At 35.7% G+C, this 72089-nt stretch overlaps 1 pseudogene; it reads left to right on the forward strand.

Moving 5' to 3' along the window:
• The first annotated feature begins 42528 nt into the window (after window positions 1-42528).
• Window positions 42529-43264, forward strand: LOC122738532 (annotated as a pseudogene).
• The last annotated feature ends 28825 nt before the right edge of the window (window positions 43265-72089 follow it).

A 72089-nucleotide genomic window follows, 5' to 3' on the forward strand; every position in this document is an offset into this window, starting at 1 on the left:
GCAGAAAAATCACCTTAGTAGCTAAGTGGGAGATTGATTGGAGTGGGGAAAGAATTGAGACAGGTATAATAGTTGGAAGGCTATTAGAATAATCCTGGTGAGAGGTAATGAGAACCTGGACTAGGGTTCTTGCCATAAGAGTGGAGAAAGTAGGACTTATATGAGAAATGTTTTGCAGGTAAAGAGCAAAAGATTTGGGAATGAATTGGATATGTTAAGATAAGGAATTAAGGATAAAAATGAAGTTGTGAGTATCTTAGGTAACTAGGAAGATGATGATATACTTGACAGTAATACAGAAGTTTGTAATGGGGAAAGATCTGAAGGGGAAAGCTAATGGATTCTGTTTTAGAAATGTTGAGTTTGAGATGCCTATGAGATATTGAATTTGACAGACTCAAGAAGCTATTAGAGATGCATGACTGTAGTTTTAGGAGAGAAACTAGGGCTAAATATATAGATTTGGAACTCATCACTTTGGAGACTATAATTAGGTTGATGGGAACTGATGAAATAAGTGAGATAGTATAGAGGGAAAAAAAAAGATTCTGAGAATAGAGCCCCCAGAGGTTGCTTATAATTAGAGGGTGTGGCAATGGATGAAGAACCAACAAAGGAGGCTGATAAAGAGTGGTTAGGCACATAAAGTAACCAGAAATGAGCAGTGTCATGATCAAACCCAGGGAGAGGAAGCTATGTAGAGCAATGTATCAAGGATTGTTCCTAGATTCAGGAAGACCTGAGTTTGAATCCTGCCTCACATAAGTATTAGCTATATGACCTTGGTCCAATTATTTTCTTGGCTCTATTTATATTTGAGAAAGATATGACTTTCTAGTTTCTGCTAATAATTTGGTGAATACAATTTAATTTTAGAGACAAGGTATTTTATTTCGGGAAAATCTAGAAAGATTATAAGATGTAAAGATGAAGAAGAACATTTCAGGGAAAATATAAATGATGACTTTGATTATAAAATTAAATTAAAAAAACACTGTACAAACAAAACAAATGCAGGTGTAGAAATAGAAGAAAATATATAAATGGGTAAATTGTTTACCTTAATCTCTCTGATAAAGTCTGGCAATAAAAATAATTATGATGATGATGATAGTTATTATGGTAATATATAGCATTTATGTAGCACTTAAATGTTTGCAATATATTTTACAAACATTATCACTCTAGCCCCTTACAGTAACCCACAGAGTTGGGTCTATTATTTCCCCCATTTTATAGATGAAGAAAGTGAAGCAGATGGAGGTTAAGTGGTCTGCACAAGCTTACATGGCTAGTAAGTGTCTGAGGCTGGATTTGGATTTACATCTTCTTGATGTCAGGTCCAATCCTGTATCTACTGTGCCACTTATCTGCATTCAAAATACATAGGAAGTCAAGATAATTTCACAAGATAAAAATTATTCTCCAGTAACTACATATTTAAAGAATAGGAAGATAAAAGTAACCAAACTATCCTTAATCATTTAAAAATTATTCAGAATCACTGATAGTAAAAGTACATGTACATTTTGATGCTTGATGATCAGTTGGATGATCGAAACCAAACATGTCAGGTATTACTTAACATACATAAAACCATAAAAGATAAAAACAATTAAATGTGGCTATCCATGGGTGGACATGTATTCATTGCTAATCAAACTGTGACATGCTTCACTCATTCTTGGGGGAAAACCCTTAATTGTTGATGCTCTTTGACCCAGGAAATGGCTTGATGGATTAAAACTATGATGAAATTATTTATGCATGAAGGAATAAATAAATAAATAAAACATTCATAAAGTGCTTAATATGTACAAAAGCTCTGAGGAAACAAATAGAGAACTCACATTCTAATGATGGAAACAACATGTAGAAGGTTTAAACTACATATTAGATGAAAGATTATTATAATTATTATATTTTTAATAATTAAAATATTAGATTATATAATCCCTTAGTCCTTATGGTACAGTTTGAAAGAATCTATTAAAGCCTCATCTTTAATGTAATTTCCACTGATAAAATCACTTCCATTTCTGAAACAGATCCATTTCTTAGTGCCAAGGACTTTTGTTGAAAAAAAGGCAAAAAAAACACCTATCTGTCAGGACATCATCAGTAGATATGGCTAGGAGCAGTTTTCAGGCTGTATCTCTATAGGGGCTACATTCTCATATGATATCTGAGAACTCTGGCCTATAAGCATTGTTATTGCCAAGATTTTGCCATTCAGGATCCAGGTAAGTCTCCATCAGTCTTTGTAGAAAATAGTCAAGGGAGGTGGTAGTTTGATTTGCATGGTACATATCACTACTTATCTTTCTTGTAGGGTGCTTTCTTGCTTCAGTTAGGTTCACTTGCCTGACCTATGTTTTGCAGTAAGTTGAAGGGGGTAAAAATATCCAAATGTACAAAATTATTGATGCTAACATTAATGGTAAAAGCAAAAATCAAGAAATCAAATATGTTTTTATGATAAATATTATAGCATAATGAATATAAATAAGAGAATCATGAGGAAAATTCTAAAACATCATCTAGTATGTAGGAAGCAAAGCAAAAAGAAGTATATATGCAATAACTACAACATTACAAAGGAGGAACCAGCAAAATGCAACAAAATACAAATTCAAGTTATTGTTGCTACTTATTGACCAATTATGCATCAAACATTTATTAAAAACCTATTTCTATTTGATAGGCACTTTGTTCTAGGCACAGATGATAAGAAGGTAAAAGTGGAATATCCTACAATGTCATAGCAGCTTTTAATGTAGCTTGGGGAAAACCAGTATTTGTACATAGAGGTGTGTACAAAACTTTGAGTATATGGCATTTTACTTGGAGGGAGCTGGGAAAGGCATCAGTGGAGAAGATGGTGCTTGAGTGGGATCTTGAACTTAAAGAGTTAAAAGTAAAGAAGGAATGCATTCCAGATAGAGCAGACACTTTGGTGGAAGATTCAGTGCTATATATGAGGAAAAGTAACAAAGCTAATTTTCCTGAATTACAGATTTTCTGCAGTGAACAAATTGATAATTCGTTCAGAAAGTTAGGTTGGATAAAGATTGTGAATGGCCTTAATTGCCAAATAAGGGGTTTAAATTTGCTTATAAAACTAATAGGAAATCACTAGAATTTATTGAGAAGGGATTTTAATAGTCTGATATTTACTTAGGAAAATCACTTTGACAACTCTGTGGAAAATGGATTAGAAGGGGGAAGAGTCCTGAGGCAAGGAGATCAATTACAAGACTATTGTAGGTATTCAGGGAAGAAATTATATAAGAACCTGAACTAGAGTAGTAGCTATGTGACTGGAGAGAAGAGGATAAATGTCAAAGACATTGTGGAAGTAGAAACAAGATTTGACAACTAGGTGAGTAACAGCAATGAGTCAAGAATGACACCATGGTTATAAACCTGGGTTACGAGAACCATGGCAATCCCCCTGACAATAATAGGGTTTAAATAATGTTTTTTGGAGGAAAGATAATGAGTTCTGTTTTGGACATATTGAAGTTGAAATGGCTAGATGAGGTGCAGTTTAAAACATATAAAACAGTTGATAAAATAGTACTAGAATTCAGAAGAGATTAAGGCTGTGTGGGTATCTGGGAGTTATTAGTATAAAATAATAATTACATTTATATCAGTTGAAGTTACTAACAGAGAATAGATAGAAGAGAAAAGTGACTAGGGCAAGACATTGGGACATATCTACATTTATTATGAATTCAAATAAAAGGTGATCATAATTGCTCTGAAATTTGTAATGTTGATTTATGTTTATTTTAATATAAATGATTGTATGCCAGCTAACAGGGAGTTTGAGGCTGATAGAATGCTTGAACTAAAAAAATTTGATCTACAGAAGGGCTAGTGAGCCTTTAGTTTGGGGAAGGTGGGGACATCAGGATATATAAGGAGGGGTTAACTGTTACTAGACTAGGTAGGAAATAGAGTAGGACAAAGCTTCCATGCTGATCAACAGTGGAGTAAATTTCATGAATGGCTGATGCATTTCTAGCCAGATCAAGATAGAGAGACCTAATCTCAAAACAGAAACAAAACAAAGAAAAAAAAAGTTGAATTTAACATTCTAAGGTAATTTATAAAGTAGCTGGTGTGTGTGTATACATATGTACACATAGGTATGTAAATATAGACATAAATATATATGTGTATATATATATATATATATATATATATATATATATATATATATATATATATATATATATATATATATATATATATATGTATGTGTGTGTGTGCATTCCTGGTAGGGATGTGGGGGGAGGGAGTGGCATGAGAAAAAAAATGTTTCATCCACTTAAGTGACAGTGGAAATTCAGGAGCAGTTGAAGGAAAAAAAGAATAAAGTTTATAGCTCTTTTGTTTTTGAAGATACCCTTCTCTCTGTAAATCAGTGCTCCATGTCTTGTTCACTCTGGAACTGTACAGATGGAAACAATATAACAGTGACAGAGAAGTGAACTTCTGACATTCACAGTAATAGAATACTAAACTTCAAAGGAACAAATTTTGTTGCTCTCTTTTGACATTTGAGAATAGATTTAGTGCTTAAGAAAGAATAAGACTAACAAGATTGCCTTAAACTAGGCATATTGCCAGCCAGCACTATACAGACAACTGCTTCCATGGTCATTTGCCCATCTTGACATCTCTGGCTATGGTAGCTATTGGTCCTGTTTTGACCAATAGCTACCATAGCCAGAGATGTCAAGATGTCAAATCTTCCAAAAAATAAATTAAAAAAAAGATTAGAATGAGGTATATGGGTAAATATACAGAGCTTTTGAAGACAGCATCCAATTCTGTAGTGTTAATTTGTTGGACACTAAGTATAAATGGACCTAAACTATACATCAATTAGCCTATTTAATTAGTTCCTCATTTCACAGCTTGGGGCTGAGCTCACACAAATTCTATTTGCTTGATCAGCAAAATTTTCCTGACTTTGCCTGTTAAGGTTCTGAGGGAGAGAAAAGCTCTAGGCTGGGAGCTCCCTGCAGGCCAAATGCTACTAGTTCTTAGCTCTAAAATCAGGAAAGTAACGAATCATGGTTAGTTTACCTAGAAAAAAAATTGAAGTTTTTGGAGGGAATTCATTACAAGTTACAGAGCCATCAAGAATGTTGTTGCTGTTGCTGATATTTATTTTTAATTTTTTTTACTCTATTATATTGTTTTGGTATAATCAGAGATAACACTTCTTCTCATTTGTCCATTTTCCATTTTTAAAACCTTGATAATTCTTAGCAAAATTCAAAGTTAGTTGGAATGTTGTCACAGTCAAAACCAGGAGGAGTTTTAGGTTTTAAAAACAGTGTGAAGCTTTGTGATTTGGGGAGATGAAGTAAGTTTGGAAGCCCTGGTTAAGTATAGGAGAGTGCAAGAGAGGGAACAACATGGTAGAATCAAAGGTCTGAAACCAAGTGAAGTACTCATTGGTTCTGAAAAATGAACACAGGAAATGAGTTAAAGTCAAATCCTCAGGCAAGACTTTCAGGATTAGACAGGTATGTGAGGTGGACAGAATGCACAACAATGAACAATGGAATGTACAGATAAAAAGAAGCATAGGCGTAATTAGCAAACTACATAACAAGAAAGTGACAAAGAACTAGATAGACAAATTAAAACTAGTAAAACACATCTTCAAAGGGTCAATTAAGTGAGTGGTTAGGAATTGCAGTAGAAAGCCAAAAAATAGGAAAATCTGCAGAAACTGAAAGTTTGGGAAACAAGAAGTGGGAGAGCAGTTGTATATCATGACTTTAAACACATCTTGATAACTTAGTGAGGAAAAAAAGAGGTTGAGACTAAAATGAGAGCAAAGAGTAAGAGAAATGGGGAAAAGTGAGGCATTTTTTTAATTGAATAACAATGGCCTAATTCAATAATAAAGCTTAGCATTATATATTATGTGTTAAATTTTGAGCCACACCTCACTCCCCGATGACTTAAAACTTATTCACAGATTTGTTTTATGTCTGGCTTCTCTTTATATTATAGTAAGTCTAACATCTATTTAATACTAGTGGACGGAACATAGGAGTTGAGAAGAAACCAGACTTAAATTTTGAGTTAAACTCAGAAGAATGAAAATGGGGAAGGAAAGTAAGAGTTCTTATTTAATACAAAGAGTATTACAGATGGATTGAGTCTATGCTGCTTGTCATAAATACTAGTCAGCTTAGGGCTCCTGGAGCATGCTTTTCATGGAGATTCTTGAGGTACCTATTTCTTTTCTCTTTCCTTCCAAAGCAGATTATCTGTCTTTCCAAATCTGGGCTGCAGAATATCTCAGAAACGTTCAGTCTGAAAGACAGTGTTGCAAGTTAGTGAATAGATAACATTTTTTGTTTCGGTAAAAGGGACTATTTTTCCAAATGAAACATAGCATCAGAATATATAAGATCGAGGAGACTTGAGCATTCACCTAGCCCAGTTCTCTCATTTTAGAGGTTTGGATACTAAGCCTGGAGAGATGATGTATGTTGTCTCATACCACACAGAAAAAGTAATAGAAGATCTGAAACTAGAATTCATGTTTCTTTACTCCTTGCTCTTCATACAAGATCAGACTTCTTTTCTCATGTAGTATGCCTGTTCCTCCCTGTCCACATGGGACAGCCTCCAGCAGAGAAGCAGAACTGGGCAGAATAACATTCCATGTTATCTATTGATTTGAGAGTGACTAAGGGGAGAGGCATATTTATATGAAAGTTACCCCAGATAAATAGGATAGCATATGTAGCATTTTCAGAGATAGAATTAGATATAGAGTCACTACAAATTAGAAGCTGTTTTTCACCCCTCTGTAAATATAGACTTCATTTGCATCATCATCTAGTGTGTTAAATGTCATTTTAAAAATATGAATTTGTTAAATGTCAACTCACATGGCAGTTTGAATACTTATTTTCTCCCATTATTTTGCATCTACCAATCTATTATTAAGGACATTTTTGTAGTAGATTGCTATATTCTTGATTCAAGTTTTGGTTTAGGTATATTGATTTAAGGTGATTCAATTACAAATATAAATGTTTATGTATATATGTGTATACATATATTAGAGTTAGAATCTATATACACATAGGCTATGTATATATAGATTCTAATAACTCTAACAGACTATGTGTATATATATACACTAACCCTAAACTATATATACTATATATATATATTTAAATTACATACATGTACACACACATATATGTGTGTGTATATATGGTTTAATATTCACCGAATGGTTCAAATGTTCACCAATTTGTTCTTTCCTTGTCTAAGATATACCAAGCAGATTCTGAAGATGAAATATAATTGCAATATCATGATAGAAACTCCCATTGAGCTGCATGTTACCTTCCCTCAAAGAATGTCTTTCAAAGGATGCCAAAGAAGAGATTCCTACACTGGGTGAGAGATTTGACCAGATAACCTATAAGGTCCTCTTCCCCTCTGAGAGTTTATAATTTTATATTTCTATTCATTTCTATCTGAAGCAAATAACAATGAGATTTACCCTTTAACACTTGTTCATCATATGCTTTCTTTAAGTGATCCAATTATTTGGAGTTGCCATTGTCACCATCAAATTATCTACACTGTGAAAAATCTGATTCTCTAATTAATGTTATAGCATATGTGCATTAGTCTGTCAGCTTCTTCACCTCTAATGAGACAGATACTGCAGAGCTTTCTTAAGATATAATAAACTGACTGGCTATGCATGGTACAGTCAGCTAATTAATAAAATGGTGACAATTTTGGAATCTCTCTTCCTTGTTTTTTTTTTCTTCTTTTTTTAAGGCTTACCATTTCTTTAAAAACATTTTTCAGATTTTAGAGGGATCACATAAAGAAGTATGAATCTAGCAATTAGTAACCTTTGACTAAATAGGCAGAGGATTAGATGCAATCAATACCGCAAAAATTAATTCCCCCAAAAGCCATTCAGGAAATCTGAAAATACAATAAAATTAATCTGTACCAGAGAAATGGTCTGTTTATAGTGACATCTAGTGGTATCTATTATCACACTGGCTGGTTCTAAAATGTATTCTCCCAATAAGATGTCAAACACAGACACATTTTATTATTCATGTGGGTACAAATACATGTTGCTAACTTTAGTTTTTTAGAATAAATTAGATGCCTAGTGCTAGTATTTGAATAACATTTGGTAGTTTGGAAATAGTCAATAAAAATAGCGACAAATGGACAGCATAGCTATTGGTTTATTCCTGGGTTGCAGATATGGTCTCTAGATTTAAAACAGACCTGGAAATGTAGATTTACATTTGATTTAGGATTTTTTTGTATCCTGATTTTGAGGAAGTGAAAAATGAAGCTGAAACAAATTTTACTACTGGAACATATTTTTTTTTCTCAACAAACATTTATTTTATTTTCCAGTTACACGTAAGGGTAGTTTTTAACATTCACTTTCATAAGATTTAGAGTTCCAAATTTTTCTCCCTCCCTCCCTCCCTTTCCTCCCCCCTCCACAAGGTCACAATCAGGTTATATATGTACAGTCCATAAGTGTTTTTATCAGTTCTTTCTATAGCAGTGCATAGTATGCTTCCTCATTAGTTCCTTGGGATTGTCCTGGATCATTGTACTTCTGAGAGTAGCTAAGTTATTCACAATTACTCATTGAACAATACTGCTGTCACTATGCACAATGTCCTCTCAGCTCTGCTCACTTCACCATACATCCATATTCATTAGTCTTTCAAGGTTTTTTGGGGGGATTATCCTGTTTGCCATTTCATGTAGCACAAGTCCATTCCACTACAATCATATAACACAGCTTTTTCCATCATTCCTCAATTGATGGACATTCCCTTGATTCTCAGTTCTTAGCCTCCACCAAGAGTTGCTATAAATATTTTTGTACAATTTTTCCTCCTTTTCTCTTTTTCATGATTACTATTGTTAACTGTTTCCCTTCCATCCTATTCACTTCCCCATGATATTTATTCTATTATCCATCTTCTTTCATCCTATCACTCTTCAAAAGGGATTTGCTTCTATCTGTCCCTTCCCCAAATCTGCCCTTCCTTCTTTTGCCCCTCTCTCTTTATCCCCTTCCCCTTCTCTTTTCCTGCAGGGTTAGAGAGATTACTCTACCCAATTGAGTGTGTACATTAGTCCATCCTTGAGCCAATTCTAATGAGATTGAGGTCTTTGAGCCAATTTTAATCAGTGTTAGGCTCATTTACTGCCCAGATTAAATAGATTACTCCACCCAGTTGGGTGCCTCCTTGAGGCAGCTCTGATGAATTTAAGGTCTTTGAGCCTTTTCTGATGAGTGTAAGATTATTTACTTCCCTGTTCCTCTCCCATCTCTTCCCCTACTCCATAAGCCTTTTCCTGTTACTTTCATGTAGGATTTCGCTTCTGCCCTTCCCCCTCCCCCAATGAATTCCCTTCACCTCTCAATTTAACTCTAAAGATGTTATCATCTAGCTAAGTGACACAGTGGACAAATCATCACCCCTGGACCCAGGGGGATCCCAGCCAAAACCTGGCCTCAGACACAAGACAGTTGCCCACTGTACAAACCCAGGTATGTCACCTACTCCAATTTTATTTTATGGTTCTTTAGGGTCTTGTATTTGAAAGTCAAATTTGCCATTCAGTTCAGGTCTTTTCATCACAAATATCTGAAAATCTTCTTTTTCATTAAAGTTCTATTTTTTCCACTGAAGGATAATGTTGAGTTTTGCTGGGTAGGTGATTCTTGGTTGTAATCCCATTTCCTTTGCCCTTTGGAATATCATAGTCCATGCCCTCCGGTCCTTTAATGTAGAAGCTGCTAGATCTTGTGCTATCCTGACTGGGGCTCCACAGTACTTGAATTCTTTCTTTTTGGCAGTTAGCAATATTTTCTCCTTGAACCGAGAGCTCTGGAATTTGGCTATAATATTCCTAGGAGTTTTCCTTTGGGGATCTCTTTCTGGAGGTGATTGGTGTATTCTTTCATTTTCTATTTTACCTTCTTCTTCTAGAATTTCAAGGCAATTTTCCCTGAGAATATCCTGGAAGATGGTGTCTAAGCTCTTTCCTTGATCATGGTTTTCAGGTAGACCAGTAATTTTCAAATTATCTCTCCTGGACCTATTTTCTAGGTCAGAAGTTTTTCCCAGAAGATATTTCACATTGCCCTCTATTTTTTCATTCATTTGGATTTGCTTTATTGTGTCTTGGTTTCTCATAAAGTCACTGGTTTCCATTTGTTCAATCCTAATTCTTAGGTAATTATTTTCATCAGAGAGCTTTTGTACCTCCTTTTCCATTTGACTTTTCAAGCTGTTGATTTTTTTCTCATGTCTTTCCTGCATCACCCTCATTTCTCTTTCCATTTTTTCCTCTACCTCTCTAATTTTATCTTCAAAGTCCTTTTTGAGCACCTCTATGGCCTGAGACCAATTCGTATTTTTCTTGGAAGCTTTAGATATAGGGACCCTGATGTTGACATCTTCTTCTGGGGGTGCCCCTTGGTCTTCCTTGTTATTGAAGAAACTTTCTATGGTCCTCACCTTTCTCTGTTGGCTCATCTTGCCTTTCTTTTACTAGACTTTTAGCTCCTTAAAGTGGGGCACTGTTTCTAGGCTGCAGTATCCCAAGCTTAAGAAATCCCAGGTGGTATGATTTAAGGAGAATCAGGTTCTTCCCTCACCTGGCCTGTTTCCTGGTCCTACATGACCGCAGACCAACTTGCCAATAAACCAGCTTTGTGTGTTGTGGTAGTTAGCTCTGACGAGCCTGTGCTCCTCCCCAACCTGGACTATTGCTACTCAACCCTACCTCCTGGTTCTCAGTAGGGGTGTAAAATCCAAGTTCTGACTTAGCACCAGCATAGGCCCCTGTAGTCTCTCCCCTGCCCATGGCTCAGCCCACTCACCAGACTGTGAGCTTAGTTCCAGATGACACTGGTGCTTCAGCTGATTCAGAGGTGTTAAGGGTTAAAATTCTAGCTAAACTGTCTAAAATATCTAATGAGTGGTCGCCAATCAATTACAAGCTTTAGCAAGAGTTAGAGTTTTAAGCATTTATTAAGGAGAATAAGAATTTGGTAAAGAGAGAGAGAAAGGCCTAGATTTCTATCTATTAAAGGGAGAGCACATTTTTAGCTCCCTTCTCCGCCAGCGTCCTCAGGAAAGAGCCCACCAGAGTCCAAAGGAAAGAGAGCGAGCCTGAGCGCCAGTCTCTTCCTTCCTCCTCCCACTAGCCCGCGTCACTCCCTGACTCCTGGTCTTGCCCTCAAAGACCTTCCCTTCATGGGCAGAACTCTTCTACAGTAAGTATCCAGCAGGTGGCGTTATTCCAATCGTTACAGTCCCCCCTGTTGTTCCTCAAGAAACAAAATGTTTCCTTGACGGAACAGTAAAAAGAATATAATAACTATTGCTAACTAATAATATGTGAACAACAATATAGAAAAGGAAGAGAGGAAAGTTTTGTCCAGAGGGGCGATTTTTTTTTGTCCTCATGAACCGACGCTTTGACATTAGTCTTGCAAAGGGAGGGCCTCTGTAGAGAATACATGTTACAGATGGTGTATATTATAACAGAAAGAGAAAAAAACAACAAAAACAACAAATCAAAACTGTTCATTTAAAGTCTCTGAAAGTCTTTTCTCAGATGTCCTCTAGGTGTAGTCGTAGAATGGAAGTCTTTTCAGGGGTTGATGTGTGGATGCTGGTAATCAGCCAGGAAAATTTCCTACAAAATTGAGTTTAACACAGCTTTAAAATAGCTTTGTCAATAATCAAATCAAACAATGAAAGTTCTCAAAAACATGTCTAAGGGAATACAGAATCTTAGTTGTTAACACGTGAAACATAATAAAACAAAAATTGAACCATTCTTTAAAATTATAATATTATTATAGCCCCCCCTTATGTAGGGTAATTGAGAAGACAATTGCTGCAATATTAATTAATAAAAATAATTTTTATCTTTGTTTTATCACTTTTTGCATCATCTGCCTAATTATCCTCCTGCCATTATGAGAAATTTAAAATCTAATATAATTAGTAACAGATGTCAAGGCCAAATTCAACACTGTTATTTATCATGACACCTGAGATAATTATGGGGGTTACCATAAAAGAACAGAGAAATGATGGGATATGAGCATTCCCACACTTGAGCAATATGTACTGCCCATACAGTATGCCAGACTTAAAATAGGTGGATGGAATATATGTCCATGCCACCGAACATATTGGAAGAAACTGAGTCAGACTTAATCAGATGCATGGGATTGAGATGTCCATGGCATCAGGCATATAGGAGGGAGCATAGAAGCCAGGTGTAGAAGTGAGATGGGTGGGATGAATACTTCCAGCCATCTGTACAATATTGTGGGGAAAAAGAGAATAAAATATTAAACCAAGAGAATCCAACCTCAACATTTGTCAAAAGCCGTTCCCTCGGCCATACCTTGACTTCATGCATGTCTCCCCTCATGTGACAGTTCAGTGTCTGCTCTTGCATGTATTCCTCTTGTGATTGGATGGCATCTTGGCCAACTGGCATCTGATAACTCAGAATAACGGCAATTAATGTCTTAAATGATAAATTCCCATAATTTAAAATCTCATATGGATTAAAAAATTGAGGATAATAAATGATTGCAAAAAATGTGAATACATCTTGACTCAGAACACAATATATAATTATGCAACAATTTCAAATAATACCCCTTTTTTTTACTTTGTATACAATTACTTTTGTGAAAAATCAGAACATATTTGAATACAAGTTAAAGCACAACACAATCTCAAAGACAACTTTTACAAATGTTCCTCTCTCTTTTTTTTTTTTTTTTTGGAATATGCTTATCAAAAATAATACTTCTAGAATCAATTTACACTTGCCATGGCAAACAATTTGCCAGGGAAATGCTTTAAAGAGTTTGATCAAATAATCAGTTGAGAAAAAATAGCAAAAACAAATAACTCAGAATATGGGAGCACAATACTCCTAGAATTAACATTGTATTATGAAATCAAAACCATGTTTCAAAATTAGATAGATGAATGAATAGAAGAAAATACACATGGAATAATAAAAGACAATGAAATTCAAACTAGGGAAATCTAAATGAATATGAACTTAATATTAATGAGTCTTATAAAATATAAACTTGATCACAACTATAAAAAGCTTTTACAAATATTCTCCTTGTTTTAAAAACTAAGTATAAGACACAATCTCAAAAGCCTGAAAATCTCTATGAAAATAAACCCATACCATTAATTTCAAAATGTATATATAATAGCATAGAAATCCTATGTAACCTCTGAACTGACATTAATACTCTGAGTGAATTCAGAACACTTTTGATTCCGATATCTAAAATCCCCAATACTCATATCAATACCTTGCTGCTTACTTCTACATTTCTGTAAAATATGTACCCTTCCATGGCAAAAGAAGCGGAGTCTTGAACTATGGTGATGATTGTCATTCTTATTCAGCTTAAGTTTTTCTTCTTTAACCCCTCTATATTGTCTGTCGGGCTTTTCACCATACAAACGCTTTATAAGATTACTAATTAAAGACAAAAGCAGGTTAGCAAAATTATGAACAAATCGAGCATATCTGGAATTTAAAGGGTTTTCTAAAGTTGTCTCAGAAGCACAGCCAGGCTGGGGAAGGGCTGAGCCTGAAGCTGCAAATGTAGTTAGAGAAAGTTGCGCATGAGCATTAGATCTCTGGACTTCCCAGGCCTGGGAAGCAATGGGCTTGGCCATGGGAGGAGTAGAGGGTGGAGTCTGGAGAGGGGGGGAGGGACCAGCGCAATTTGAATCAGACTTGATTTTGAACTCAGGCCTGGATTCCTCTTCCCCCACTTTGCCTCCAGGTGCTAGGGGATTAAAAGCTTCTAGAGGGTGGGTCTTTGCCTCCAGGCATGCAAAATTAGAGCAACAATTAGTGTTAAAACTGGGAAAAGCTGCAGGAATCTCTTCAGGTTTCTCTGAAAAAGCATGGTTGGGAGAGGGAGAGATATTTCCTTGTGCGAGTAAGTTGCTGGCTCTTTTAACAAAAATAAAAAGAAAAATAGAAAATCCACAAAAACAAAGCATTAACATGATCTTATCTCCCATTTGTCTGGTTAAACAGACTAAAATCAAAAATAGGGTAATTAGGGAGTTTAAAAGGTCCATTCGAAAAAATTTAAAGGAAAACACAGCCAGTACGCCAGTACTTAGCAGTTAAAGGGAGAGGGTAGAGAAAATGTCTTACCCAACCAGAAGATCAGAAGAAGACTGAGGTTTAGCTTTCCTCTTCGTGGTCAGCCATCTGTTAAGGGTTAAAATTCTAGCTAAACTGTCTAAAATATCTAATGAGTGGTTGCCAATCAATTACAAGCTTTAGCAAGAGTTAGAGTTTTAAGCATTTATTAAGGAGAATAAGAATTTGGTAAAGAGAGAGAGAAAGGCCTAGATTTCTATCTATTAAAGGGAGAGCACATTTTTAGCTCCCTTCTCCACCAGCGTCCTCAGGAAAGAGCCCACCAGAGTCCAAAGGAAAGAGAGCCAGCCTGAGCGCCAGTCTCTTCCTTCCTCCTCCCAATAGCCCGCGTCACTTCCTGACTCCTGGTCTTGCCCTCAAAGACCTTCCCTTCATGGGCAGAACTCTTCTACAGTAAGTATCCAGCAGGTGGCGTTATTCCAATCGTTACAGAGGCTTTGGGGGTCTCCTTCTCTGGTGAGGACTTCCTGAAACTGGATCTGTTTCAGGGTGACTGTGTCATTGGGCCCGATTCCTGTATCAGCACAGCAGCTCCCTCCTTCTGACCTTCCAAGCTGTTCTTAGTTAGAAGATGATTTCAGCACATTCTTTTGTGAGTTTTGCTGCTTCAGGCATTTTCCTATGACCTTATTTGGATGTTTTTTGGAGTAATCGTGTCATGAGTTCGGGAGCTCACTGCCTTTCCTCCACCATCTGGACCATATTTTTTTTTTAATGGGGCAATGGGGTTAAGTGACTTGCCCAGGGTCACACAGCTAGTAAGTGTTAAGTGTCTGAGGCCGGATTTGAACTCAGGAACTCCTGAATCCAGGGCCGGTGCTTTATCCACTGTGACACCTAGCCGCCCCTGGACCATATATTTTTAATTTTAAAGGCCTATGTGGGGGAAAAAGAAATCATCAATCAATAGAACTTCATAAAGCAAACATATATTACCTTAAACTCATTCTAATTACTAGCAAGTGGGCTATTCCTTAGATATGACCTTTTAATTTATAAGACTGTTGCATCAGTCCTCCCTTCCTCAGATTGCTTCCTATCTATTTATTATATAGCCTGTACCCCAAAATGAAGTGAGCTTCTTGAGGACAGGTGTTGATTTCAACTTCATTTACATCCCTAGCATTTAGTACATACCTGACACATAGAATTTAATAAATTTCTAAGATTCCTAAGATCCATAGTCTGATTACTTGTTCTACTTTTACCAGACTTAAACATTAGTTCTCACCATTACCCATGTTATACTTCCTTGTTTAGAAACTCTGAGATTCCTCTATTTGAACAAGCTTCCTATCATTCTACCTCTCTGTATTTATTCACCACCCCCACACTTTTTTCTTTATGTCAATTAATTTCTCTTCAAATTTCAGTAATTTTTTAGGCCATTACCCCTTCTGAATTTCCTTCCTCTCCATCCTCAACCCCATTTTTAGCATTTCAACTCTGCATTGTCTAATCCTTTTGAATCTCTTGCTCCATGGTTCTATCACCACTCACTCTTCTTTTCTTACCATAGATTATTCCCACTATCTGTCTTCTATTTTCCTTCTCACAAGAAATTAAAGGTAGGTACAAGGAATTGAACAACTGTACTGATAAAGTACATTTCAAAGTCATGTTATCAAACCTCAACTGAGCTCTCACTGAAGTAAGGTAATTCTTTTAGGCCTCTAGTATTGATTCTAGGTCTCATTCCCAACAGAATCTATTTCAAACATTTTCTTTTCTCCTCAATCTTCCAACACCTCCCCTTCTCACTCTACCTTTACTCCATCTCTCAAGTGAAGAACTTGCCTCTTACTTTACTGAGAAAATTGAAACCTTTAAATGAGAACTCCATCTTCACCCATTTTCCTAATCTCAAATTACTTGACATGATCACCTACACTTTTCTTTGTTTCCCCTAGTCTATGATAAAGAGGTAGCACTTCTCTTTGCTAAGGCCAATTCCTTTACTTATTCACTTCATCCCATTCCTTTCTTTGTTTTCCAACAGACTCCCCAGTCCTGAAACATTAACATTTCTCTATCAACTGTTTCTTTTCTTACTACCTTCAAATATACCTGTCATGTAAAATAAAACAAAACAAAACTTAAACTAGATTTTACCCCATTAGAAAATAAGTTCTTTGAGAGCATGGATTGTTTCATTGTTGGTACTTGTTTCCCCAGTGTCTGCTGCCTGGGAAATCATAGGTTCTTAATGTTTGATGATTAGTTGATTGTATGAATAAATGATTGGTATTGAGAAAATAAAGAACAGTAAGTAGAATTAAAAGGAAAACACATTAAAAAAAAACCAAAATGTAAATTTCTGGTCTTACTTAGAATGGATTAGTAGTATGATTTGTCTGGAATGGTGTGTCTATCTAGTTTAAAGTTTCCAAATAAAAGAAGCATGAAAAAAATCTTAAAAGCCCAAGAGAAGAATAAATGAGGGAAGCAGAATTTTAAAATAGGAGTGTCATTGATTTATTAAATAAATGCATTCCGTATACTTGCTTATAGATAGAAAGGTTTTAATATGCTATCTTTGGGTTGGTATTACATTATTCATTTATTAATTCATTTATTAAACAAATATTAATTGAGCACTTGTATGTCTGAGTTACTATGGGAGTTCTAAAGGAAAGTAAGACATGGTCTGTGCCCTCTCTCATAGAGTCTAGTAGGAAAGATCACACATACCAAGCAAAACTTATTATAAGATAATATATAAAGAGAATGGGTGCAGATTATGTAAGCAGCAACAATAACAACAACAAAATAGTAACCTAATTTTTCAAAGAATGTTGCCTCTGGAGGAAATGTTTTAAAATAGAAAGACTGGCGAGCATGAAGCCAGGAAGTGGTTGGGATCAAATCTCTTTTCCAACTCCTTTTCATCATCTTTTTCCAGTTTACCTTTTAATAACTATTCTGACATCCTGATGTCATCCCACCTTATTACAATAATCAGCCACATATAACTATATAAAGTAATGTCATGTTAAAATATTTATTCTACTGTGTGATGTGAAGTATATGCCTAGATAGAACAGATTTGTTTGGCTGTTTGGGTTTTTTTGGAAGGGCTGGATATGACACAAAGGTTCCATATCACAGATTCACATAATCTCTGAATTAGGAGGAAAACAAGGTCATTTATTTCAACTTGTACCAGAAAAGGAATTCCCAAAGCACTCTAGAGATCATTTTCTTTAGCAATTATATAAACCTTTGTGGTTTACAAAACACTTTACATATGTTGTCTCATTTGAGCCTCTCAACAATCCCATGGGTTAGATGCTTTTATGATACTACCTACTTGACAGATAAGGAAATCAAGGCTGTGAGGGGCTAAATGACTTTTTCAGAGTTGCACAGCTAGGAAGCATCTGTCAGGATTTGAACTAAAGTCTCTCTGATTCCAAGTCCAATGCTCAATCTACTGTACCACCTAGCTGTTGCACGTAAAAATGATTTTTTTCCCCAAATAATTGGCTATAACATTAAAAAAAAAAAGATTGGTGTGGGGGAAACTATGTTTTCTTTAGAAAGAGGGAATGTTAGTCTTAGACCTTGAAATTCCAGCAGTTGTTCTTGGTGTTGCAGTGTAATGGCCATTGGCAAATTTAGGAGCCTAATAATTACAGGGATTGAGAATGTTTTGGTCATGTACCTGCAGTTTGGGTGAGAATATTCAGTTTGAACATCAATCCAGAAACTGAGGTTTGGCTTACTTACAAAATCTTCCTGAAGGAACAGTATTAAAATTCAGCAAATGATTCAGTAATGCAAAATGTCAAACAATCTGTGTGTATGCAACCTTTAAAAAAATAGTGAAATCCCCTTCTATTGCTTTGTTGTTTTGTTTTGCTTTGTTGTGTTTGTGTTTTGTTTTTCTCTTTTTTTGCTGAAGAATGTAGACCACTGCCCAGGGCTATGTCACTTTCCAATTCAAAATAAGACCTGCTAGATTGTTAAATTCTGACAAAGGATAGGTGCTACCTTGTTTTTTGCAAAGAATTGTTTTTTGCTAGCATGTAGCCAACAGTATTTCAAAATTATATATCTTTAGTTAGGGAAATGACCAAGTGAAATTTAAGGCAAGTAATTTAACCACTGTTCTACATTTATTTTACATGCCTTATCTTATCTGATCCTCACAACAACCCTGGAAGGGGGCTCATGGGGGGTGGGGAGGTAGGTGCTATTATTGTCCCCATTTTACAGATGAAGAACCTTGATGGAGGAAGCAAAAAGATTACAATTAAATTGAGTCTGGAGTCCTTATCAATAGTACCTAAAAGGGTTAACAGAGAAACTAAACTTTGTATTTTTACTGTAACCAAGAGGGTTTGTCCCTATCAACCCTTACCATCAACAAAGAAAGCAACTAGAGACCATTAACCATTAGTAGCCATTAATATTCCTAGATGACAGGACACCTAGACATCAGATCTTAAGTAAAAAGATCATAAACACAGAGACCCTCTGGATCTGACAAGTTTAAGCATGTCTTTAGGAACATGTTTAGAGAAGGCCAAATGTGTCCTTAGGTTCCCCTTATGAAGTGTAAACTGCCAAAAACACACCTCCAAGGAAAAAGGTACCTACCTCAGTGGTTGTTTTAGGAACCCAGGAAGTCCAAATTAGAATAAGACTTCCCAGAAACCTCGCACAAGGAGGAAATTAAGATAATGAAGAGATAATTTACTTTTTCTCACTATAAATATAATTATTTTTCTTCCCCATATTCGAGACACCTCCATGGTGGTCTCCCTGTGGTCACTCACAGTATTGCAATAAAATTTGGGAAACTGAGTCTCTGAGTCTTGTAATCCTTTGGGATGCCTCATGATCAATCTGATTAATTAAATTTGATCAATTAAACCCACCCCTACATCAAACTGAGATTGTGAGATTAAGTGACTTCTTCAGTTAAGGAAGTGCTGCATTCAGATAGGAAGCATCTGTTAGGATTTGTACTACCTTTTAAAAATACCAAATATGTATCCATTAATAATTAGAACATACATTTAGGGCCAGTGAGGACCTCAGAGTCATCTAGTCTTAGTCCAAGGAAGTTAAGCAATACGTCCAATGTCACACAGGTATAAGTATAAAAGTTGAGATTTGAACCCAAGTCCTCTGACTCCAAAGCTGTGTTCTTTCCATCATTATTTTCTTCCATATTTTCCCACATTTCTCCATCATGTTTCTCTATATTACATAGAGAATAATCAACTATATGGAATTTTTCTCAATAATGATAGAATTTTCTAGACCCCCCATTCCCCAATAATATGATGCAGCACATGTTCTAGAAATGTGATAATCAATGCAGAAAATTGAGGATGAGGAAATGCCTATGAATTCAGATTGGCATATTTCTTGTAACTATTCATTAGAGAGTTTCCTTGGCCACTGGGATATTAAGTAACTTAAACAGCATTAATGTCAGGATTGTTCAGTGGTAGCACTTGAAACAAGGTGGTCATTGTTCTAAAACTAGCTTTTTAGTCACTATACCAAACTGACTAATATTGTATGTGTATGTGTCTGTATGTATAAAGTATGTATGCATATAATATCAAATCCCACAACTATATATGTTTCATATTATGTAACTATTCTATATTTACATATAGAATTATCACATATGTGTGTGTATGTGCACATATATGTGTGTATATATTATTCATATATTTAAAATAATCACTTATTAAATATCTACTATGTGCTAGGTACTGTACTGTTTTATAAACAATATCTCATTTAACCCTCATAACAGTTCTAGCAGGTAGATTCTATTATTATCCCCATTCTACAGTAAAGGAAGCTAAGCCACATGGAGGTTAAATAACTTGCCTAAGATCACACTAGTTTGTGTTAGAATCTGGACCAGGTCTTCCTCAGTCCACAGTTAGCACTCAATATGCATATTGAAACTTTTATTTCACCTCCCTCTTTTTTATAGTTGAGAAAACTGAGGCTTGCTCAAGTTGCCCACACAAGAAGTTGGTGGAAGAATAAAGATGGGAGCACAAAGTTATTTGGGATTTTCTTTTGTTCTGTTTTGACTCTCAGTTCCTTCAGCATCCTTCAGCTCTTACTTTCTCTTTTTCCTGAATTCCTGTGATGCTTTTGGCTAATTAGCAAACCTTAGAAATACTTATAGTAAACCTTGGTGCTCAATTGTTCTCTAGTTGTTCCAAGTCAGTCTCCCAAGTTAGACTGAAATCTACTCCAGTGTAGTATAAGACAAAGGATAGTGCTCCTGTTGTCAATTTTTTTAGATTAGTGTATCTCTAATGCAGTTCTTCTCAGGGGTGGGTGAGAGAAGCAGACAGAGAGAGAGACACACAGAGAGACGGAGACACAGAGACAGAGATACAGAGAGAGACAGAGACAGAGAGACAGGGAGAGAGAAAGAACAGAGAAAACAGAGGGCAATAGAAAGTGAAAGCGAGAGCGAGAACAAGAGAGAGAGAGAAAGATTGAACGAGAACGAGAGTGAGACTGAGAGCAAAAGAGAGAGAGAGAGAGAGAGAGAGAGAGAGAGCTGGAATCATGCTAAACTTTTAAATGACAAATAACAATACTGTAATTCTAATTCTCTGGAGAGAAACTGAAGACCATTTCAGCATTTCTTGCTAGCTTTGCTAACTTAGGAAATTCGTTTAAGATGAATAATTATGTTTGAAATGTCAGACAGTATACCTGGTTAGCTTAAAATTATAAGGTTATATGCAAGAGAGACTTACTACTTAAGAGTAAATTTCCCTGGCACCATATTCGTTGTTCTTTAGTTTGTTTTTCCCTCATACCTATCTCTGGCTGGATGAATAAAGGCAGGACAATAAGGTGGACAGAGAGCTGAAATAAGAGCCAGAAAGCATGTGCTCATTTTCTGTCTCTAAGGGTTACATAATTTTTAGGAAATCATTTAGCTTCTCAATACCCCCAGGAAATCCTCTAAAAACATGTTACAATGCAGTTCATAATCTGCATTGATAGAGGTAGTTTACTCACTGGAACTTCTCTTCAACAATGAAATCACAAGTCTGAATGAAATAGAAGCACACAAATAAATGAAACAAAAACAAACAAAAATAATGACTTTGTGACTTCCCCCTGAATATGTGTGATGTCATTTCCCACATGCTTGACATTTTAGTGTTTATAGCTTATATCATGTTCTTAACATTTTTTTTTGTATCATGAACTCATTTGGATGCCTGATGAAACATACTGACTCCTCAAAATAATATATTGAAGGTGGCAACTAGGTGGTGAAGTGGATATAACACTGGCCCTAGATTCAGGAGTACCCAGGTTCAAATTAGGCCTCAGATACTTGATACTAGCTGTGTGACCCTGGGCAAGTCACTTAACCCTCATTGCCCACAAAAAAAATAAAAAAATAAAGTAACAAAAAAAAAAGAATAATATATTTAAATACATAAAACAAAATACATAGGAACTGTCAAGGAAACAAAATAATATACTTAAATATATAATATACATAAAATACATAGGAATTGCCAAGGAAATCAATTATATTCAAAATACTAAAATTTTTAAAGTTCATGGGCAGCTAGGTGGTGCAGTGGATAGAGTACTGGCCCTGGAGTCAGGAGGACCTGAGTTCAAATCTTGCCTCAGACACTTGACACTTACTAGCTGTGTGAGCCTGGGCAAGTCACTTAACCCCAATTACCTCACCAAAAAAAAAAAAAAAAGTTCATGGAACTCATTTATTCATGAACTACTTGTACCTATTTTAGGAATTTGAATATTAGGCATAATATACATATGTTAGCTAAACATTTCAGAGAACTTAAGTTTAGGGTTCAGGAAATCAAAGGATTATTAAAAATCTGACACCATAATTCCAAAATAAATTGCTTTTCTTTCTTATTTATGATGAATATCATGACATCTCCCCAGATTTAATATTTATTTACCAAAACTCCTAGAAAACTGTGAGGTGGTAAAAAGAGCTTTAAACTTTAGAAGTCCATAGACCAAGCTTCTAATCTTAGGCTATTGTAAATTCAGATTATCCTGACTAAGACACATTGGAATTCTGAATCTCAGTTTCTTCATCCATAAAATGAGTGACTTCTCAGTTATATTATAGTTATGACAGTCTCAGACTTTCACTAATGAGAATATTGCTTGTTGACTGACTGACCTAATTTTTATATAAAATAGCAAATTCCTTATAATATTCCATGTTTATTTGTTTAATGAGTGTTTATTGATTGATCTGTTGATTTGTGCTATAAACTAATGATTCAATAACACCGTCATTCTAATTAGTATCCCTAGGGAAAGATGTTGCTAATAGGCCACCACTGAAAGTAGTAAAACTATTCTAGAAAGACATCATTGCATATTTGAAAGAATATTAACCTTTGAGTTGGAAAACTGGATTCTAGTGCCATCTCTGTCACCAATTTAGCTATATGATGATGTTGGCAAGTCACTTAACCTCTCCCTGTCTCTTTCATCATCTATAAAACCAGGAGGTTGCACTCAGTGATGACTGAGGTTCCTACCAGGTCTAAAATTCTATTCTAGTTGTACCCTTGCAATATTTCATTTCAATGTTTTTCACCCCTCAAAGCAATCAGCAGCATTTATGTCTGTTGTTTGTTGTTATTTTTAGTCATGAGCAGCAGCAACATTCAAATTCAACTTCATTATATTTCTGGGAGTCTTACAATTAGTTTTTTTAGGATCATAGCCACTGTTCTTTTTTTCTTGCCATAGAATAACAGATACAGGCCTAGGATCACAGCGGAACTTGGCCAGGCTGAACAATCATGCCAAATGAATGGCTATTCATCAGAACATTAAGAGATTTTTTGAAAGGGACCTTTATGATACTGACAGTTTGAAGTAGTCACTGATGTGATAGATGTACAGGAAGGTATGACTCCTATTTAATTATAAGTTCAACTATTATTTTTCCCTATTCTAGTCTGTTCCAGGTCCCATTAGCAAGGATGATCAGGTTGTTAGGCTAATGAAACTAGAGTCAAACTCATGATCCTAGAGTTCTGTGCCATTTAGTTTCTCTCAGTTTCTTTGCCACTGAGACTTTCTTTGCTATTAGAGATTGTATCTCCAATGCTGGATAGTCAAGAGTATCAAAAAAACTCTCAATTAAGAAACTGTGGATAAAATAGGCAAAAACATACACATGACTATCAAAACAGATAAGAGGGGCAGCTAGGTGGTACAGTGGTTAGAACACTGGTCCTGGATTCAGGAGGACCTGAGTTCAAATCCGGCCTCAGACACTTTACACACTTACTAGCTGTGTGACCCTGGGCAAGTCACTTAACCCCAATTGCCTCACCAAAAAACACAAAAAAAACAAAAACAAACTAACAACAACAACAACAATAACAACAACAACAACAACAAAAAGATAGGAACATGAACTCTTTATTTGATACTTCAAGGGCAAGTAATTTAATCAGCATTGTTCCCTTTCCACCAAACAAAATCTTTTATAATTTACTGAGCAATCTTTAAGAAGCATTGTGGTAGACAAATTGTATCAATAAGGCCAATTTTATTAAAACTCTCCCTTGTCAGTCAGTCAGTAAACATTTATTAATTGCCTGATGTATGCCAAGCACTGTACTAAGCTCTAGGAAATCAAATAAAGACAAAAGGAGCTAACAGATTAATGGGGAGAGAATATGTAAACAATTATGTACCAACAAGCTATGTATAGGGTAACCAGGGAAAAATTAAAAGAAGGAAGACTCCAGAATTAAAGGGGTTCAGGAAAACCTTCCTATAGAAGGAAGAGTATTAGCTGAGACAGGAAGGAAGCCAGGGAAATCAGAAGGTGGAAATGAGAAGGGACAGAATTCCAGACATAACGGCCAGAGGTAGGAGCTGGAGTGTCTTGTTTGAGGAACAGAAGGGAGGGAAAATTCAGTAGATCATAGATTTCATGAATGGATATAAGAAGTAGGAAGCCTCAAAAGGTGACAGCCAGGGTGGAAAGGGGAGGGGAAATTGTGAAGGTCTTTGAACACCAAATAGAGAATTGTATATTTGGTTCTGAAGGTGATGGATATCCACTGGAGTTTATTCAATTGTGGGGGGCTGTGGAGGTGACATGGTCAAATCTTTAGGAAAACCACTTTTAACATGGAGAAAAGATTTATGGCATGGAAAAGAACCAGAGATGATGAGCCACTACAGAGTAGTGGCAGTGTCACAAAGGAGAAGTCAGCATATTCAAGAGATATTTCAAAGGTAAATCAGCAAGCTTTAGCAATAGATTAGATACAGGAAGTTAGGGAGTGAGGAGTCAAGGATAACACATAGATTGTGATGGATGAGTGAGGATGGTAGTACTCTCAACAGAGCTAGGTGGCTATCTATTATGCCTAGAATGTCCCCTTCCCTAACCTCTCCTTTTTGGAATCCCTACTTCAAGATTCAGCTAAAATACTACCCTCTACAAGAATCCTTTTCAGATTCTCCAAATTGCTAGTGATTTTTTATTACCAGAGATTACTTTTTATTATTCTGTAAATACTTTGTATTCAGTTATCTATGTAAATCCCTCTCCCACCTCATAGACCATAAGCTCCTGGAGGGGAGAGAATGTCTTACTTGTGTGTTTCTATCTTAAGGGAGTAATATCTGGCATACCAGAAGTGATTAATACATTCTTATTTAATTAAGCTGAAATGAATGAGTATGGAGTTCTTTATCCATAATTATGAAGCCTTTATAGTTTGATTAAAACCTACCAGAGCTTCCTAAACTTCATTGACATAGCATTTTAGAATCCAGGGTCACTTTCATGAGGTGCTGTAATAGGATTTTAAGGGAGGTTCTAATGATATTTGCTCCTTTCTATCTTTGTATCATGCCTTTGTACATGGCAGGTAGTGCCTATCAAAGTTTCATAAATACTTTTTTTGAGCAAGAGGTAAAGATCATTTCTCAAAATAAACTCAGAGGGGGCAGCTAGGTGGCACAGTGGATAGAGCACTGGCCTTGGAGTCAAAAGGACCTGAGTTCAAATCTGGCCTCAGACACTTAACACTTACTAGCTGTGTGACCCTAGTCAAGTCACTTAACCCCAATTGCCTCACCAAAAAAACCAAACAAACTCAGAGTAAGAAAAACTCAATGGATAGATTTTCATCACAGTTGGTAAGTAAATAACCTTATTTTAGAATCTCTTCTCTAATGACATAAGAGAAAATTCTTGATACCTTCACAATATTTTAATTTAGCATTTGATATTCAGATCCTGCTTACCAAAATGAGTTCCTGTTTATTGGCAAAGTAAAAGTACCTTACAATCAGTATAATCTAGCCAAATTATTCACCAAAGCCTCAAATTAGATGCATTTGGCTGTTTAAAATTGGATTTATTTACATTTTAGCACTCTATCTATTTCTCAGGAGGTAAGAAGTAATGGGGATATGTTTGAGCAGGAAATAAGAGAGAGAGGCAGAATGGCATCAAATTTTTAAAAATTAAACATTTACCTCATGAGATATGAGCTACTGACATTTTCTGGGTTGCAAACCAAGGAAATGCTTAGGATTATACAGATGCATGTTGCAGGCTAGGATTGTTACATAATGAAAGCATGATTTAAACATACTATATGAAATATGAATGAGCATTCTTTAAGAGTCACCATCCATACAATGCACCTTCACCTGGTTAGGACAAATGAAAACATAAGACTAGTCATGATGCCTCAGTTTTATTAAAAGTTTAAAAAAAGACTTGAACTGAGAAACTCTAAGTCAGGTGTTTAGTTTTGTTCTGAGTTTAGGGAAGAAAAAAAGAAAAATCTCTTTTACCAACCTGTTAGTACTATTAATATAAATATTCATAAAAGTGAAGCCTCAAAAGGTATCCTTAATGAAAACAGATATCATTATTATCATCATATCACTTACTCTCCATTCAGATATCCTTGTTTCAAATTCTGTCATTGACTCTTTTTTTTTTTTTCGGTGAGGCAATTGGGGTTAAGTGACTTGCCCAGGGTCACACAGCTAGTAAGTGTGTAAAGTGTCTGAGGCCAGATTTGAACTCAGGTCCTCCTGAATCCAGGACCAGTGCTCTATCCACTGCACCACCTAGCTGCCCCTGCCATTGACTCTTATTTCTTTGTCCTACAACCTTAGCTTCATCTCTAAAATGCAGATATATGGAGGCAGAGCCAAGATGGCAGAGAGAAGCCAGGAAGTTGCCTGAGTTCTCCTGAGTTTCCCTCAGAAACAACATTAAATTAAGCCCCTAAACAGATTCTGTAGCTACCAAAAAGACAGAGAGAAATAATCTTCTATCTTGAGATAATTTATAAGATTTCAGGATAGGTCTGTCTCACTTAGGCAAAAGGGGATCACAGTATAGTGATTAGGGTGCCTGGGCAAGTCAGCAAGAAGCACTTGGGCATAACACAGATCAGCAGCTGAAGCCCCTCAGTCCTGGCTCAGTAGGCTGGTGGCATAGCAGGCCAGTTGTGAGACACCGCCCCCCCTCCCCCAGTCCCCCTCCAGCCCTGGTTGAGAGGGAAAGCTTCCGGCTAGAGAACCACCCACAGGACAGATGCAACTAGAACAAGCCATCCCAGGGCATAGAGCAAGCTCAGAGCTGTGAGGAATGAATTATTGTAGTAGATCACTGGAATAGGTTACACACAGGAGACACAGTAGTAAATGACTATAGTAGTCTACTGTTTGATAAATCCAAAGACTCCAGCTTCTGGGATAATAACTCACTATTTGACAAGAACTGATGGGGAAACTGAAAGATAGTAGGGTAGAAACTAGGCATAGACCAACATCTTACACTGTATACCAAAATAAGGACAAAATGAATACATGATTTAGACATGAAGGGTGATACTATATGTAAATCAGGAGAGGAAGGAATATTTACTTCTCAGTTCTATGGAGAAGAGAAAATTTTATGACCAAACAGGACATAGAGAATATTATGAAATGCAAAATGGATCATTTTTATTAAATTAAATTAAAAAGGTTTTGTACAAATAGAAGCAATGCATTCAAAATTAGAAGGGAGACAAAAAGCTGGGAAACAATTTTTATAGCCAGTACTTCTGATAAAGGCCTCATTTCTAAAACATATAGAGAACTGAATCACATGTAGAAGAATACAAATCATTCCCAAATTAAGAAATGGTCAAAGGATATGAACAAGCAGTTTTCAGATGAAGAAACCCAAGCTATCTATCGCATATGAAAAAATGTTTTAAATCACTATTGATTAGAGAAATGCAAATTAAAAGAACTCTGAGGTACCACCTTGCACCTATCAGTTTGTCTAATATCACAAAAATGGAAAATAATAAATGTTGGAGATGCTGTAAAAAAAAAAATTGGAACACCAATGCATTGTTGGTGGAGTTGTGAACTGATACAAACATTCTGTTTGTTTGTTTTAATTTTTGTGGGATAATGAAGGTTAAGTGCCTTGCCCAGGGTCACACAGCTAATAAGTGAGATCCAAGCATTCTGGAGAAAAATTTGGAACTATGCCAAAAGTGCAATGAGGCTGTGCATACCCTTTGACCCAGAAATATCACTACTAGGTCTGTATCCCACAGAGATCATAAAAAAGGGAAAAGGACACATATGTTCAAAAATATATCTCGAACTCTTTTTGTGGTAGCAAAGAATTGGAAAGTAAGGGGATGCCCATCAATTGGGGAATGGCTGAACAAGTTGTGGTATATTAAAGTAATGGAATACTATTGTGCTTTAACAAATAATGAGCAGGAAGATTTCATAAAAATCTGGAAAGACTTAAGTGGAGTGACTTAAGTGGAGAACACGGTCTATAGTAACAGCAACACTGTGTGATGATCAGTTGTAATAGACTTTGCTCTTCTCAGCAGTACAATGATCCAAAGGACTCATGATGGAAAATGCTCTCCATTTCCAAAAGAACTGTGGTAGCTGAATACAGATTGAACCATACTATTTTTAGTTTTTCTGTTTTTTTTTTCTTTTTTGATGTTTTCCCCTTTTGTTCTAATTCTTCTTTCACAGAATGACTAGGCTGGAAATATTTTTCATGTGATTATACGTTTATAATCTATATCAGATCACTTTCCATCATGGGGAGGGAGAAAAATTTGGAATTCAAAATCTTATAAAAATGAATATTGGGCCAGCTAGGTGGTGTAGTGGATAGAGCACCGGCCCTGGATTCAGGAGGACCTGAGTACAAATTCGGCCTCAGACACTTTACACTTACTAGTTGTGCGACCCTAGGCAAGTCACTTAACTCCAATTGCCTCACCAAAAAAATTAATTAATTAATTAATTAATTAATTAAAAAAAAAAGAATGTTGAAAACTGTCTTTACATGTAAATAGGAAAAATAAAATACTATTAAGATTAAAATTAAATAAAATGAGGACATATGACCAGATGGCTCTCTAAGGTCCCCCGTAATTCTTCATAGATATGACAACAATAATAACAAAAATATAACAATAGATATACACTACTTTAAAATTTGAAAAAAATGTTTAATATGCATGATTTCCTTTGATAAGGCATTATTATATCCATTTCTAAGATGAGGGAAATGTGGTCAGAGCAGTTAAATAATTTGTGAATGGTCATACAAGTGGTAATTATGAATTCAGATCCCTTGAGGTTTCATGTTAGAAATACAGAAAAAAGACAATTCTTTTCTCTTAATAAACTCCAGATTAAATTCTGGAGGATGAGTATGACTCATTTTCCCCCCAGTAGACCTTTGCTATATAGTTTAAATTATATTTTAGTTTAAATTAATTATTAAAGGAATGTTGATTTAGATAATATCATATTATAGGAGCTAATGATAGGGAGAACCTCAGAAATCATCTAGTATAACTTCCCAATTTTATAAGTGAGTAAATAAATGCTCAGAGACAAATAAGTGACTTGCCCCTAGTCATACAGGCAGCCAATACAAAATGTTGGATTTAATGACCCATTTTCCTAGTCTAAATCTAGTGTTTATTTCATTATTCTATACAGTTCTACTTCAAATTAAATAACCTTATATTTATAGTTTTTAAAATATTTCAATTGGATAAATAAGTTGCTTTATTCTAAATTTATTTTAAATATTCTCATATTTAGTTAAATCTTTATTCATTAAAAAGATATGCATCAGTGTGCCCTTAGGTTATTTTTTTCTCCTTCTTGCAGTCAGGGTTAAGTGACTTGCCCAGGGTCACATAGCTAGTAAGTGTCAACTGTATGAGATCAAATTTGAACTCAGGTCCTCCTGAATCCAGGGCTGATGCTTTATCCACTGAGACACCTAGCTGCCCCCTTGTGGTTACTATTCTTTTAGCTTATTACTACGATGACTTATCTGGCATCCTTCAAAGAGAGGATTTATAGACCAAAAATATTTTAGTAATGTTGCAAAATACTCGGCAAGGGCAAATTAGTTTTCCTTCAGCTAGAGAGGAATCACTGTACATGTATATTTGTATCTATACACACATAGATACACAGATACATATACACACAGATATATACATATATATATATATATGTATACACACACACACATATATATATTTACATATTGCTTTCTAGACCATAATGAACTGGGTACACAGTTGCTGTCTTATAAATGTCATGTTAATAGTACTTAGCATTTATATAGAACTTTAAGGTTTTCAAAATAACTTTAAATGTGTTAATTCATTTAAATCTCACAACAACCTTATGAGGTAGGTGCTAATATATGCCCATTTTACAGATGAGGGAAACTGATGTTGAGTTTAAGTATTTTGTCCAGGGTCATATAACTAATAAGGAACTGGAGAAATGAGATGCTAAGAGAATGATAGAAAGTGATACCACATGATTAGAGTCTTTGACATACATGGTAATAAAGAACAACATAAGCTAACCTTGGAGGGGTTTTCCTTCTCACAAGTTAGCTAGCTAGCTAGCTAGATGTAGATATAGATAAAACCAGAGAACAAAGCTGACTCTTCCCCTGGCAGCTCTTCAACAGTAGGGAAATATTATTTTCCTCCAATAAGCTTTTTCAAATCTTACAAGTTTCTTATATCAATAGGGATTTTTCTGGCTATCCAAAATTACCCATCCTACTCAGGCCTATTCAACCAATTGTTTTTCCCCCTTCTTTTTCCCAAACCTCATCATAAACTCCTATTTCCTAAGTGTTATGAGGTATTACTTCATTACCTGGTAAAAGAAATTCCTATTAACATAAGAATAAGGCTTACCTTTCACAAGCCCTAAAGTAAGTATTTCTTCCCCACCCCTCACCTTCCATAGGGCACATTTATAAATTAAAAGAGGAAGGCTTAAATCTACATATCCCTCAAATTGGCAAGATAAAGAAGGAGATTTATTTAATACATATGTTCATCTGGATCTCCTTGACTATTCTGAGTTATAGCACCATCACCACCACCCCTAACCTAAATTGTAGTAAAATACACATAGCATCAGCAAAATCTCAAGGTTGGAAGGTGGGGGAGAGAATGGGTTTGATTCAACCCTTATCTGACCACCTAAAGAAGGATTTATTCATCTCCATCTGCTTGAAAACTTCTAGTCATAGGAAATCCTCTAAGACTTGAGGCTATCCACTTTTGAAAAGCTCCTATTATTAGGAGGTTTTTCCTTACTTGATGCCACAATCTATCTCTCTGCAATTCATTTCTTCTCTTGATGACCTTGCAGAACTAGTTTAGTCCTTAAAAAACAAAAAACAAAAAAACCCAACCAAACAGCTCTTCAAATGTTTGAAGAAGAGTATGGGGTCCTATCAAATCTTCTTCTCCAAAATAGACCAGTTCCTTACGACATACAGCACCTTTACATGCAAAGATCCTGGATTGCCAAAATGAAACCTAAATATTAACAATAGTAAATCATGAACCCACAAATGTGGTGGATCTTCTTGACTGGATTTATCTGTGCTGTTGAAAGATCCTTGCCAATACTACCTTGCATCCATATAATGTGTTTTGTTTTCAAAGACATTTATTTTTGCCTACATAATGCTGCTATAACAAACTGAGTAATCATCTCTAACTTTTCAAAATAGCCTCACAGGCTGAAAAATCACACAAATCCTAGAAGTGGCAGCCTATTAGTTTCCCCATATCTTTACAGAAGTATTCCTGAAATACTTGTCAATCCACATTCCCAGCTGGACTCCAGAAGGTTTCAAAGCAGCACAGCTGTTTGAGAGGCCCCAAGACACTGCCTTGATAAACATGACTTCTTTGAGAGTATGAAAAGCCAGAAATGCAATACTAATTTCATATAATAGAAATATAAATCTGAGTGCTGGCTACACAGTGCATTTGCATCATGACTGGGGGTTAACTATCTGTTTGTTCTAAGACCACTTTTAGTATCCACTCAATGGCAAACTAAAAAAACCAAAAATGTTCTATGCCAGTGCAAGGTTTTCAAGACATTCAGGTTTTTTTTTAAAAGCACATTTGAAGATGAGAAGTAAAACACACTCCGACAAGGTTAATAGAGGGCAAAATTGAACTATATTCTATTTAGGCTAAAGGGGGAATAGAGGCTGAGCACAAATATTTCAAGCTTTCCAGTGGTTTTGGGGTGGTATAATTATATACACACATGTATGTATGTGTGTATTTATGTACATATGTGTGTATACATGTTTACATTTATGTGTGTATGTGTGTGTGTGCTTTCATAATTTACAGCTCTTGGGTCACAAATAATCTCTATGTCTAGTTATCCCAAGGTAAATGAACAGATAAGTCCCTCTAACTGTCCATATGTTTACCTTGGTGAAACATTATTGAAGGTGTGAATGACAGTGGTAGCTATGTCAAGGATTACATGGTTGTGGGCATATACCTGTATGGGTATAATGGAATTAAAGTGGAACTAGGGACGTGAAAATGTGTATAATATCTTATAGCCAGGAGTGTGTTGCACATTCCAAAATAAGATGGTTTTATTTTCAGTGTAAGCATTTATACATTTGAAATCAGCAAATGTTACAAATTAGGGCTTTAACCTAGGCCTTCCTAACTCTAAAATAGGCTCTTTAGCCATTTTACTATTTTTCTTCTTTTTAAGGATATATTATCCATTTAACAGGGCAATATGATTGACTTTCTGTAGTAAGAATAAAATATGAATATAAATCATTACTCTCAAAATTGATGTGTGTATATATGTGTATTCTGTAAGCACAAGGTTTTAAAAAAGATCAAAATAAAGCTAATGAGAATTTAGTTCTTAGATCTTCTCAAGACTTCTGGTCTTGCATCTTCTCTTGCATCTCTCATTACTTTTTTGCTCTTTGACTCCAGACCATTCCCCAACCAACCAGCAATAGAAAATAATGCAGAGAAAAAAAATGCTGGCCTAGAATAAAATCTTATATTTATTTACTGTTTCAGCATTTGCTACTTTTACCTTTACTAACTCTGATTCCTTGGAATCTACATCATAGTCATTCAGAACTATGGGACCTTTTCATTTTACCTTAAGCTAACTTTTTTGAAGTCAACTATTTAGCATTTCTGCTTGTCTGACTTAGAGCATCTTTCTATAATTTTCTTTCTTTTTTTAACCCCCTTGTTGGTATTGTCCAAGGTATCTGCTAGTTTCATCCTTGCTTGGCAGACTTCTTATCCTCTGCCCTACTTGGAAAGCCAATCTCTACTGTGTGACAAGTAATATTTCTTTTACTTTTTAAAATAATAAACATTTTTATTTATACTTTTGAGTTCCAATTTTTACCGTTTTCTCCTTGCCTCCTTCCCTTCAACCCTCACTGAGGCTGTAATCAATCAAATATGGGTTATACATGTGTATTATGTAAAACATAACCATATTAGTCCTTTTGTACAAGAAAACTTGAGTAAAAGAAAAAAAGAAAGAAAATTTTAAAATATCATGCTTCAGTCTGTGTTAAATCAATACCAGTTCTTTTTTTGGAGGTGTTTAGTATGCTACATAATTAATCCTTTGGGATTTTCTGGGATTATTGTATTGTTGAGAATAGTTGAGTCATTCACAGTTCTTCATCAAACAATATTGCTGTCTCTGTGCACAATGATCTCTTGGTTCTGTTCACTTCACTATATGTCAGTTCATACAAGTCTTTCTAGGCCTTTCTGAAATCATCCTGGTTGTCATTTCTTATAGCACAATAATATCCCATCACCATCATATACTACAGAGTGTTTAGCCCTTCCCCAATTGATGGGTATTCCTTTGATTTCCAATTTTTAGCTACCACAAAAAGTGCTGCTCTAAATATTTTTGTAAAAATAGATCTTTTTTTTTAAATTTTGGGGGATATCTTTGAGATTTAAACCTAGCAGTATTATTCCTGGATGAAAGGGTATGCACAGTTTTATAGTCCTTTGGGCATAGTTCCAAATTGCTCTCCAAAATGGTTAGATCTTTTCACAATGCTAACAAGAGTGGTTGAGAATCCCAGCTCTCCCACATCCTCTCAAGCATTCAATATTTTCTAGATAGGTAACATTAACAATGAAAAAAGAAAGCTATTCTGCTTTTATTTGTTGAATACTAGTCGGTAAGCTCATTGAGGGTAGAGATGGGTTCTTGTCTTTTTTACTCTCCCTCAGTTGCTATTAGTATTTATCTATGGCAATTGCTTAATGAAAGTTTAAATTAATTAATGTGTATTGTATATACAGATAGTGTGCATGTTCTGTGTAAAGTATAGTAGATTGATGGATACTTCCTTGTCATGGTGGAGAAAGCACTGAACTATAAAGTAGGACATCTTGTTTCTAGTTCTCAATTTTTTACTAATAATATGATTTATCTGCATCTAATTTTTCTCCTCAATAAATAAGGGAGTAAATCTAAGTTCCATTCCAGCTTTTTATTTGGAAAATTGGGATAATAAATACCCTCTCTCTACCTCACATAGTTGTTAACAATGAAATAAAAACAACTGTTTATGAGAATTTGATGAAGAATGATGTTAATTCCAATTGCCACTGAAAATTCATTACTATTTCAACCTAATATATTTCCCTGTTACCCATGAATTTCGTTTTAAGTTAGTGGCATTAAAATGACATCTCCCAGTAGCAATGTATTTCTTCATAGGGAAATGTATAGGCTAAAATTCTAGCTAGTGTGTCTAAAATATCTAATGAGTGGTCATCAATGAATTATAAGCTTTAGCAAGAGTTGGGCTTTTAAGAATTTATTAAGGAAAATAAGAATTTGGTAAAGAGTGAAGAAAAGGCCTAGATTCCTATCTATTAAAGGGAGAGAGCATTCCTAGCTCCGCTTTCCATCAGAGTCCCCAGGAAAGAGCCACAATCAGAGCACCAGGCTCCCTCTTCTTCCTCCCATAAGCAAACGTCACTTCCTGACGCCAAAGAAAAGACTCATGGTCTTGCCCTCAGAGACCTTCACCTTATGGCAGAGCTTTTCTACAGTAAGTCTCCAATAGGTGGCATCATTCCAATTGTTACAGAAAAGAATCACTTTCAAAACAAAAACAAATAGAATCTCAGAGTTGGGAAAAGCCTGACACCATCATACCCTACTGACAGTGAAAAAAATTCTCCCCTACAACATGTTCAACAAGTAAGTTTGATTGAAGAAAGATTCCCAGTAATAGGGAACCTACTGCCTTCTAAAGTAGCAATGTTAAAGAGTATTTTTTGGTAATAATTCTAAATGTGTCTCTTTGCAACCTCTACCCATTCATTTTTCCTACTCTTGTCCACTGAGGTCAATTATAGTGTATAACTCTATTTGAGATAACATCCCTTAACTACCTTTAAGCTTCTTTGTAATATTCTTAATTTGTTTTTTTCTCTTTTAAATTTAATTTTTTAAATTAAAAAAATCTATTTTCTCCCTTCTCCCCTACCATATTGAGAGGAGAAAGAAAAAGGGGAAAATTTCTGGTAACAATTAAACTACCTTGTAAATAATATCTCATTCAATTCTCACAATAACCCTACAAGGTGTTATTATTATCCCCATTTCATCACTGAGGAAACTAAAAAAGGGGGACTAAAGGTTACTTGACTATGTTCACCCAGCTAGTAAGTATCTGAATCTGGATTCAAAGTAAGTTCTTCCTGACTCCACGCTGAGTGGGCAATCAATCCACCATGCCACCTATGTGCCTCCATTGGCTCTGTAAATAAAATATATTTGTATGATGAAAAATATAGAGCCAATTTTGTTCACCGTATCTTTTGTTCCAATTAGAATAGGGTTTTCCAAACAGCTGAAAGGAGATGATGAGTGAATCTTAGTTTTAGATAAAGGCAGATTTCATTAGTAAGCATTAAAGAAAAAAGAATCTTGATTTTTGCCTAAGTGGTCTATCTATGAACTTGTGTTTGTAACACTGTTGACTTATTTCCTCTTCACATCCCCCAGAGCAGAGTTTATGATGGTTCTTTAACTTCTCTAAAATTGACTACTTAATGGCCCACAAAAATGCTTTAGAGGAATTAAAAAAACACACAACAAAACAGGTCAAAGATGATATGAAAATGTGTGTAAATAATAGAAGCTTCTCAAAAGGTCTGAGAAATGGAAACAAATGTTACTTAGAGTGATTCCTACAATACTTTTTTATATAAAAGGACAAGAAGACAGCTCCAAGCCACAGCTAGCCATTCAATCTGGTTACACATTTCACTATTGCATTTCTAGGCACTGATTCTCTGCTTCCTTAGGTAGACAAAGATGATCAAACTGTTTAAAAAAAAAAGATGCAGTATAGCTGAGCTTTCTTAAATATGTATTTTCCTGGACTATTTGTCAATATATATTCAAAGTAAAATTTGAAGGGTGGGAAGTAAGTGTCATTCTCTAAGTAGCTTCTTAAAAAGCAGTTTATGATCAGGGGTTACCTAGGACAGAACAGTGAAGCTTTAAAAACAAACAAACAAACAACTAACTAAATAAATACATTCCTGAAGTACAAAAAAAAAAAAAGCCCTTTTACTTGCCAAATCCCCTGTGTTTAGTTAGGAGTTCAAATATTTTTGAAGGCACTTCAGTATAAATTAGACCAGTCTCCAGATGTTTTGGCACTGTGAATGGCCAGGCTCAAATTCACTTTTAATGAACCATATTTTAATGTCAGTCTTTCCTGTCTACTTAAATGACAGAGAGCTCATCTGACTTTGTAATGAATCCTACAACTGTTTCATTTTCAACTCCATCATTTACTGTGTCTCCTCTTCTGTACTGTACTCATCCATAGCAGCTGCAGATTGAGAGGAGAAGTAAATGCCACTAAGGGCACTTTAAAGCAACTGATTTGGAGCGAAAGGAACTGGTTTAGGGAACGAGCAATGAAAGAACTCAGTGGAGCCTAGAATGTGTGGGTAGAGGGCATCAACCCAGTCATAATACTCTTCCTTTTACAAACTAAAAGATACTACACAAGAACATTATTTACATATTATGTACATATTATTTTAGTTGAGTTTTGTGATTGTCTTTGCCTGCATAGCTGCCTCCAAAAGAAGAAATAGCAACATCTAAAGACTGAAAAAGGTCAGTTGAATGGATTGAAAATTCACATATCAGGAGCTGGGAGCTGGAAGGTATATTAGAGGCCATTAATCTCACATCTCATTTTATGGTTGAAGAGACTGAGGGCCAGGGAGGTTAGATAATGTGCCCAAGTCCTCATAGATAGTAAGAATCAAAGGTAGGATTTGAATCAAAGTCTTTTTACCTTAGAGCCAGTGATTTTTCCTCTGCTGGAAAGGTTGTAAATGTCTTAGATATTTTATTTATTCAATAAATAAGTAAAACTAATACAGACATATAAAGGGGGGAAAAGGACAACCAAAGAGAGAGGATGCAGTCTAGGATAGAATTCATTAGACAAACTTATAGAATCATAAGATCAGTCAGTAAGTTACAATTTATCGAACATTTAATGTATGCCAAGGCTCCTGTCCCCTTTTTACCTTTCCAGTGATCTCATAACTCACCTGCTCTGTGTTATGTCTTGAGTTCCTCTGACAAGATTCTATCTCCTGATCATGCATTTTCCCTGCCTCTACACTTATTCCTAGAATCCTATCCCTTCTTATTTTACCTCTGGCTTCCTTACAGTATCAACTAAAGTCTCTCATTCTGGAAGAAGCATTTTTGTTCCCCTTAATGATATCTTTTTTCTGTTACAATCACGAAATGATCCAAATATATATCTTATTTGTAGATAGTCGTTTACATGTTACCTCTTCCATTAGGTTAAGAGATAAATTGTAAAAAAAAATAAACATAAGGGAATTTTATATTTGATCTTTGTAATGATAGATTTTATTGAATGGAAGGTGAAGTGACATTGTTAGACTTACATTTTGGAAAAATTACTTTGGGGACTGAATTGAGGGTGAATTAGAATGGGGAGAGGACAGGGAGACCAATCAGAGACTATGGATGATGAGGGACATGCATCAGAGTGGCTGCTATGTGAGTTGAGAGAATACGAAATATGCATGAGATGCTGTTAAGTTAGAAATGGCAAGACTTGGCAACAAATTCTATATAGGTTGATTGTGATATAGGAATAGAGGATGACATCTAGGTTTCATGCTTGAGTGACTGGGGAGATGGTTGTTATTCTTGATGGTAATAGGAAAGTAAGGAAGAGGGAATGTTAATGAGGGGAAAGGTACCATAAGATATCTAGTTCAAGATGTTCCATAGGCAGCTGGTAGAGCAAGATTGGAGCTCAGAAAATAGATTATGAGTAGATACACAAATATGCAAGTCATCTGTATAAAGATGATTATAAAACCATTGGAAGCTGATGAGAATATCAAATGAGTAGTATAGGAGGAGAAACGAAGAATGGCCAAGACAGAACCTTGGGTGATACACATGGTTAGGAGTGGAACTTTTGAAAATCTAGCAAAGAAGACTGAAAAGAAATGATCAGAACTCATAGATTTAGAGCTGGAAGGTGCTTCAGAGTTCACTGAGCCCAACCTCCACATTTTACAGATGTGGAAGCTGAGACCTTGAGGGATTTGTCCAGAGTTATACAGTTAGTGTCTGAGACTAGATTGGAACTCCACCCTTCCTGACTTGAGGTCTGGAACTCTATCCACTGTGCCACTGGACTGCCCCAAGTTCACACAAGAAGTAAATAGCACAGTTCAAAATCGACATGAAGTCCTTGGATTCTAAGTCTGGTGCTCTTTCCACTGTACCTGCTCTAAAATTATTTTTCACCTTATTCTTCACCTGATTCTTATCTGTTAATTAGACTGAACTGGGAATGACTTGTGAAGTAAAAACGACCATTGAAATTACACTAGTGAGTGATAGTAGCTTTCATTACCTTTCTATTACTTTCACTAATTCTATTATTTAGTTTTCATCTAAGAGCATCAAAAAGGTCATGAAAACTTTTTTTTAAATGAATTAAATAGCAAACTTTTGAGATCCTCTCTGATTTCCTGCACTGCCTGCTAACACTGTCATACCACAATTATTTTTAAAATTAAAGCTCTAAAATATGATTGCCATTCAATAATTCCTAGCATTAGTCAGATTTCTTGGCTGGCATAAATATTGATTTACTTTATTTGAGACTGATAATAGACTCACTATCACTGATGCATGTGTGGTTGAGAGGAGGAGAATACCCTTCATTGAGGAGTCTCTTCAAATTGTTCAAATTTCATTTGAGCACTTTGGGCTTATGATGTTTTAATAATGCAATCTTGTTGTTTTTGTTACCCAAAATGGTTAAACCTGAATTGTTCAATTTAAGTGTCAAGTAATTATTTTGGCAATATGCTCTTTTTTGCCAGTTCTCCCAAAAGCTTCTCACCATTCACAACACCCAAATCAAAACACCGATATATTTTATTGCTGATAAAAATATATCCTGGACAAAAACAATAGCAATAACTACAATAAAACATAAATAAATTTAAAAAATCCTCAACAATATGTACTTAAGATAGAAGAGTAGAAAAACAAATGATCTTCCTTTCATTAAAGAGGCAACATCTATGGGTTATGGACTATTGAATATACCATCAGACATGGCTGATGGGTTGGTTCATTTTGCTGAAATGCCTTTTTTCTCCTTTAATTTTTTTTTACAGGGATTACTTCAGTAGATAAGGAAATGGGGAAAATATATTCATAAACTCTGCAAAGTAGAAATAAAGGGCTATTATATATGTGTATATATATAATAGATATGTGTATATGAAAATAAATACATATACATATATACATATACATATATATTTATGTATATATATACATACATATATATATATATATATATGCTTTAAATATATCCTGAATGAACAACTGATTAAAATAAAATAACAGATTCCATTCCGTTTATGAGGGATCTGATTTAATATTCTGTTGTATTCATTTTGTGAATAAGGGCAAAAAATTCCATAGGGAAAATGCACTTTCAGGACACTGGTTTGGTATCCTATTCTAGTCACAATTCCTTTGACCTTGAGGCTAGCGGTATAAAGTTTACACATTGAGTGCATTTTCACTTAATTTGACGGATGGAATATGTACTCTGTTGTTCTCCTTCCAACTCTATAAAATATTATGGCTCTTAATAAATGAATAGCCCAGTAGATAATAAGCTGGAGTAACTATTTTAAAGTGAGTGGTCAAACAAAAGAAAAATAATCAAAAGTAAATTATTTAACATGAGGAGAAGAACCATGCCAAGGGGGCGGGGCGGGGAAGGTAAAGAGGGTCATCATTTTACATTAAATTTGTTTCTGTTATAAACTATTTTATTTTATTTGCATGTATTCAACCACCATTTGAAGGACTCTATTACCTTGACCCACCAGAGGGTCAGATTGCCATACCCCTGAATTCTTAATGAACAAATTCTCCTTTGCATTAGGCATGGCTGAAATTTTCTTTAATGTCAGGCATGCCTATTATTTCCTTTCACCTGATTTTCCCCAAGAATACATGTGGCCATTGAAAAAACAAGGCTATTCTCCAATCTGAGTTCAGTTTCCTGACTTCACTGAGAGTGCTAGCTAGATAAATAGAGCTACTGATTCAGTACCATTCTCACGTATCTTTTTTGAAAAGGTTAAGGTGAGTGAGACAGTGCTAAATATCAATTGATGAACAAGGTAGTTTAAAAATTTATTTCATAGCAATGTTTGTAGCATTTCTTTAGGGGAAAGTTGTGATTTTTCATCAACCTGTTATGGTGAATACCAAACACCCTTTGCATTATATTTTCTTTCAGCAGCCTGTGTGGTAGTAGATTTTCCTAAGTCAAAGTGTTATAAAATTAACCTCCCAAATGCCTAATGCTGAAAGCAAAGGAAAACATGTTTCTTTTTTGTTATGGGAACTCCTAATTTCACATATTCCCAACTTTTTTTTCCTTCTCTGTTTCCAAAAGGTCATAAAGTCTTTTCCCATAGCCCCCTAAACCGGCAGTAATTGACAGCCTGACTGGAAGTTTCGATATACTCACTGTTTGAAGAAGCCAGGACATGAACTTTTGCTTCACCTCTAGAGAGGGATGGTAGGTCAGGGGTAAGGAACATTGGATAGGCAGTGTGCTGAAAATTTGAGTAGGCACAAAGACATCTGCTCTCATCATGTAAAGTTCAGTGTGAATATGGGCAAATGAATTCCTCCCACCAGCTTTGCATTCACTTTCCCTTTAACCCACATCTAAATGAGCCCTTAACAATATAATCATTGTCAAACTGGTCTAGGCTTGGGGGCATACTTGGAGTGTACTATGACCCTTGAGCAACTAGTGCTATTTAACTCTAAGAGAAATAGGCTCTTCTATGTTAATATGCTGGCAAATGGCAAATAAAACTTACTGCTGACAAATATAAACTTCTACATACTAAAGAGAGGAGTTTTAATTGAAGTCTATAAAACCCCAAATAGCTTTCATGGTGTCAACCTGTGCCTCTGCTGTTAGTACCAAACAAATAATTGGGTGTGGGCATGAGTGGAAAATAAAAGGGAAAGAAATTACAAACAGAAGATAGGAAGCATCTTTTTATTTTTTCATGTGAGGACTCAACAATGTTGAGAATGGCCTTTTTAGAGTGATGTTTAAGGTAAGAGAGTTGATTTGTAAAAAAAAAAAACTTGCATTAGCATAATAAGAAAATTAACTTTTTTAATAATAAACATTTTTATTTAAAATTTTGACTTCCAAATTCTATCCTTCCTTCCTTCCTTTCCTTCCCTCCCCTCCCTGAAACAGTAAGTAGATATGTTATCCCTGTGCAACTATGAAAAACATTACCATATTATTCATTTTGTTTAAGAAAACTTGAATAAAAAAAATGAAAAAAGTGAAAAATAGCATGCTTCAGTCTATGTTCAATCAATATTAGTTCCTTTATTTGGAGGTAGATAATATACTTCATCAATAGTCCTTTGGAATTGTCTTGGCTCATCCTATTGTTGAGAATACTTAAGTTGATCACAGTTCTTCATTAAACAGTATGGCTGTCTCTCTGTACAATGTTCTCTTGATTCTGCTCAATTCACTATAGTCAGTTCTTACAAGTCTTTCTAGGCCTTTCCGAAATCATCCTGTTTGTCATTTCTTATAGCACAATAACATTCCATCACCATCATATACTACAGTTTGTTTAGGCATTCCCAAATTGATGGGCAGTCCTTTGATTTCCAAATCTTAGCCACCACAAAAAGAGCTGCTACAAATATTTTTACACAAATAGGTCTTTTTCCAGTAGTGGCAGGGAGGAGGAGGAGGAAGAGGAGGAAGGAAGCAAGGAAGGAAAGAAGGAAAGAAAGAAAGAAAGAAAGAAAGAAAGAAAGAAAGAAAGAAAGAAAGAAAGAAAGAAAGAAAGAAAGAAAGAAAGAAAGAAAGAAAGAAAGAAAGAAAGATGGAAGGAAGGAAGGAAGGAAGGATGGAAAGAAGGAAGGAAAGAAGGAAGGAAGCAAGGAATGAGGAAGGAGCATTGGCCTTGCCACCTGCCTCAGTGCCCCGGGCCCAGCCGAGCACCCAGCCAGGGCCTCAACTCCACAGGCCTGTGCCATGCACTGGATCGGGCCAGCTGTCTGTGCGCCTGAGCTTTAGGCCCCTCGGCACCTGTGCCCTAGTTTCAGGCCTGTTCAGAGCTCCCAGAAGCTGAGAACAGGATGTTCCAGTTCATGAGGGACTGAGAGCCTGAGGATCCCATCATCCTCATTGATCCTTTTGCTATTAATCGACAACATATGAGCAGGATGCTGTTAGGGGGCTTTGGCTACAGCCCTTTCCTTAGCATCACAGATGGGAGCATACCAGGGGCTTGACCTGCTAGTCGAAGGATGTAGGCTGGGACTGTCTCACTTTTGGGATGCTGGGAATGGCAGGTGGTTTCATGGACATGTTTGGGATGATGAATGATATGATTGGGAATGTGGAGCACATGACAACTGGAGCCAACTGTCACACCTTTTCATCCTCCACTTTCATCTCTTACTCCAAACTGGGTGGTGGCCCTCCCAAAGTCTACCAAGAAACATCTGAGATGCGCCCAGCACCAGGTGGGATCCAATCTGGGAGACAAGAAGAACAGTGAGGAACTCTGACAGCGGGTTAGAGCAGATGTCCATTGGGCATCATACTCAAGACAGGGCACACATCCTCCAGTGTTCCTGAAATCACCGAACTGGGGTCCAGGGAGAATGTCAAAACTACTTAGTTTGGATGAGAGTGATGCCGCAGCGTTTGCCGATGACTGAAGGAGAAAGACAGCCAGATACCAGCCACAGGGACCCCTGGAATTTCATCAGCATGAGGCTGCTGGGGCAGGTGGGGGTAGAAGGACAGAGGTACACCCCACGGTTGGTGATACAGAGCCCTGAGGATTCCCCCTCGCGACAGTCATGACACTGTGACTGGTGAGGACCCCACCCACCTACGCAGATCTTCTCATAAGTGTGTTGGTGGGAAAGGGATCACATTTAAGGGATGAAGCCCCTCAGTCATTCCTCTGGCGTTTGGAGGAAACCCACTTGTTCCTAATATTTTAGAGTGTGAGAGTGGAATAAAGATCCTCTTAGAGCCTATTTTGGTGATACAGGTCTCAGCTGGTCTAGGAAAGAAAAGCAATTCTCCTCAACTGGAGAATTGACGACAACCACCAAGATCCTCATCATCCCAGCTTGTTTTTCCCCTTTCTATATGACAAGCTTTCACTCCGTCTACCCTCTAGGTACAGACTGTAAGGGGCAGAGGAATCACCCCTTGAAATAATTCCCTTTTCCCCAGTTTAATATTAAATAGAGGTGAGCTTTCCCCTTCAAGCTTAGGAAACCTTAGGGGAAGCCGCCTTTACTGCTTTTACTATTCTCCTGCCACCTTTCTCAATATTGCCTTCCCATAGTGAATTTACTGACTTTTTTCTTTCTGTTGTTCCCTGGTTTTAGATTTTTTTTTCTCCCCTCTAATCCCCAATAAGCACAAGGTCCCTTAGGATAAGTCCCAGGGGTAAAATCCCCCCTTTCCCCCCAAAGGTCTGTCAGTGGCCATTGGACCCTTTCTCACCTCCACCTAGAAGTTTCATGTTTGGCACTGTGCCCCCTCCCTCCTCTCTGGGTAAGGGGTGGGTATTGGGTCCTCTTTGTGCTTGTCCTCTAATCCTATGCCCCCTAGTGCTCATGCACATATGTGTATACACACACACACACACACACACACCCTCTGTCTCTGCATCCTTCTGCCCTTTGTGTGTGTGTATGTGTGTGTGTGTGTGTGTGTGTGTGTGTGTGTGTGTGTTTGTAATTTGTAACTTTATGAAATAAAGGGGAATGGAAAAGAGGAAAAAAAAAAAGGTCTTTTTCTCTTTTCGGGGATGTATTTGAGTATAAACCTAGCAGTGGTATTTCTGAATCAAAGGATATGGACAGTTTTATAGCCCTTTGGGCATAGTTCCAAATAGCTCTCCAGAAAGGTTGGATCCATTCCATTCACAATTCCACCAACAGTGGATTAGCATCCCAGTTTTCCCACATCAAAATATTTTCCTTTTTTGTTATAATCGCCACTCTGATAGGTGTAAGGTGATACCTCAGTGTTGTTTTAATTTGTATTTCTCTGATCATTAATGATCTAGAACATTATTCCTATCTTTTGATGTCTTTGTCTGAAAACTGCCTGTTTATATCCTTTGACCATTTATCAGTTGGGGAATGACTTGTATTTTTATAAATTTGAATAAGTTATTTATATATTTGAAAAATGAGGCCTTTATCAGAGATAATTGTTTCAAAAATCCTTTCTCAGTTTTCTGCTTCCCTTATAATCTTGGTTACATTAGTTTTATTTGTGCAAAAACTTCTTAATTTTCTATAATCAATATTACCTATTTTATATTTTGTATTGATCTCTTTATCTTCTTTGGTCCTAAATACTTCCTCTGCCTACAAATCTGACAGGTAAACTATTATATGTTTTCTTAATTTGCTTATGGCATTATCCTTTATGTGTAAATCATGTACCCATTTTTACCTTATGTTAGTATATGGTGTGAGATGTTGGTCTATACCTAGTTTCTTCCATACTTTTATCCAGTTTTACCAGCAGTTTGTCAAATAATGAGTTCTTGTTCCAAAACCTTGGATCTTTGGGTTTGTCATATACTATATTACTATGGTCATTTACCTATTCTATTCCACTGATCCACCTTTCTATTTCTTAACCATTATGAGATTGTTTTGATAATTACTGTTTTATAAAACAGTTTAAGATCTAATACTGCTAGATCACCTTTCATTTTTTTCATTGATTCCCTTGATATCTTTGACATTTGTTCTTCACATGAATTTCATTATTGTTTTTTCTAGATCTATAAATTTTTAATAGTTTGATTGGTATAGCACTAAATATGTAAATTAACTTAGGATTGTCATTGTTATTGTGTTGGCTCGGTATAGGGACCAATTTTTAATTGGGGAGTGTTATTTATGAGGCTTGCCGCAATATTGGGGCAAGGAAGGAGACTGACAGCCTCCCTCAAAAACAGAACAGGATTTATTAACAAGAACAAACTTAAAAACACAAGCAAGATCAGTAGAATTAATGGAAAGGAAATAAAATGGGAGAAGGGAAAATAATACAACCTGAATAACACCACCGCTCAGGAATCAGCTGAGAACACACTCGGCTGCATCCTGTCGCCTTCCAGTTTCAAGCTAGAATGTCAAATCTCCTCCCTTCTTCTTTCCAGCAGACCCCAAGCTGACCACATACAGCCCCAAGCCAATTGGCTGGCAGCCCTGACAGTCATATGACTGCCCTCACTGGGCTTCCAGTCATTATAATTTTGCTAGGCTCATGTAGGTGTCTGTGAGTGGTGATGATGTGAGGTGCCAGCACCATGACAATGGCTACAACCAGGGGGTGGAGCACTGTGCTGTTTGCAGAGGCGCTGTGCCTGAGCCCCAGGCCAGTGTGGGAGCCAGGTTTTTTTTAATTCTAGCTAAAAGATGGGGTCATAAAAACCTCAAATAACAGTTAATTCTTTACATTGACCTACCCATGAGCAATTGATATTTTTCCAATTGTTTATATCTGACTTTATTTGTGTAAAAAGCGTTTTATAGTACTGTTGATATATTTCCTGGGTTTGTCTTGGCAGGTAGGCTCCCATGTATTATATATTGTCCAAAGTTATTTTAAATGAAATTTCTCTAAGAAAATTAATTTTAAAAGTAACTCTCAGAAGAGTTAACTAGCTTTTTACTTTTTTAACCTAAGTATTCATAAAATATACCTTATACTCTGTGCTTATGCAAAATGTTTAAATAACTATTATCATTAGGATGATATATACATGCTGATTATATGATCTTTCATGGGGGCTCTCTGCACCAGTACAATGCGATCTTTTTTCCCCCATTAAATACCATAGGACAAGAATTGTAACTAGGAAAGACATTTAGCTGATAAAACAAACCCGAAAATATTTTCTGAGCACCTATGAGGTGTTCAATGGTAAGACATGATTCCTATTATCTTGAAGCCAGCAGGTAGTGCAGCAGATAGAACACTAGACCTAATCAGGAAGACCAGAGTTCTAATCCTGTCTCAGTATAGTGATGTGATTCTACAAAAAAAAAACAAACAAAAAAAAAACACTTAACCTCTGCCTGCCTCAGCTAATTCATCTATAAAATGGGGATGATAAAAATAGCATCTGACTTGCAAGGTTGTTCTGAGCATAAAATCATATAATATTTGTAAAGCACTTTGCAAACCCCATAGTGAGCTGAAAATCAGGGCTTCAGACCTTGCCCTTGTCCTTGCATTTTAAATTTATATATTTACAGGCAAATCTTTCAGAGCAAGAAGGGATATTATAAATAACCTAGTACAAATTTCTCACTTTAAAAAGGAGGAGACTAGTTCAGAGACAAGAAGTGATCTGCCCAAGGTCACCCTGAAAAGTAATGGCAGAGCATGGACTATAATGCAGAAATCTCTTTTGTCAGTTCAAAACTTGAAATGATCCTAAATGTAGGTCAGGCATTAGTGCCCTCAACTTGAGGATTACAAAGCAGGCTTAGAGAAGCTAAACAGTTTGCCCAAAGTTACCCAACTAATAAATCATCTTCTGACTCCAAGTCCAATACTCTTTTGATTACTATGTGCATTCATAAATAGGTATCCAAGGCTTTATTATTGGTTCATTTAGGATTCTGGGAACTTCTGGCTGTCTCAATTATTCTTCTTCTTCCTGCACTGGAGCTTCTATGGCAGTTTGTTTGAAGGATATATAAATATAAATAAACACATATAAACACACATATACATATATACTTTGATCTATCTAGTTTGAGGGATGTATATGTGTATACACATATACATAGATATACATGCAGATATGTATATGAACACATACATGTGCATGTATAAGCATATAGCTTTCTATATCCTCTATCTATATGTATGTATGCATATATTTTCCTCCCTGTCCCTTACTTTTCATGACAAAGACAGTTTAATTAGATCTGCAATACTCTATCCAGGCCAATATATTCTTATTAGCCCTTATTTGGTTCTTTTCATCCCTGTTGGGATCCATTGGTTGTACAGTGAATAGAACCCTTGATTTCAGGAAGATCTGCCTCAGATAGTAGTTGTAAGAACCTAAGCAAGTCATTTAACTTCAATTTCTCTCAGTTTCCACAACTGTAAATGGGGTTATTAATGGAACCTACCTTCAAGGATGTTGTGATGATCAAATGAGATAATATATTTTTTAAAAATACTTAGCATAGTGTCTGGAACATAGTAGACACTCTAAAATGTTTATTCCCTTCCCCTCACCTCCCAGTCAGGAGTCAGGTATGTCTACATTGTGAGCTATGGTGCAGACAGCTAAATTCCATTTTCAGATACTACCTTTCCAATCATCTACTGACTTATCAGATCTACCTTATTCTTTCTGAATACTTTGTGTTGAATTGTCATTAGTAATGAAAACACAATATCATTTTGTCAATGCTTTCTGAGTGCCTTTTGATGGTACCATTTATTCCTGTTTGCATCACCAGAAGTGGACAATTTTCAGACATCTTAAAAAGTCCTTGGAAGATTTTGTAATATCTTAGATATACAGGCTGGTAAAATATCCAAACTCTCTAGTGTTATCATGTCAACAACTAACTATCTCAAATTTCCCTCGATTGAGTAGTCATTAACCACTTCTCTTCATATCACATCTTTAGTACTCCATTACATGTTGACAGATTCTTTAGCATCACCAAACACCTTGAAATTCACATTGAACTTCCTTTCCTTTCTCTCTGATAAGGTCTTAATTTGTATTAACCATTTGTTTTACTTATATTGCCCCACCAACTTTCCTTTCTTTTTGTGTCCTCCTTCAACTTCCGCTCCAATCTTTCTCTTGGTCTATTTCACCTTCTTTTACTCTTCTCTTACTCAGGTTGTTGCCTTCACAATGAGCCCTATTATGTTTTTCTTTCATTCTTTGTTTCCTTTCTTTCTTTCTCAGCATTACATTTATATTTTTATTTTTTTCTTTTTACCTCACCTTCCTTTTCTCTATTATACTTCCATTGAAACAAAAAAAAATTAATTAAACAAAACGTAACATCAAAGGGCAGAGTATGCAACATTCCATATTGTGGGTCCCATCTCAACAGTAAAAAAGGAAAGAAGCAATGTGTATTTCTTCAACTTCAACTCCTCAGATACTATTTTTGGTCATCGATATAAAATTTTCAATTATGTTTTATTGTTATTTTAATTTCTGTTATAATTATATATTATTTTCTCTGGTTCTACTTACTTCATTCTCCATTATATATTATTGCTGATATACCGATCCTCATTTTTTGCCTGAAATCTAATGAGGCAATGTTATATTCATATATCATAATTTCTTTAGTTATTTCCCAATCAATGAACATCTACCTTGCTTCTACTTCTTGGCATACATTGTACCATTCTGTCTCTGACCTACTTGGAGGTATGTACCTCATTGTGGGACTTCTGGGACAAAGGATGTGGGCATTTTGTTCATTTTTCACCTAATTGCAAATTGTTATCATGATTATCTGAACTGATTTATAATTCTACCAATGGCCTGATTTTCAACAGTCCCTCTATTATTGATTTTTTTCTATCTTGTCATTTTTATCAATTTATCAATTTTTTGGATCATTGAATCCTAGATTTATAGGCTGAAGAAACTTGATAGATTGACTCCCTCATTTTGTAGATCAGAAGTTAAATGATTTTCCCATACTTTCACAGGTAATAAATGACAGACAGTGTTTGAATCTCTCTCTCTCACATACACACACACACACACACACACACACAAAACCACACAAACATACACACTACTCAGAGTTACCTTTACATCTCTCTTTAGCATCCTTGTTCTGAGAACATGACTTATCAATATGAGTAGGGGATGGAAGAATAAGCCCAGCACATCTGCTATGCTATCACAATGTTGTTTTTAATTCATTCTGCTATTTAATTTTATTGGATTACTTTAATACATGCACATTTGATGTTTGTCAGGCTTGTGTTTTCATCCACTTATTTATTTTGCATTAATTTTTAGCTTTTTTCACTTTAAAACCATCAGTTTCCTTCTTCTTTCTCTGTTCTACTAATATCTGCTAACCACCAGTCTATTGCTTTCCTCAGGCTTCCTCCCACTTCACCCAGTTTATCTACCTTAACCTAGTCCTTATAGATAGTACCCCGAATAAATTTCAAAATTTCTTTTCTTTAAAATCCAACTCAAAACCACATTTTCAATACATTTTCTTTCAGAAGCCAAAGAACAATAAGTTCCATCCCTATGCTCTTATAGCATGTTGCTATAACTTCAGTTCCCCAACTTCGATGCTAACTCTTTGTACAGCAGTGATGATCTACTTCCACTTACCACTCTCATGTTGGTTATTTAACAGAAGTAATTGAAGCTGGACTCTGTATCTCAGCCTTAATAAAAGTTGTTAAGTAATCCTTTTTCTTCAAAAAAAAAAAAAAACTTTGTAGCTAAGACTGATTATAGCCTGTATTATCAGGACAAATAATTTGATAACAAATAATCATTTCCTTATTAGAACAAAATAGTAATAGTTAATGGATGCCCTCTGACTTAGAAGTAGCTATGCTAAGAAGATGTAGGTTCAAGTCTTCACTCCGACACCTACTAGCTGTGTGACCCCCCCCCCAAATTCACCCAACCTCCAAGTCCTCTAGACAATTCTCTAGGACTATACATTGTAAAGAAAATATGGACATAACATTAGTAAAGGAATTTCCTCAAGGTGAGTTCCTTCACTGATGAAATTGTAGATCTTTTCCCTACTGATATCTATAAAGGAATTAAATATCAAATTTTATACTAGTAAGCTATTACAAATGCATTCAATTGATGAAAAGCCAACTAAGAACATTCCACATAACTGATAAAATAGTAGGCAATTCTAATACAATAGATGTTAAAATATAGTTTTATTCTAACTAAAGGGAAAAAATGAACATTATGTCAGAGGAGAGAATATTTTCTTTCTCTGTTGATGGTCATACGTACACATAAAATACATTTACCATCTTTTAGCCTCAGTTTCCTCATCAAAAAATATATCTGTAACAGCATTTTACATGTATTATCTCACTTGATCCTCAAAGGGTTGTGAGGAACAAGTGAGATAATACATGTAAAATGCTGCATTACCAACCAAAATGCACTAGAGAAGTGTCAGATATTATTACTTCAGGTAAAAATATGGCATTCATTCCCCCCTCCCCCTTAGAGAGATATAAAAATATTTACTTTACCCATTTTTAAATTTTGGAACTAGGTACAAAAAATTTGCTTCAACATAAATTTAAACATCTAAATGTATATTTTAGTTATGCAATAAAGCCAATTTGAGGAACTTTGAGGGAATTTTTAAAAAAAATTACAAAGCAGTGAATAAAGAGACAAGAATAAGGGAGAAGAGGGAATAGACAAAGACATATATTCACAAGCAAAAAATGAGGAAGAAAAGAATAGAGGGAGAGGGAGGGACAGAAGAATCAATATATCAATCACTAAGCATCTGTTGAATAATTGTGTTCTAGACACTGAGTATATAACAACAAAAAGGAAATTGTCTTTGGCTTCCATTAGCTTTTATATACGTATAAATATAAATAGGAAAACACTAGAATTTATTAAGGGGAGGGTGTATCATCAGATCTACACATTAGTTAAATCACAGCCTTGTAAAAGATGAGTTGAAATGAGTAAAGCTTGAGACAAAGAGACCAATTATAAGACTGTCTCAATAATCCAGGTAACAGGTAATAAATGTTACTACTGTACCTGAGTAGTAAGCTCCATTTTTTTTAAGGTGAGAGACACCATATTTACTTGTTTGTAGTAATATGAGTATTACCTCGAGTATCAAAAGTCATCAAACTTTTGCCCAGTTTGGCCAGTCTCTGTCTACCTTTAGAAAATTATTGACCATTGGTTTAAATAAGCAGGACTGTTTAGGTATGAGTGAACTTAAAATCAGACCCTATGTGCCAATGCTCATATATACAGTTAACCAAAAAATCAACCAACCAAACAAAAAAGCTTTATTTGTATTTAATGCATATTTATTAATGATTTGTAGTACACATACTCAGTACTTGAATGTCAAATAATTATGTATATTAAGAAAAGAAATAATAATATAACTTAAATTTATTAGTTCTCATGTTTTTATCATAGATTATAAATCTGATTCTTTTGTATTATAAATTTGCATCTCTGCTATTCATATGAATTTTAATTTCTATAAGGTGTTCTCTCTTGAGGTCTATAAATATATGGTATTTATCAAATAAATATTTCATTGGGGTAAATATGACCAAAACTTCCTGGTATAGTTGCATATCTACCACTTTACTGCACTTATAAGCAAATATCTTTCTAGCAAAATAGAACTTTTGTACATTACACTCACCTGAGATGGGGAAAAATTTCTAAAGTCAACATCTTAGTCTATATTAAAAGTTAGGGTTAATCTGAAAGCTTCTCTAACCAGAATACCATGCTTCATTTCATTCATATTTTATATTTTTATTTCCCATATATATTTAAAAATATACACATGTATATATACACACACATGTATATTATACAAATACATATATACATAAGACAAAAAACAATTTGGTATCAGGAGGTCAACTGTTTAAAGGCTTTTAAAGTTCACATTGGTCTGGGACCTCACTGGGTAAGGACCTCTTGTTTGACATTTAAAGTAAGGGGATTTGACACTCTAATAGGATCGCCATTTTTGGTTTTCCATTGTGGCTTTGTGGTCACAAGGTTATAAAACTCGATTTCCTTGATGTCAATCTCAGTCTATCTTTCCCTACTTTAAATAAATCCTGTCTAGGGTGTTCTAGATATTGAACATTTCTTTCCTTTTCCAACTCTGTCATTATTTTCTCTTGCCTTTGAGTATACACACACACACATACACACATATACATATATGTATGTATATGTGTGTATGTGTGTGTTTGTATGCATATGTGTGTTTGCCAGCATCATATGTGAGTATCATTATTAATTTATCACATTAATGCTTGATTAAACATGATCCACTCCATATTATTCATAGAATTAGTAACAAAGAGAAATTAGTACACTATACATACAGTTCCCCTAAGAGACATCACTGTTTGTCATTTAAATAATATCAGTTAAATCCCTATGTTTACCAAAAGTTTAACTTGTGTATCAGGGGAAAGATGATGAGCTTCTGTTTTCTTTGTGGATCAAAAATCATTCCTTTATGTTTGTTATATCAATTCTAAAGAAAATGAGGAAAAGGAAGACTTGGTATAAATCATAGGATACTAAGGATAATTTACTCTATTTTCTCTTGCAAGTGGTACCTGAAATTATAATAATAATAATGTAGCTTACATTTGTGCAGTGATTTACAATTTACAAAATGTTGTACATGCCTAGAATTCAGGGGAAAAGAATGAAGTTTCTCGGGTGCAATAGGAAAGTGAATGAAATGTATAGATCATACTAGATAATTGGAATGTCTCATTTGTATTCTTTTTTTGCGTCTTTTGTCTTTATTTCTAGGGTGTTTGCTTCTTATGCATGTATTTCTCTTAAATAAATTAAGCCTTCTTCTCCAGTAAAGTATAGGAACTTTGTTGGAGAGCAGTGTCAAGGCAGAACAAGGCAGGAAGATCTTATTTAAAAAAATATGAATTTTATCTTTGTCTTTATGCCTTATCTCATTTCTGACAAATAAATTAGGTCTTGAACACTAAATGAGGCCATAGGATTTACTAGCATCCCGGGAAGTACCTGAAGAAAAAACAAGGTGAAGTAGAATAGATTTTGTTATATTTTTCTTCAAGTATTACCTCTTATAAACAATTTGCCACAGAATTTAACCAGAATGGTTAGAGAAGATAATTTTAACAAATTACAGAAGCAAGAGGAATTTTGCTACAAAACTAAAATGAGTATGTTCTGCTGTTACTATGTATGAACAAAGTAGAAGTCAGTCTAGTCTCTGTCCTAGAAGTGAGAATAAATGCATTTATACTCTCTGCTTATCAGTGAGGATAAAGTACTCCTTGAAGTATGGATCTATTCCAAATGTAATTTATGGGTTATGCCATTATGACTTTTTTATTGTTTTTGTGCCCCCAAATGGGTAAAGTTTTGAAGTACTTAATTTGAGCACCATTTTCTATCAAATTTCAGTTTCATTTACTTTTCAGATTTTAGCAATCCTCCATTTTTCTATTGTCGTGTTCTTATCAATTTATGAAGGCATCAGAATAGGAAATGAGGTAAAAAGTATATTTTCGATACAATATGATGATATGTGTGCAAAATCTTAAAGACCTGACTGAAATAGTTCATTGAAACAATTAATAATTTTCACAAAGTAGCAGGATATAAACTAAAACCACAGAAATCATCACCATTACTAAATATTTAAAACAAAAACCTGCAAGCAAACTTAGTAAGAGATACATCATTTAAAATAACTCTAAAGAGTATAAAATACCTTGGAGTACACCTGTCAAAACAAATGCAAAAACAAATTATTAAAAATTGTTATGTAAATTAAATCATATTTAAATGATTAGAGAAATATTAATTTTTTTATGAGTAGACAGGAATAATATAATAAAAATTGCAATTTTACTGGAACTAATTTATATATTCAATGCATCCCAATTAAATTACCAAAAATTAATCAGAATTACTACTAATAAAATTCATTTGGAGGAACAAAAGGTCAAGAATATCAAAGGCACTAATGAAAAAACATGGAAGGGAAAGAGGTTTACCACTACCAGATCTTAAACTGTATATAAGGCAATAATTATCTAAATGATCTGGTACTGGATAAGAAATAAAAAGGTAGATCAGTGGAACATAGTATATCTACAAAATATAGCAGCAAATGTCCATCATAACCTTGTGTTTGACCAGTGTGAAGACTTAGGTTTTGGGGATAATAATTCATTATTCGGTAAAAAATAAAATAAAATAAAGTTGTTAAAGCTAGAAAGCAGTCTAGCAAAAACTGGGCACAAACCAATATCTTACACCATTTACCAAGATAAAGTCAAAATGGATAAGTGGCATAGATATAAAGAGAGAGATTACAAGAAAATTTGAAAAACATGGAACACATTATTAGACTTATTGACGACAGATGATTTATGAATAAATAAGAGATAGAAAGGAATATGAGGTATAAAATGAATAATTTTAATTACATTAAATTAAAAAGGTTGTAAAATATTTAAACTATAACTAATATGTAAATTTATAACTGTGTTAGCATCTAAAAATTATATCTATATTAGTTCTCTGTAAAATTTTAGCTATCTGAAAAATTATAACTGACCTGTAAGTCCTGCCATGGTCACCATTTAAATGTAAAAAAATTTTAACTGGGCCCTAATCTGTGAACTCCTGGCTGGCTATTTGACTGCTTTTAATTTAATACGTGAAGAACCCATGGGGAGGCTCCCCCTCTCTCCCACTGCTTCTCCCAGCCTGATAAGGAAAAAATTTTAAAATTTTCTGTTCTATTAAAGCAAAATAATTTATTTATGAGAAAAAACTTAAAGATAAAGCAAAAAATATATGACCTGACTGCATTTTAACTTTCTCTCCTGCTGCCTGAGCATCTCTCTCTGTGTCTGGCCAGTCTGCTGATGCAGCCACGCCTTACTCTACTCTGCTTCCCAGTCTCTGTCTCTCTCTGTACTGTCCCTGTAGCATCTCCCCAAGCATCCTTACCTTCTTGCTAGCTCTCTTCCACTTTCAAATGTCAGCTGCTTCCTCTGCTTCACTACCCAGATCCTGCATATAAACCCTTCTTTCTCACCAGACCCTTGGCCCATGCCACACCCATGTTCAAGCCAAGTTAATTCACTGGCTGCCCCAGGCCACAAAGAGCCATACCTGGTGCACTGGGATCTGGGGGCTGGGCAAAGGAAGCTCCAGCATCCCTGAGGCCTCCTGTGCACCTCCCTGCTGAGTGGGGGTTGGGCTGCACGTGGTGGGAGGCTTATGTGTCTGGTGTGGTTTGGGAGAGCTATAGCACTGGGGGAATGGCATGGCCCATTTGGGGTGCCTCAGGCCAATTTCAGCCCCTCACTAGGTTTAGTACAAACAAAACAAATGTAGCTAAGATCAGAAGGAAGGCAGACATTTGGGGGAAATTTATATAGTTTATCCATTTCATATCTCAATTATATAAAGACTTTGTCAAATAGATAAGAGTATGAGACATTCTCCAATGGATAATTCATCAAGGGATATAAATAGACAGTTTTCCAATAGAGAAATCAAAACAACTTATAGTCATATAAAAATGCTCTAAATCATTATTGATTAGAGAAATATAAATTAATACAACCTTGAGATACCATCTCACTCCTATCAGATTAAGTGAAATGATTGAAGGGGGAAGTAACAAATATTGGTAGAGATATGGAAAAATTGGGACACTAATTCACTGTTGGTGATACTGTGAACTGATCTAACCATTTTGGATAGCAATCTGGAATTATACCCAAAGTGTTATCAAAATGGCTATTTCATTTAACCCAGCAATACCACTCCTAGGTATTCCAAAGATGATTTGGGGGAAAGGAAAAGAACCTATGTATTCTAAAATATTTATGAAAACTCTCTGTAGTGGCTGGCAAAGATCTGGAAATTGTGGGGATACCTGTCCATTGAAGATGACTGAAGAAGTTGTGGTATATGATTTTGATGGCATACTGCTATGCTACAAAAATGATAACCTTAATGATTTTAGAAAAAACATGGATATATTTCTACAAAATAACAAAGAGCAAAATGAGCAGAACAAGAGAACACTATACAGTAATCAAATATTGTTTTAAGAGCAACTTTGAGAGACAAAGTCATTTTAATTACTATAAATCCCCAAAGTAACTACAAAAGAACTATGAAGAAAAATATTATCTGCAGCTAGAGAAATGTGTGTGTATGTGTGTGTGTCTGTAAATATATAAACTTTTGGATTTATGGAAATTTGCAGAAAACAGGTATTCTGCCATGTTGTTGGTCATTTGATTTAGTCTTAAATTTAATCAAGAGGTTTTTAACTTGAAAGTGGAAGCATTTTTTTATTTTAATTTTTAATTGTTTTTAATCATAAAAGTATTTTATTATTTTCCAGTTACATGTAGAGACAGTCTTAAACATTGTTTTTTATAAGATTTCAAGTTTCAATCTTTTCTCCCTTCATTCCCTCCCTCCCCTCTCCCCAAGACAGCAAGCAATCTGATATAGGTTATATATGTACAATCACATTAAATATTACATATATATGTAATTATATATGTACAATCACATTAAACATATTTCTGCATTAGTCATACTGTGCTAGAAGAATCAGAGCAAAAAGGAAAAACCTGCAAAAAGAAAAACAAGAAAAATATAGAGATAGTATGGTTCAATCTCCATCTAGATTCCATCGTTCTCTTTTTTTTCTTTAATGGATTTGGAGAGTATTTTCCAACATGAGTCCTTTGGAACTATCTTGAACCATTGTATTGTTGAGAAGAGTCAAGTCTATCACAGTTGATCAACACAAAATGTTGTGGATACTGTGTACAATGTTCTCCTGTTTTTGCTCATCTCACCCAGCATCAGTTCATGTAAGTCCTTCCAGGTTTCTCTGAAATCCACCTGCTCATCATTTTTTTTTAAATTTTAAAAATAAACATTTTTATTTATAGTTTTGGGTTTCAATTTTTATCTCTTTCCCTCCCTCCCCTCCCCTTCCCTGAAGTGGCAAACAATCACATATGGGTTATACATGTATGAATATGTAAAACATTACCATATTTGTCATTTTATACAAGAAAGTTTGATGAAAAGGGAAAAAAAATGAAAGAAAGTGAAAAATAGCATGTTTCAGTCTTTTCCATCAATATCAGTTCTTTCTTTGGAGTTGTATCATATGTTTCATCAATAGTCCTTTGGGGGGGCAGCTAGGTGGCGCAGTGGATAAAGCACTGGCCCTGGATTCAGGAGTACCTGAGTTCAAATCCAGCCTCAGACACTTGACACTTACTAGCTGTGTGACCCTGGGCGAGTCACTTAACCCCCATTGCCCTGCAAAAAACAAACAAACAAAAAAAAAACCAACAACAATAGTCCTTTGGGATTTTTTTGTATTATTGTATTGTTAATAATAGTTGAGCCATTCACAGTTCTTCATCAAACAATATTGCTTTCTCTGTGTATTATGTTCTCTTGGTTCTGCTCACTTCACAATATATCATTTCATACATATCTTTCCAGGCCTTTCTGTAGTCATCCTGCTTAGCATTTCTTTTTTTTTCTGTTTAGAATTTTATTTTCTGGGGCAGCTAGGCAGCGCAGTGGATAGAACACCAGCCCTGGAGTCAGGAGTACCTGAATTTAAATCTGGCCTCAGACACTTAACACTTACTATCTGTGTGACCCTGAGCAAGTCATTTAACCCCAATTGCCTCACTAAAAAAAATTTAACAATAAAGAATTTTATTTTCCAAATTACATGTAAAATCAAATTTTGACATCCAACCTTTCCCCCTCCCTCCCTTGCCACCTACCACTCTCAAGAACTCAAGCAATTCAATATAAGCTATACATGAAACGTCATGGAAAATATCTCCACATTAGCTAGGTTGTGATAGAAAACAGGCAAAAACAAAACTTCAGAATAAGGAACTGTCCAAAAACAATATGCTTCAATCAGTTTTAAGACACCATTAAGTTATTTCTGTGTAGATGGATTGCAATATTCATAAGTCCTTCAGAACTATATTGGATCACTGCATGACTGAAAATAACTACCTGCTTCCCAGCAGATCATCTTACAGTATTGCTGTTATTTTGTATACAGTACATTTCACCCTGCTTCAGTTCATGTTGGTCTTTCCAGGTTTTTCTGATAGCATCCTGTTCATCATAACTTTTATAGAGTACCTTAAACTTGAAAAACAATTTTTTTTCACAATAGCCAGCAAAGTAGGTACCATACATTTTGCCAATATAGTCAATAGTCATAACTATTTCCCTTCATCCATTTTTATCTTCTTTTATCCTATTCCCCCTCAAAAGTGTTTTACTTCTGACTGCCCTCTGCCCTACTCTGCCCTCCTTTTTTTCACCATTCTGTTCTTATGCTGTTCCCCTCCTACTTTCCTGTAGGGTCAAATAGATTACACCTCCCAATTGGGTTTGAGTGTTATTCCCTCCTTGAGCCCACACTGATGAGATTAAGGTCTTTGAGCTAATTCTGTGTTCTAAATTTTTCTTACTCCCTCCCTCCTCAATCATCCCTAAGAAATCAAGCAATTCAATATAAGTAATACATGTGCACTTAAGAAGAACATCTTCACATTCCTCAAAAGTGTTTTGCTTTTTACTGCTCCCTTCCCCAATCTTCCCTTCCTTACTCCCCCTCTTCTCCCCACCTTATCTCCTTCCCCTCCCACTTTCCCTCAGGATAAAATATATTACTATACCCACTTGACTATGCATATTATTCCCTCTTTGAGCCAAATCTTATGATAGTAAGATTCACTCATTCTCCCACTCCTTCCCAATCATCTCCTCCACTCCATAAGCTTTTTCTTGTATCTTTTATGTGACTTACTTTTCCCCAGTTCACCTCTCCCTTTCCCTTTCTTCCAGGACATTCCTCTTACCCCTTAATTTTGTTTTGAATATATCATCATGGGTCAGCTAAGTGACACAGTAGACAGCACCAGTCCTGGACCCAGGGGTCCCCAAGCCCATATCTGGCACCAGACATAAGCCACCCCACCCTGCCTGCCCCACAAAAAAAAAAAAAGAATAAACAGAAAATAAAATCGTTACAGATTTCATCTCTTCATATTCAGTTCAGACCTCTGCCCTATGCATAAGTGTATTCCTTTCAGCTACCTTAATACTGAGAAAGATCTTATAAGTTTGAAGTATTATCTTCCCATGTAGGAATGTAAACAGTTTAATCTTTTAATATCCCTCATGGTTTCTTTTTCCTGTTTACCTTTTTATGCTTCTCTAGGGTCTTGTATTTGAAAGTCAAATTTTCTATTCAGTTTAGGTTTTTTCATCACAAATGCCTGAAATTCCTCTTTTTCATTGAAGTCCCATTTTTTCCCTGAAACATTATACTTAGTTTTGCTGGTTATGTGATTCTTGGTTGTAGTCCCAGTTACTTTGCCCTCTGGAAATCATGTTCAATGCCCTCTGGTCCTTTAATGTAGATACTGTTAGAATTTGTGTTATCCTTACTGTAGCTCCACAGTATTTGAATTCCTTTTTTTCTAGCTGCTTGCAAAATTTTCTCCTTGACCTGGAAGCTCTGGAATTTAGCTATAATATTCCTGGAAGGTTTCCTTTTGGGATCTCTTTCAGGAGGTGATCAGTGTATTCTTTCAATTTCTGTTTTACTTTCTGCTTCTAGAATATCAGGGTGATTTGCCCTGACAATTTCATGGAAGATGATGTCTAAACTCTTATTTTGGTCATGGTTTTCAGGTAGTCCAATGATTTTCAAATGATCTCTCCTGGATCTATTTTCAAGGTCAGCTGTTTTTCTAAGGAAATATTTCATATTGCCCTCTATTTTTTATTCATTTTGGATTTGCTTTACTCTGAGGCCTTTATGGTGTGTGGAGATCCCCTGTCCTGCACTTCCTGTCTGATTGTGCTCGGCCAGCCAGGCGCCAGACCCCGGCGTCTGATCCCGCCGTTCGTGGCCCTCTCGGCCGGTGCAGGTAAGTTTTTCCACTGTCCTTCTTGGCCACCAGATTTTTGAACCAGGTTCCAGGAGCCTCAGTTGTTCGGCTGTGACCCGCAGCTCCTGCTGATTTGCCCCGACCCCCTCGGCGCTGGGTTGCTGCCCTGCGCTGGGCCTCCCTTTTGCCCGAGTCAGACCGACCTTTTCCTGAAGTCTTCTAAATTATCTCTGGTTGGAGGACTGTGTCTCTCTGTCTCTTTGCAGGTTCTGTAGTTTCAGAATCCGTCCAGAGGCTTGATTTAATGTTCGTTTTGAGGGAACAGAAGGAGAGCTCAGGCAGCTTGCTGCTTCCTCTCCGCCATCTTGGCTCCGCCCACCTTGGATTTGCTTTACTATGTCTTGGTTTCTCATAAAGTCACTAGCTTCCATTTGTTCAATCCAAATTCTTAGGCAATTATTTTCTTCTGAGAGCTTTTATATCTCTTTTCCCATTTCATTTTTCAACCTGTTGATTTTTTTCTCATTACTCTCTTGCATTACTCTCTTTTTTCTTTCCTCCATCTCTCTCTATATTCCTTCTCTCTCTCTCCTACTTTCTCTTCAAAGTCCCTTTTGAGAGCTTCCATGGCCTGAGACCAATTTCTATTTTTCTTGGAAGCTTTGGATATAGAGGCCCTGAGGTTGTTTTCCTCTTCTGAGGGTGTACCTCGATCTTCCTTGTAGATAAAGAAACTTTCAATAGTTCTCAACTTTCTTTGCTTGCTCATTTTACCATATTTTACTTGACTTTTAACTCCCTCTTACAGTGGGGTCCTACTTCTGAGCTACACTATCCCAAGCTTCAGAATGTCCCAGGTGTTTTTGTTTGAGGGAGAACAGTTTTTCTATGTATTCCATTATTTTATTCTAAACACTCCCTAAGCTGGTTTTCAATCTCATCATTCAACTGAAACTACTGTCTCCAAATTCAACAATGATCTCTCAGTAGCCACATATAATGGCCCTTTTTATATTCCTTATCTCTCTTGACCTCTCTGCAATCTCTGACACTGCTGATTACCCTCTTCTCTGGATCCTCTTTCCTTTCCAGGTGTTTGTGATCCTCATCTCCTTTGGTTCTCCTCCTACCACTCTGACTGCTCTTTCTTATCTTCCTTTCCAGGTTCTTCACCCCCACCTACTTGTTTGCTCTACCAAGGCTCTGTGCTGGACCCCATTCTCTTTTCCCTCTATATCTCTCACTTGGTAATATCATCAGCTCCCTGGTATTTAATTATCCTCTCTACACAAATAATTACCAGATCTATAGATCCCTAACCTATCTCCTAAGCACTAATATTGAATAACCAACTCTCTTTTGAAATCTGAACTTGGATGCTCAATAGGCATATCACACCTCAAATGTCAAGCCAAACACATTATGTTTCTCCCCCTCCTTTTTTCGAACCTCCTTTTTTATTACTGAATGCATGACTACCCTCCCATTCACATAGACATACAAAGTTGGGATCAGTTTTTATTCTTCATTCACATTCATTCCATATAGCCAATTGCTTCACACATCACACTGTTCCTTCTTTCAAACTATTTCTCATATGCAATCCACTCATAACTGCCACTCAGAGGAAGGCTCAGATACCTCCTGCCTATATCATTAAAATAACCAGTCAGTTGACCTACTGTTCCAAGCCTCTCCCCATTCATGTACATATTTTGCACAGCAAGCAAAGGTATCTTCATAAAACATTCAGGTCTGAATATATTGTCCCTCTACACAATAAATTCTAATTACTCCATGTTATCTCTAAGATCAAATATAACATGCTCTGTTTCTCTTTTGAAGCCCTTCTCCATCTTGTCCCTTTCTATATTTCCATTATTTCTTTCCATGTATTCTACAAATCATCAAGACTGGCCTACTTGTTCTTCACAGATAAAATTCTATTCTCTGTGTCTGTGTCTCTACTGGCTATTCCCCCATTACTAAAATTCCTTCTGGCTACACTGGTTTCCTTAAAGACTGAGAAGATATATTCAATATTTGTTTTCCAACCTTTTTCTGGTTTAAGAATAGCTATCTTTGGACTGGAAAGAGAAAAAAAATTCCTTAGTAGGAAATAGAAGTCCAAGATATATAAAAAACATAGTCTTATCTCATGGCACAGGGGAGAGTATGCTGGGCCAGGAGTCAAGAAGACTTGAGTGCAGATCTAGACTCGTGTATTTATTTACTGATTGTACAACTCTGGGCAAGTCACTTAACCTCTATTTGTCTCAATTTCCTCATCTATAAAATGGATTTTAAAATAGCACCTGTCTATCTGAACACAGATTGAATTATAATTATATTTGATAGCTTCTCTTTCTAAAGTTGTTTTGTCTATTTTCTTTTACAACCTGTCTAATGTTAAGATGTTCTGAATAATTGCACATGTATGACTTATATTGAATTGCTTGATTTCAGAGGGAGGGTTTAGGAGGGAGGGAGGAAGAAAATTTAAAAAACAAAATGTTAAAAAGTCAATGTGAAAAAATTAGGTTTTTAAATTTTTTTACATATAACTTGGGGAAAATTCTAAATAAAATGAAAATTTAAAGCAAAAGAAATAGCTCCTGTCTTTCAGGGTTGTCATGAGGATTTAAAAAGATGAAAATTATAAAATACTTAGCATAGTACTTGGCACATATTAAGTATTATCATCACCATTGCTGCTGCTGTTACTGCTAAATATACTTTATTATACAAAAAATAAATAAATTCTGGAGGGTTGAAATAACTGAAATAAGCCATTCTCTGTTATCTATGAAAAAGTTTGTAAAGTACAAATGAATAAATGGATAAATGAAGGAATAAAACAATGAATGAATTGGCATGTTATTTGAAAGCCTACTCTATGCTAGCCACTTCACTAAGCACTAAGGTTGCAAATATATGAAAACAGAGATTCTTCTTTCAAGAATAATACTTTCTAATATGGTAGAAGTGAAACACATATAAGATAATGGTGTCCAAGGAAGAGAGTTTAGTTCTGGGAACTTACAATGAATGTGAGCGGTACCATATGGCAATGCATTTTCAGGTGATTTTCAATGGCAATAACAGTATTGATTAGATTATTGTTCTAAGAGAATGAGGTAGAAAATTGCAGTTAAGAGTATGGTGAGGCTTATAAATGGCTGTATGGCAGATGTCACCATTACTATGCTGGGTGTTACTAGACACCCTGGTGAATATAAGGAAGGCATGTAAATAAGAGGTGCTACAATACAGGGGAAGAAAAACAACATCACAATTTCAAGAAGGGAGAACCTACTGGAGTCTGCAACTGCATATTTAGGAATCTTGAATTGTATCCTTAGAAAAAATGATAAAATATTTTATCAGTAAGGGGATAGCTTGTGAGCACTTAGGAAAGCAAGGATCGCTAACAACAAATATGGTTTCCTCAATACCTGATTTGCTTTGCATATTATTCTGGACTGTAAGATCAGGGTAATGTCATAGACAAAGTATACTTAAGTTTTAGAAAACAATTGAGCAAGTCTCAGATTTGAGAATGAAATGGATATATAAACTAGAGCTTTTTTTTTCAGCTTGGATCTTTGAAGTTTTTTTTTATACCTACATTTCATAACTATTGTTTTCTTTTGTTATTCTATGCATTTTATTTTATGAATTTAAAAATATTATTCTGAGAAAGGGCCTATAGGCTTTACCAGATGTCAAAGCGGTCTCTCTCTCTCTCTCTCTCTCTCTCTCTCTCTCTCTCTCTCTCTCTCTCTCTCTCACACACACACACACACACACACACACACACACACACCTATTTAGAATCACAAGGCTAAAGAAGACTGTAACAAAGTGTTCTTGGAGGTGAATATCTGATAAACCCCAGAGATTACTGTGGGTTCTTCAACATTTTTATTAGTAACTTGGATGAAGGCATAAGTGACATGCTTGTCAAATTTACCAATGACACAAAAACTGGAGGGATAGAGTTTGTATATTAACAGACTACAACAATGTACCTACTGAAATAAGATAAAATTTAATGAGGATAAAGGTAAAGTTAGGCACTTTGATTCCAAATTTTACCTTCACAGAAACACAATATACTAGACTAGGTTTTATAAGAGTTTTCATCAAAAAGATTTAGAAGTTTAGTGGACTACAAGCTCAAAATCAATCAACTTTTCAATATAGGAGATCCCCTTCTCCCTCTCCCAAAAAGATAGAAATAAATAAAAGAACAATTGTTATTCTATGCTATATATCAAGAATGAAAGATATGATAGGTTTGCTATACTCTGCAAGAACAGGCCACATAAAAAATATTGGTATTACAACTTAATGGATACCGGTCTTCCAAATATTGAAGGGCCACCACCTGGAAGAGGGTTAGACTTATCCTTTTTGACTCGAGAGGGCAGAACTGGAAGCTATGGGAAAAAGTTGCAAGGAGGCCAATTGAGACTAGTGTAGAGCATGCTTCCTAACAACTGAGGCTATCCTAAAGTGAAATGGACTGCTTAAGGAGTGGTAATTTTCCCCTTCATTTCATATCTTCAAGTAGAGGCTGGATGACAATTTGTTGGGGATATTATAGAAGTCATTCTTCATCAAACAAAAGGTGAACCAAATGGATACTGAGACTTTTTGCAGGTATTAGATTCTGTGATACATTAGCTCACATGTTCTCATGAGATATAAAACTTTTAAAAATATAATACTAAGGGAGCAGCTAGGTGGTGCAGTAGACAGAGTACTGGCCCTGGATTCAGGAGGACCTGAGTTCAAATCCGGCCTCAGACACAAGACAGTTACTAGCTGTGTGAATCTAGACAAGTCTCTTAAACCTCATTGACCCACCAAAAAATATAGCATAGGTGGAGCCAAGATGCCAGAGGACAGTCTGTGATTCCCGCAAGCTCCCAATAATCCTGTCCACTCACTCATAAATAATACCATAAAAAATTCCACAGAAAAGCCTAACTCACAAAAGAACAGAGTGAGACTTTTTTCCAGCCAAAGATGACAACTGGGGGGGGGGGCAGCTAGGTGGCACAGTGGATAAAACATTGGGCCTGGATTCAGGAGGACCTGAGTTCAAATATGGCCTCAGACACTTGACACTTACTAGCTGTGTGACCTTGGACAAGTCACTTAACCCTCACTGCCCTCCAAAAAAAGACAAACAAACAAAGATGACAACTGGGATCACCTGCTAATCAGACTAAGAGAGGAGCACAGGGCATGGATCCTACCCTGCCAGGGACAGACTGAGCCTCCAGAACCTCTGAGTCTTCAGCACCAGTGGCTTCTTCTGAGACTTGGCTTGCAGACTGTTGTGGGGGATCAGTGGTTGGCCAGGGTAAAGTGGCTGCAGTCTCTGCTGGAGTTGGAGTGAACCTCCCTCGTTCTGAACCAGTGGGCCAAATTGAGTGGTGGTGGCCCAGTGCTAAAGGGCACAGGCACGCCAAGCTTCCAACCATAGAGAATCACATTTCAATTAGACATCTGCTTCCATGTTGAGATGAGTAGGCAAAGAAAGCAGCAGACTATAGAAAGCTTTTTGGTGGGCAAGGCAGACCAGATTATACCCTCAGAAGAAGGTAATAAAAAAGTCAAAACTCCAACATCAAAGCTTCCAAGAAAAAAATGAACTGGTCTCAGGTCATGGAAGCTCTCAAAAGGGACTTTGAAAAGTAAGTAGGCAAGATAGAAGGAAGATTTAGAGAGGTGGAGGAAAGAATAGAAAGAGAAATGAGAGCAATGCAAGAGAGTCATGAGAAAAAAGTCAACAGGCTGAAAAGCCAAATGGGAAATGAAATACAAAAGTTCTCAGAAGAAAATAATTGCCTAAGAATTAGGATTGAATAAATGGAAGCTAGTGACTTTATGAGAAACCAAGACACAGTAAAGCAAATCCAAATTAATTAAAAAAAAATAGAGGGCAATATGAAATATCTCCTTAGAAAAACAGCTGACACGGAAAAGAGATCCAGGAGAGATCATTTGAAAATCATTGGACTACTTGAAAACCATGACCAAACCAAGAGCTTAGACATCATCCTCCAAGAGATTGTGAGGGGAAATTGCCCTGATATTCTAGAAGCAGAAGGTAAAATAGAAATTGAAAGAATCCACCAATCACCTCCTAAAAGAGATCCCAAAAGGAAAACCTCCAGGAATATTACAGCCAAATTCTAGAGCTCCCAGGTGAAGAAGAAAATATTGCAAGAAACTAGAAACAAAAGAAATTCAAATACTATGGAGCTGTAATAAGGAATACACAAGATCTAGAAGCATCTACATTAAAGGACCAGAGGGCATGGAGTGGAATGTGATATTCCAGATGGCAAAGGAACTAGGACTACAGCCAAAAATCACCTACCCAGCAAAACTGATTATAAACTTATTATAACCTTTTTGTTTGTTTGTTTGTTTGTTTGTTGTTGTTGTTGTTGAGGCAATTGGGGTTAAGTGACTTACCCAGGGTCACACAGGTTGTAAGTGTCAAGTGTCTGATGCTGGATTTGAACTCAGGTCTTCCTGACTCCAGGGCCGGGGCTCTACCTACTGTGCCAGCTAGCTGCCACTGAATATAATCTTTCAGAGGAAAAAGTGGGACTTCAGTGAAAAAGAGGACTTTCAGGCATTTGTTATGAAAAGACGTGAACTGAATAGAAAACTTGACTTTGATATACAAACCCTAAAGAAGCATAAAAAGGTAAGCAGGAAAAAGAAACCATGAGGGATATTGAAAGATTATTAAACTGTTTACATTCCTTCATGAGAAGATAATATTTCTAACTCCTAATATATTCCTCAGTATTAGGGTAGCTGAAAGGAATACACTTAGACAGAGGGAATAGGTTTGAAATGAATATGAAGAAATGAAATCTGTAAAGCATTTATTTTCTGTTTATACTTTTTTTTTTTTGTGGGGCAGGCAAGGTGGGGTGGCTTATGTCTAGTGCCAGATATGGGCTTGGGGCTTCCTGGGTGCAGGGCTGGTGCTGTCTACTGTGTCACCTAGCTGACCCATGATGACACCTTCAAAACAAAATTAAGGGGTAAGAGGAATGCACTGGAAGAATGGGAAAGGGAGAGGTGGACTAGGGAAAAGTAACTCACATAAAAAGAAACAAGTAAAAGCTTATGGAATGGAGGGCAAGATGGGGAAGGAGCCGGGGAGTGAGTAAACCTTACCCTCATTAGAATTGGATCAAATAGGGAATAATATACATATTCGAGTAGGTTTAGTAATATATTGTGCCCTGAGGGAAAGTGATAGGGTAAGGAGATGGGGGGGGAGAGGCAAAGAAGGAAGGGCTGTTTGGGGGAAGCATAGTAAAAAGCAAGGAGGGATAGGGTGAAGGAAGATAGAAAATAGAGTTAATATCAAGGGGAGGGAATAAGATGGAGGGTAATACAATTAGCAATGGTAACTGTGAAAGAAATAATGAGCAAGATGATATCAGAAGGACGTATGAAAAATCAAAACCATCAGCAGAGAAAGAATTGATGGTATCTGAATACAGATTGAAGTAGAATTTGTTAGCTCCTCTATCTTTCTTTCTTTCTTTTTTTCTTTCTTTTTTTTTTTTTAGTGAGGCAATTGGGGTTAAGTGACTTGCCCAGGGTCACACAGCTTGTAAGTGTTAAGTGTCTGAGGCCGGATTTGAACACATGTGCTCCTGACTCCAGGGGCGGCGCTCTATCCTCTGCACCACCTAGCTGCCCCTAGCTCCTCTTTCTAAAGGTATTTTGCATATTTTCTTTCTTTTTTTTTTTTTGAATGTATGATTTTATTTTATATGATTAAAGAGATTTGTGATATGGAAGGGCTTTTTTTTTTTTTTTACTTTTCATGGGGCAATGAGGGTTAAGTGACTTGCCCAAGGTCACACAGCTAGTGTCACGTGTCTGAGGCTGGATTTGAACTCAGGTGCTCCTGAATCTAAGGCCAGTGCTTTATCCACTGCGCCACCTAGCTGCCTCGAATGGCTTTTTTTTTAATTAATAAAGTATTTTATTTTTTTTCCATTACATGTAAAGATAGTTCTCAACCTTTGTTTATACAAGCTTTACAATTTTAGATTTTTCTCCCTCCTTCCCCTCCCTCCCCCCTCCCCTAGACAGCAGGTAATCTGATATAGGTTATATATATATATATATATATATATATATACATAATAACATTAATCCTATTTCTGCATTAGTCATGTTATAAGAGAAAAAAATCAGAGCAATGATGGAAAACCTCAAAATAGAAAAAAAAAAACAATAGCATCAAAAATAAAAGAAATAGTATGGTTCATTTAGCATCTATACTCCGCAGTTCTTTTTTTTTTTTTTCCTGGATTTGGAGATCCTCTTCCATCACGTGTTCCCTGCAACTCTTATGTGCCATTGCATTGGTGAGAAGAATATAGTCCATCACAGTAGGTCAACACTCAATGTTGATGTTACTGTGTACAATGTTCTTCTATTTCTGCTCATCTCACTCATCATCAGCCCACACAAGACCCTCCAGGTTTCTCTGAACTCCTCCTGATCATCGTTTCTTATAGCACAATAGTATTCCATTGTATTCATATACCACAACTTGTCCAGCCATTCCCCAGTTGAGGGGCACCCCCTCAACTTCCAATTCTTTGCCACCATGTAAAGAGCAGCTATAAATATTTTTGTACATGTGGGTCTCGTTCCCCCTTCCATGATTTCTTTGGGAAAAAGACCCAAAAGTGGTATTGCTGGGTCAAAGGGTATGCACAGCTTTATCGCCCTTTGGGCATAATTCCAAATTGCTCTGCAGAATGGTTGGATCCACCAACAATGGATTAGTGTTCCAATTTTCTCACAGCTTTTCCAACATTTTTTGTCATTTTAGCCAATCTCACAGGTGTCAGGTGGTACCTCAGAGTTGTTTTAATTTGCATCTCTCTAATCATTAGAGATTTAGAGCATTTTTTCATATGGGAATAGATAGCTTTGGTTTCTTCATCAGAAAACTGCCTGTTCATATCCTTTGACCATTTCTCAATTGGGGAATGACTTGGGTTCTTATAAATTTGATTGAGTTCCCTATATATTTTAGAGATGAGGCCTTCATAAGAAGTACTGGCCTCAAAAATTGTTTGGCAGCTTTCTGCCTCCATTCCAATTTTGGATGTATTGCTTCTGTTTGTACAAAAATTTTTTAATTTAATGTAATCAAAATCATCCATTTTGCATTTTATAATATACTCTATCTCTTGTTTGGTCATAAACTGTTTTCCTTTCCAAAGATCTGATAGGTATACTATTCCTTTCTCTCCTAATTTACCTATGGTATCACCTCTTATGTCTAAATGGTGTATCCATTTTGACCTTATTTTAGTATAAGGTATAAGATGTTGGTCTATGCCTAATTTCTGCCATATTATCTTCGAGTTTTCCCAGCAGTTTTTGTCAAATACTGAGTTCCTATCCCAGAAGCTGGAGTCTTTGGGTTTATCAAAAACTACATTACTAGTGTCATTTACTACTGCATTTCCTGAGCCTAGCCTATTCCATTGATCTACCACTCTATTTTTTAGCCAGTACCAGATAGTTTTGATGACTGCCGCTTTATAATAGAGCTCCAGGTTTGGTACCGCTAACCCACCTTCCTGTGAATTTTTTTTCATTATTTCCCGGGATATTCTTGATTTTTTGTTTTTCCAGATTAATTTTGTTATTATTCTTTCTAGCTCTATAAAATAATTTTTAGGTAGTCTGATTGGTATAGCACTGAATAAGTATTGTCATTTTTACTATATTAGCTCTGCCTATCCATGAGCAATTGATATCTTTCCAATTATTTCGATCTGATTTGATTTGTGTGAACAGTTTTTGGTAGTTGTGTTCATAGAGTTCCTGGGTTTGTCTTGGCAAGTAGACTCCCAAGTATTTTATATTATCTACTGTTACTTTAAATGGAATTTCTCTTTCTATCTCTTGCTGCTGAACTTTGTTGGTCATGTATAGAAATGCTGATGATTTATGTGGATTTATTTTATATCCTGCTACTTTGCTAAAGTTGTTAATTGTTTCAAGTAATTTTTGAGCTGATTCTCAAGGATTCCTTAAGTATACCATCATATCATCTGCAAAGAGTGATAGTTTTGTTTCCTCCTTGCCTATTCTAATTCCTTTAATTCCTTTCTCTTCTCTGATTGCTAAAGCTAACATTTTTAGTACAATATTAAATAATAAGCGTGATAATGGACATCCCTGTTTCAAACATGATCTTATTGGGAAGGCCTCTAATTTATCTCCATTGCATATAATACTTGCCGATGGCTTTAGGTAGATACTGTTTATTATTTTAAGGAAAGCTCCCCCTATTCCTAAACTCTCCAGTGTTTTTATTAGGAATGGGTGTTGTATTTTGTCAAAAGCTTTCTCTGCCTCTATTGAGAAAATCATATGATTTTGGTTGGTTTTCTTATTGATGTGGTTGATTATGTTAATAGTTTTCCTAATGTTGAACCAGCCCTGCATTCCTGGTATAAATCCCACCTGGTCATAATTTATTATCCTGGTGATCACTTGCTGTAATCTCCTAGCTAATATCTTATTTCAGATTTTAGCATCAATATTCATTAGGGAAATTGGTCTATCATTTTCTTTCTCTGTTTTTGCTTTGCCTGGTTTTGGTATCACCACCATTTTTGTGTCATAAAATGAATTTGGTAGAACTCCTTCTTCACCTATTTTTCCAAATAATTTGTATAATATTGGAATTAATTGTTCTTTAAATGTTTAGTAAAATTCACCCATAAACCCCTCTGGCCCTGGGGATTTTTATCTTATGGAGTTTATTAATGGCTTGTTCAATTTCTTTTTCTAATATGGGCTTATTTAAGGATTTTATTTCTTCTTCAGTTAACCTGGGCAGTTTGTATTTTTGTAAATATTCATCCATTTCATTTAGATTGGCAAATTTATTGGCATACAGTTGGGCAAAATAATTCCTAATTATTGATTTAATTTCCACTTCATTGTTGGTAACATCCCCTTTTTCATTTTTGATACTGGTAATTTGGTTTTCTTCTTTCTTTTTTTTAATGAAATTAACCAATATTTTATCTATTTTATTGGTTTTTTCATAAAACCAGCTCTTAGTTTTATTGATTAATTCTATAGTTTTTTGCTTTCAATCTTATTAATTTCTCCGTTGATTTTCAGGATCTCTCATTTAGTATCCAATTGGGGATTTCTAATTTGTTCTTTTTCTAGCTTTTTAAGTTGCATGCCCAATTCATTAATCTCCTCTTTCTCTTTTTTATTCATGTAAGCATTTAGAGCTATAAATTTTCCCCTAAGCACTGCCTTGGCTGCATCCCATAGATTTTGGTATGTTGTCTCACTATTGCCATTTTCTAGGATATAGTTATTGATTGTTTCAATGATTTCTTGTTTGGCCCATTCATTCTTTAGAATGAAATTATTTACTTTCCAATTGATTTTCATTCTACTTTTCCCTGGCTCTTTCTTACATGTAATTTTTATTGCATCATGATCTGAGAAGGATGTATTTACTATTTCTGCCTTTCTACATTTAACTATGATGTTTTTGTGCCCTAACACATGGTCAATTTTTGAAAATGTGCCATGTACTGCTGAGAAAAAGGTATTTTCCTTTATATCCCCATTCAATTTTCTACAGACATCTATCATGTCTAACTTTTCTAGTAATCTATTCACCTCTTTCACTTCTTTCTAATTTATTTTTTGGCTAGATTTATCTAATTCTGAGAGGGGGAGATTCAGATCCCCCACTAGTATAGTATTACTATCTAATTCCTCTTGTAACTCATTTAACTTCTCCTCTAAGAACTTGGATGCTATACCACTTGGCGCATAC

Source organism: Dromiciops gliroides, chromosome 2 (assembly GCF_019393635.1).
Source record: "Dromiciops gliroides isolate mDroGli1 chromosome 2, mDroGli1.pri, whole genome shotgun sequence".
Classification (NCBI taxonomy): Eukaryota; Metazoa; Chordata; class Mammalia; order Microbiotheria; family Microbiotheriidae; genus Dromiciops; species Dromiciops gliroides.